Consider the following 72,089-nt stretch of genomic DNA (forward strand, 5'->3'; position numbering starts at 1 on the left):
ATTAGCAGTAGTGTGTCATGGCCAGTTGTATCAACAGAGAGAGGCAAGAGCATATAATAAGAAGGTGCGTCCATGGAAGTTTGAAGTGGGTCAGTTAGTATTGAAACGCATTCTTCCTCATCAGGCTGAAGCCAAAGGCAAGTTCGCCCCAAACTGGCAGGGGCCGTTCATCATAACGAGAGTGTTGTCCAATGGTGCTTTGTATTTAACAGATATAGAAGGAAAATGTGTAGAAATGGCCATCAATGCCGATGTAGTCAAAAGATATTATGTATGATTTCTTCGTTTAAATTGTATTTGTTCGTACTTGGCATGTTTTGAAGATTGGAATGACGCAAGGCATTTTATTCTGCTATCTAAACACTTTATCCTTTGTTGCCCCCTTGAGCCTTAATTATTTCCTTCATACCCCCCTTTTGGAATCAGTAGCAAAGTTTAGAAATGCAAGCGCAAAATATAAGTAAAGGAAGAAGAAAAAAAAAAGAGAAAAAGAGAAAGAAAGGAATGAAAAGAGAAAGAAAAGAATGAAAAGAGAAAAAGAGAGAGAAGAAAAGCAACAAAAGGAGAAAAAAAAAAGAAAAAGAGAAAGAAAAGAAAGAGAAAAGAGAAAATCACAACAACAAAGTAATTTCTATGACACGAACTTCGTTTGACCTGATTCCTTTTAAGGATACGTAGGCAGCCTTACAGTTCGGTCCCATCAAAACAAAATCCAAAAGTCCCCCAAGCAAAGCAATTGGGGCAGAAGTTGTAGTTGTTGTAGGAAATCTGATTCCAAAAGGTGTAATTTTGAACCTATTTGTATTGTTTTGAGCCTTTAATACCATTTCTTTCTAACCCTATCCAAAAGCCCACATTACGGTCCAAAGAAAGACCTTCAGATCAGTTTTTGAGGGATGCCAAGTCGAGCAAGTAGAAGTGATTCATATCAGGGGCAACACTCTGGTCCAAGCAGGAAAATCAAAATGAGAGAGTCTTATTGGTGAAAACCCTCGTGGACATCGTAAGGCGATAGGAGTTGAGAGAAATAAAAAATGAGAGAGTCTTATTGGTGAAAACCCTCACCGGCACCTTGAGGCAAAAGTGAGTTGAGAGATAAACAAATGAGAGAGGCTTGTTGGTGAAAACCCTTCAGGGTACCACAGGCCGAACAAGGTCAAGGTTTTGGTGAAGAAATCAAGTTATGGAAATTCCGGGGCAACAAGTATGGCAACTGAAAGTTGATTGGTTGGACAAATTGGGCCAATTAATCCGAAATGCATGTCATGATCATTGGTACCAACTGTTCCACATAGATAAGTCTTTTTCCTCTTTCCTTTTTTTAGCAAGTCATCCAGTTTTGGATTTTCTTTACCCTTAACTCTCAAGGTCATTGCATTTTATTTCTTTTGGGTTTCATTTCTCTAAGATGTTCCAATGTCAGTTTTGATAAGAAGGGATTTCAAAGATTACTACCAACTTCCAAAGTTGCATAAGGCGCAGGGCAAACAAGGCATTGCTAGAGGTAGTACGATGTGAAATGGGGTATTAAAGGTCAAGTGAAAGTTCCATCGGTGAAACGGTTTAGTAATTTTGTGGGAAATGCAGAGGGTCAAACAGATGACTCAGAGATGGAGCACAATAGTTTGGGTATAGAACACTCGGGTCATCCAAGGTCATGGGAGTTTGAAAGTCAGCCGGGAAGTGAAACGGTTCTTAGCCAGTTCAGAGGGAGCCAATCAAAACAAAGCACGACAGCGGAGAGACCTTCAGCAAAGAATGTCATCAACTAACCACCACATTTAAACTGATAAAATTTCTCCTTGATTGAAACAGGGGCAGAAAGTTCCGTTTGTTTCAGGGAAACCCTCCGTAAAGAAAGGCGAGCACCAAACAGGTTTGACGGTAAAATCTCAGGTCCCGCTTAGATAATGGGATTTAATTTGAAGTTCTCAGGACCCTCCTGAAAAATGGAACCTAGTTTAAAATTCAAAACAATCATGAGTAGTAAAATCTAGCATAAATGTACTCCAAGGAATGCAAGATGGTTTCAAAGTTTGCATGTTTGAGATAGGATTCAAGTAGGAGTTTTCAGGGCCCTCCTGAATAATGAGACCTAGCTTTAAGATTTCCATTAGATAACAAGATGTACTGTAAGTTCTGTTATAGGGCAGCATAATTCGGCCGAAAAGAATAGTCACTCTTAAGATAAGACTTGGTTATTGATTTTCAAGACCCTCTTGGATAATGGGATGTAGTTTAAGACTTTCTTAGATAACAAGATGTAGCAGGAGTAATACCTTTAGAAGATATAATTTAGATTTTAAAGCCATCATTTAACTAGGAGTTTTCAGGACCCTCCTGGATAATGGGATTTAGCTTTCAAATTCATAGAGATATTTGGTAACATGATTCAATGGCGCCCAGAATCAGACTGGGGCAGAAATTTTCTTTGTTTTGTCTATTTTTGTTAAAATGAGGTGCCCACCAGCCTGGAGAACAAGAGAATACATTTTCAAGTTCTGCAATCAGGCGCCCACCTGGAGAACAAGGGAATACATTTTTAAGTTTTAGCAATCAGGCGCCCACCTGGAGAACAAGGGAATACGTTTTTAAGTTTTAGCAATCGGGCGCCCACCTGGAGAACAAGGGAATAGATTTTTAAGTTTTAGCAATCATGCGCCCACCTGGAGAACAAGGGAACACATTTTCAAGTTCAACAATCATGCGCCCACCTGGAGAACAAGGGAATACATTTTTAAGTTTTAGCAATCAGGCGCCCACCTGGAGAACAAGGGAACACATTTTCAAGTTCAGCAATCAAGCGCCCACCTGGAGAACAAGGGAATACATTTTTAAGTTTTAGCAATTAGGCGCTCACCTGGAGAACAAGGGAATACATTTTCAAGTTCAGTAATCAGGCGCCCACCTGGAGAACAAGGGAATACATTTTTCAAAGTTTGGCAATCAGGCGCCCACCTGAAGAACAAGGGAATATATTTTCAAAATTTCAGCAATCATGCGCCCACCTGAAAAATAAGGGAGTACAATTCAAGTTTTAGCTTTCAAGTTCTTACTGATATTTGGTAACATGATTTAGTTTACAATCACATATGTTCCCAGCCACCAAACTGGGGCAGAAATTTTCTTTGTTTTTGTCTATTTTTGTTGAAATCAGGCGCCCACCTGGAGAACAAGGGAATACATCTCTCAAGTTCAGTAATCAGGCGCCCACCTGGAGAACAAGGGAATACATTTTTCAAAGTTTGGCAATCAGGTGCCCACCTGGAGAACAAGGGAATACATTTCAAGTTCAGCAATCAGGCGTCCACTTGAAGAAAGGCAAAGCATCTCAGACTACAAATTCAAGGAGGCAACAAAGGGATTCCACCGGGAGAATACAAGTCAACAAGGCAAAAAGAACCACAAAAGCAAGTTTGAAGATATAGATAGGATTTTTGTAATGCATAGATCATAGTCTAGTCTAGCTTCTTATTTTATTTTGACATGGTGTAATAAGGGGGTTCAACAAGTGGTAGTAGCAGCGACGACAACAGTGAAATCACAGCTTCATGGTAGTCCCAGCTACCAAACATTCTTGAACTACACTGACCTGATTCCTTTTTAGCCAAGGATATGTAGGTAACCTCGGAAGCAGGGTGCTTTCAAAAATGCTTCCCACGGAGTATTCAAACGGGCAAAAATCGCTCGTATCCGCTAACTTTATCTTTGCCCGAAAACTCTGCGTGTTTTCGAGCAAAGAGGGGCAGCTGTGAGCACGTGATTTTTGCCCTATATAAATTACTCTCATAGTTTCAAAACAAAATAATTTCTTTTCATTATTTGCAACTTTATGGATTTTCGGGGCATTTTCTGTTAATTGTTTGCATTTGTCTGTGCATTTTATTTTTGTTTAATGAATGAAAAATACAAAAAAAAAGTGTTGCATGTGCATTTAGGAGTTAATTTTGCATTTTTATAATTTTTTAGTAATTAAGTTGTTTTAAATAAAAGAAAATCACCAAAAATAGGTTAATTTGCTTTTTTCATTCTAAATTTCAGTTTGGAGTAATTTTTCTCTTAATTGTTTGGTTAATTAATTTTGATAATTATCATTTAGGCTTAATTAGTGTATTTAGGTCAATTAGGTTCTAGGAATTAATTTATATTTTTATTATTATTTTGAAAAAAACAACAACAAAAAGAATTAATTTTGGAAAAAGGAAAAGATTTTGAAAAGAAAAGAGAGATTAGATTTTATATTTGGGCCAAAGTTAATTAAAATTGTCAAGCTCAAATCAAACTCAGCCAAACCCACTCAAAACCCGTCCAATAAATCCCCACAACCCGGCCTAGACTACTCCTGAACTAGTCCAGATCCCTCCCATCTAAAACGACCCCGTTTAATTGAGAAATGATCCCAGCCGTCGAGGTTCTCTCATCCAACGGCTGGGAAGCTGGGGGTCAATAATATAAATATGTCCAAACGCCCCCTACCCCCTTAGCCTCATCTCTCACCTCCAAACTCTAGAGACCCAAAACCCTAGCCGCCCTATTTTTTCCCACCGTCTCCGCCGTCCGCCGAAAATTGCCCCACGGCGGCAGCAAGTCTCTGATAACCTTCAAATTTACACCACAACTTCGTCTCCCCTCCCTCTCCCCTAATCCACAAATGGTTCTCTCAGAATCCTCCCCGAACACCTCAAATCTTGAATTGAAGATGAACCCTAATTCAACAAAAACTCAAATCGTGCGAGTTATTGAAGATTGAGGCCAAAATTGATCTTATTCATGTGTTTTCACCTGAAAATACATGATTAAGACCCATTTCGTTCAAAATCTGAGGCTCAAGGAATAACTTCAAGACTTGCCTATCCGATTTTAGGTATTTCCAGTTTCTTTTCCTTTTCCTGCATTTCTTCTTCTTTTTAGTTCAAATTCACTTTCATCTCTTCTCCGTCCCCTCTCTTTGTTGTTTCGTTATGTGTTAATTTCCCTTGTTTATTCTGTTTTTTTTGCATGATTAGCTTAACCACGAATTTAGCCTAATTAGTTTTGATAATCGGTTCATTTCTCTTTCTGTTGTGGAATTTGACTCAGTAGAGTTAGTCTTTTGTTTTTCTTTTATTTGATCTATTTGTTAATTTTCAGGGTTAGATTAATTTAATCGGGTTCTTGATTTTTGATTCTTTTTTTTTACTTAGTGGTAGTTTTATTTAATTTGTGTAATCAGGCTCACTACTTTAGGATTCGACTGGTTAAACTTTTGTGTGTTTTTCTTATTAATGTGTGATTTGAGTTTGTTTCACTGTAGTAGGTTAAGACTTCTTTCTTGGGGTTTGGGGTAAGGCAGACCTGGGCATTAGAGGCCCATACGTTCAGGCCTAGGTTTGGAATCCAGCTAGGCCATTGAGCCAGCCTGACCCAAGTAAGAGGAAGGTAATTTCAAGGAACTTGGGGGTAATTTAGGAAGTTTAGGATAGGGGAATCTTGGGTAACTGATTTAGAAGCCTCTAGTAGGGGTCTTCTAGGAAATTTTAGACTTTAACTTGGTTAGCAAGTCAAAAACAGTGGCTAAGTAGCAAAAGAAAAGTTAGGAGAGGTCTAAAATGCAAAACCTAGCATATATTGGCTGCCCTAGTAACTTGCCTATAAAGGCATAGTTACTTGAGGCTGGAAAAAAAAATCCAAGAGCTAAGAGACCTAAGGGAGAAATATACAGAAAAAGAAAAGTTGCTACTGTTCCATTGAGACTTGGCTCTACACTTCGAAATTTTCACTTTCTGAATCATTTTTTTTCCTTTGTCTGGACTTTGAAATGGTTTGAGGTTTAGTCAGTGAGGTCAGATCTTGGTGTTTATCGAGTTGGCTATGTGTTTGAAGCTGGTGTTAGCTTGCTTAATTGCATTTTACTAGGTTTTGAACTGTGAAGTTATTGTTCCATTGGATTTGGAACTAATGCGGTGGTTTCATCACTGAATCTGGGTTGTTTTGTTGTTGCTGTCAATCTCTGCTGAAATACAAAATGTTGATCCTTTTTTATTTACTTGTTCCTTCAGTTTCAGGTACTCATCTCACCTTCGAATGTATGAAAATGTATGAATATGAAGATTGGTTCACTTGAATAGAGATTTATACTAATGTAGTTGTTATTCAATGTTTTTGCACCTTCTAAATTGTTTAGCTTAGCTTAATTTTCTTATACTTCTTTCTGTCTGTTCTGAAAATGAACTGATGTAGTAATATTAGTTTGGTAGTTCACTGTGGGGGTATCAAATGTGCATGAAAGGTCTTGTTATGTAGGCCAGCTTTTGTATTCGTGTTATTGAAAGGAGTATGTTTAAAGTTAAGCTATCATTGTGACTATGTAGTTAAGTGTTTCAGTGGTTTTTTTATAGTTTTAATATGGGAGTAAGCATCATGAGAATGTGTTAGATTGATATTAGGATAAAGTTGAACTGTTTGTTTTGGAAATGAAGGTTCAGAAGACGAGTGTGTTTCATTTAGTCTCCACGACATCTCATTAATTAGTTTATCAGTGTGTGTTTAGCATGAATATGAATGCGAGTCTGGATCTCTTATTTGGGCCTGAGTATTCAGCAAAGTTGTTAAATTTAATTAGAATTTGGTTTTGTATATTGCATGCTTGAGGTAACTTATGGACAAAATGTCTGAATTTCGGGTCGATCACTTCAGTAACATGCTAGCTGGGCATTGCCTAATTTCCACATGAGTTCTTGAATGTTGGGAAGACTATGAATCAAAATTATTTTTTTAATCAAAAATGGAAAGTTCAATAGTCTGTTTGTGTATGAATGGGGATTCAAACTTGAACTGGTTCAGCCTTTAGTCCTTAACGTTTTTGGACCATCCTATGGGCTCTGGACCACGAGTCCATGTGAACAGAAAGTTGATCAGCCTTACTAGCCACGACAGGCTGTTGGGCTTCATGCCTAGCCCATTTTCTTTTTTGTTTACCTTCAACTTTTGGCCTTTTCTTAAAATTAACCGTCTCTTTATTTGTTCATATGATCAATTTCCCTTCAATAATTTGAGATGAGCCATAATTAGATAACTTATAGTTTATGGCCCTCCAAGCTTTAGTTTGAATATCCTTTTAAAATGGAATTGAGGTGCGCCGCGCCGCATAAAATCTCTATTGCGTGACCTTCGTTTTAATTAGCTTTAACTCAACCTTAGAATTCAAGGCGTGCCATTTAGCAAATTTCATGGTCCTCGCAAAGTGCAAACGCGTAGTTGCTTTAGGCACGTATTTTAATAATCTACTTTCCTAAACTCGGGTGCACATTTATGTGACCCAAATCCAAATCTCAACGATGTTAAATTATTTCAAAAACCACGGGTGCATTTATATGACATGGTTCGAGGCGTGTTTTAATAACGTTGCAATTTTCTTTAAAAAATGAATAAAAGCGGTTAAAACTAAAATTTGCACATAGGTTCATAATTGTTTAAAATCAGATAATTAAGCTGAATATAATAGTTGAGCGATCGTGTAGAACCACGGAACTCGGGAATGCCTAACACCTTCTCCCGGGTTAACAGAATTCCTTACCCGGATTTTTGTGTTCGCGGACTGTAAAATAGAGTCAACCTTTTCCTCGACTCGGGATTTTAAACCGGTGACTTGTGACACCATAAATTATCCCAAGTGGCAACTCTGAATCTTTTAATAATAAATCCCGTTTCGATTGTCCTTTAATTGGAAAAACTCCTTTATACTCTCTCGGGGTGTAGGTAAAAAAGAGGTGTGACAATCTTCATTTGCTTGTCCTTAAGGACAGAGTTCAGCACGACGATGCCAGAGATGTGACTATTGGTGATGATGGAGTATTGAGGATGCAGGGTCGGATATGTGTGCCCAATGTAGATGGGCTTCGGGAGTTGATTCTGGAGGAGGCCCATAGCTTGCAGTATTCCATCCATCCGGGTGCCGCGAAGATGTATCAGGATTTGAGACAGCATTATTGGTGGAAAAGAATGATGAAGGATATTGTGGGATTTGTAGCTCGGTATCTCAATTTTCAGCAGGTGAAATATAAGCATCAGAGACCGGGTGGCTTGCTTCAGCAGATAGATATTCCAGAGTAGAAGTGGGAGCGGATCACCATGGACTTTGTAGTTGGACTCCCATGGACTTTGAAGAAGTTCGATGCTATTTGGGTGATTGTGGATCGGCTGACCAAGTTCGCCCACTTTATTCTTGTGTGTACTACCTATTCTTCAGAGCGATTAATAGAGATTTATATCCGAGAGATTGTTCGCTTGCATGGTGTCCTATTTTCCATCATATCAGATAGAGGTACTCAGTTTACTTTGCAGTTTTGGAGGGTCGTACAGCGAGAGTTGAATACTCAGGTTGAGTTGAGCACAACTTTTCACCCTCAGACGGACGGGCAGTCCGATCACACTATTCAGATATTGGAGAACATGTTGAGCGCTTGTTTCATTGACTTTGGAGGGTCATGGGATCAGTTTCTACCGCTCGCAGAGTTTTCTTATAACAACAGTTATCAGTCGAGTATTTAGATGGCTCCATATAAAGCTTTATATGGGAGACGGTGTAGATCTCCCGTCGGTTGGTTTGAGCCAGGAGAGGCTAGGCTTTTGGGTACAGACTTGGTGCAGGATGCTTTAGACAAGGTGAAGGTGATTCAGGAGCAGCTTCGTACGGCGCAGTCGAGACAAAAGAGTTATGCTGACAGGAAGGTCCGTGACGTGTCTTACATGGTTGGGGAGAAGGTTCTACTGAAGGTTTCACCCATGAAGGGTGTTATGAGATTTGAGAATAAGGGTAAATTGAGTCCTCGGTTCATTGGGCCTTTTGAGGTGCTTCGGAGGATTAGGGAGGTGGCTTATGAGCTTGCCTTGCCACTCAGTTTGTCGAGTGTGCATCCGATATTTCATGTTTCTATGCTCCGAAAGTATATTGGTGATCCGTCTCATGTTTTGGATTTCAGCACGGTTCAATTGGACGGTGATTTGACTTATGATGTGGATCTAGTGGTTATTTTGGAGCGTCAGGTTCGAAAGTTGAGATCAAAGGATATAACTTCAGCGAAAGTGCAGTGGAGAGGTCGGCCCGTGGAGGAGGCTACCTGGTAGACCGAGTGGGAGATGCGGAGGGAATATCCTTACCTATTTGAGGCTTCAAGTATGTTTCTTGACCCGTTCGAGGACGAAAGTTTGTTTAAGAAGGGGAGGATGTAACGATCCGGCCGGTCATTTCATGAGTTACCGCTCCATTTCCCCCATTTCTGCTTCTTTATGTCTTGTTCGGCTGTATTATGTGGTATCGGGTTGGTTGGTTTGGGTTCAGAGTGGTTTTGTAGAGGAATGAAACACTTAGACTCTTTTGAGTAAGCTTAAATTGGAAAAGTCAACCGGATGTTGACTTATAGGTAGAAGGTCTCGGATGTGAATTCTGATGGTTCGGATAGCCTCGTTAGGTGATTAGGGACTTAGGAGCGTGATCGGAATGTATTTTGGAGGTTCGTGGAAGATTTAGGCTTGAATTGGCGAAATTGGAAATTTGGCATTTTCCGATCGGCAGTGGAAATTTTGATACCGGGGTTGGAATGGAATTCCGAAAATTGAAGTAGGTCCGTTGTATCATTTGGTACGTGTGTGCAAAATTTCAAGTCATTCAGATGAGGTTTGATAGACTTTTTGATCGATTGCGGGATTCGAAAGTTTTGGAATCCTTAGACTTGAATCCGAGGGTGATTTGATGTTTTGACATTGTTTTCAGTGTTCCGAAGTTTGGAACAAGTTTGAATGATGTTATGGGATGTGTTGGCATGTTTGGTTGAGGTCCCGAGGGCCTCGGGTGAGTTTCGAGTGGTTAACGGACCAATTCTTGGTTTTGGAGAGCTGCAGATTTTGCTGGTTTTTGTTGCAGAAGAATTTGTTCTTCGCGTTCGCGAAGATTGTCCCGCGTTCGCGAAGAAGAGCAGGGTCTAGGGGAGAAAATGCTCTTTGCATTCACGAGTCAGGGGACGCGTTCATGTAGGTTTGGATTCCAGTGAATCGTGAACGCGTGAGAGGAGTCGCGTTCACGTAGGGTAAATTGGAGCAGTTGGGACCCCAGGAGTTTGTGCATCGCGTTCACGTAGGTAGGAGGCACGTTCGCGAAGGCTTGGGCAGCTGAAGCTTCGCGTTCGCGCGAAGGAAGTCGCGTTCGCGAAAGAGGAATAATTGGAAGTGATTTTGTGCTTCGCGAACGCGAGGCTTTGACCGCATTCGCGAAGAAGGAAGCGTCTAGGCAGAATCTTTAAGTTAAAAAACGAGAGTTTAGTTCATATTTTCAAAACTCATTAGAGAGCTCGAGAGAAAGTGAATTTAGAGAGGATTTTCTGAGGAGTGATTGGGGTAAGTGTTTTTCACTTGTTTTGGGCTAAATTCCATAATTATGCCTTGAATCTTATCATTTAATTTGAGAATTTGGGGTAAAAATTGCGGAAAATGAAAAAAAAAATTGGAGAATGAAATTTTGGGATTTGGATGACCTTTTGACGTCGGATTTTGATGAATTTGATATGAGTAGACTCGTGAGCTAAGCTAATGGGTTTTCCAGTTTTGTGATTTTTATTGGATTCCGAGACGTGGGCCCGGGCACTGTCCTCAGGTGCTGCTCATGATCTTCCCGACTCCGGGAGTATACAAGAATATCATCAATAAAGACAATGACCAACGAATCAAGATATGGTCGGAACACACTGTGCATCAAATGCATAAAGGCTGCTGGGGCATTGGTCAACCCAAATGACATAACAAGGAACTCGTAATGACCATACCGAGTCCTAAAGGCAGTCTTCGGGATATCTGGCTCCCGAATCTTCAACGAATGGTAACCTGAGCACAAGTCAATCTTAGAAAACACATGTGCACCCTAAAGTTGGTCAAACAGATCATCAATACGAGGCAAAGGATATCGGTTCTTCACTGTAACTTTGTTCAACTGGCAATAATCAATACACATACGCATAGAACCATCCTTTTTCTTCACAAACAAGAGAGGAGCACCCCAAGGTGATACACTGGGACGAATGAAACTCTTATCAAGCAATTCTTGTAACTGATCCTTCAATTCCTTCAACTCATGAGGAGTCATACAATACGGAGGAATAGAAATAGGCTGAGTACCCGACAACATATCAATGCCAAAATCAATATCTCTATCAGGCGGCATGCCTGGAAGATTAGCTGGAAACACGTCAGGAAAATCTCGTACTACAGGGACTGAATTAACAGAAGGGGTATCAATAATGACATCTCTCACACAAGCTAGATACGTGTCACACCCCTTCTCAACCATACGTTGAGCCTTAAGGAAGGAAATAACTCTACTGGGAGTGTGATCTAAAGCACCCCTCCACTCAACATGCGGTACACCTGGCATAGCCAGTGTCACGATTTTGCGTGACAATCAAGAATAGCATAATGGGGCGACAACCAGTCCATGCTCAAGATAATAGCAAAATCTACCATGCTGAGTAACAATAAATCGGCTCTAGTATCAAAACCACTAAGAGCAACCAAACACGACCGATAAACGCGGTCCACAATAAGAGAATCTCCCACAGGGGTAGAAACATAAATGGGGGGACTCAAAGAATCCTGAGATACACCCAAATGCGGAGCAAAATAAGAAGACACATAAGAATAAGTGGAGCTTTTTTTTTTTTGCTAAAGAAAGGAATACTTTATATTAAAAACTAAGAAGTCTAGTTATTACATAACATAGGGTTAGGTTGCATAGAGATTATCCCCAATCTGTCTTTATTGAAAGCATTTAAAGCAAACTCAAGAGGAGTTTCCCATTATATTGTGTTGTTTTCCTTCGTGGTTGTTGATTGCATGGAACGTCTGCACTTTCCTATATGATCAACCATAGAATTGCCTTCCCTATAAATATGGGTTATAGTCTCTGATCCAACAACATCAAGAAGAAAACTACAATCACTAAGAATATATGAGAATCGATGTTGTTCAATCTGAAATAAATTATATAATACATGCGATTTTTTCCCCACTAATATTGGAAAGAGATTTTTTATGAACGAGAGTTATTGGATATCATATATACAATATAATATGTTATTATATATTTTGATTATATATATTACGTATGTGTGTATATATATATATACATTATTTGGTATATATATATATTATTTGGAATAGATTATAATGTGTATATATTTGTTAATGATGTTTCTTTATTTTTAGTTCAATATCTATAATATATATCCTATATTTTATACATATGTATATATATATATTGTATATTTATAATATAATATATTCTTATATATTTTCTTTGGAGTTTTTTGTGGATAAGGATTACTTCAAAGTATGCTAAAATATTTGGGTCCTCTTAATTCAATTGACTAATTTTCGCACAGAGAGAGATGAGATCTTGTTTGATATATTTCTTATATCAAATGTTAAAATTTTCTGTTATAAGTTATTACTAGTATTAGTACCCGCGCGATGCGCGGGCAAATCATTTCAAGTTGCGATGTATGTTGTTTGAATCATGTACAAATAACCTTAAAATATATATCTCTTAGATAAAAATTATATAACATGAGAATTTAATTATGAAGCAGGATATGAAATTATTGATCAAATCTCGTAGTAGACAACCAATCTTTTTAACATATATTTGTAACAACTTAACCCCTTGATTTTAGTACTTGCTTTTCGTTCCATTGTTGATATTAAAGAATACTAAACATGTCATATTGTGATCTGTCTTGTTCGAGCACATTAGATTAGATTATTTTAACAAAATTCTTACAATCACTTTATTTTTATCAGGAAGTCAAATATGTCTTATTCGTCACATCATTTTTACGTAAATTCTTTTTTTTTTGTTCTTTTCTTATAGTTATTGTATTATTTAATATTTCATATTATTATACCATCATGTAGTTTTTTGTTAGCTTATAATTAAATTAATGTCTTCTTATTATTCTTTTAATAGTATGTGATAAAAATAAATATTTTATTCTCGAAAGTTGATATATTTTTATGCTTTTATCCTCTTATTCATAATATTTTAATTATTTTAATTTGTCAGTAATATTTTTAAATATAATTAATTATTTTATTTTATCTATATTAAAATTAATTTAAAGTATAAGTATCCTCACACTACCTCTATTTTCTTTTTAATATACACTAGTATAGTACCCGCGCGATGCGTGAAAAATACGAAGAAAAAAATATAATAAATTATTAACTTAGTTGCTTAACCATCTCATATTTTTATAACTTGATCAATCGTAAAATTTAAACCATTTGATCGATTCCTCATTAATTTTTAAATCCTCATTAATATAGATTCCTCATTAAGTTTTTATTGGAAAAGAGGCAAAACATTTGTAAAGTATTACTATACATCATAATTACATATAATCAAGCAAAGAGCGTAAAGTAATGTGTGTATTCATGTTTTTCCTCTTTTAAGACATTGGATATGTCATTAAAGTTGCATTATTTGAAGGAATAAGTTTGCGTTATTCCATTATGTAATTTATCTTATCTAATGCTCTTAAGAAAAAAAATAATAATTAAATGACAGGTAATGTTGCAAATCAATAAAAAACTTTCATTAATTAAATAAATTACATGTAGTCGTAGAGACGGTTCTCCCACTCTGCTTCAAATTTAAGGACATAAACCCAAAAAGGTCCACTTGGCCACACCTCGTGATAAATGTCAGTTAAAATACTACCTAAAGGTTGTCCAAGTGAATCTACTAAAATTGATAATACTTCTCAATCATATAGTATAATTTTGTCTATAGCATCTATTAGTGCATCTCTCATAAGCTGATAATTTGCAATATGTAGATCTATTGCAGGCCTAAGCTCTCTAAATTTCTTTTTTTTTTCCCTTCGTTCAGCCCTTCGATCTCTTAACTTATTTTGTATAGCCCTTGGGACATTCCTGATAATTCCAGGCTTTGAGTCTGAAGCATTATAGGAATAAATGTTGCGACGGCGTATCTTTCGACGTTATCCCCTTCGTTGAATTTGAGCACTCGTAGTTGGAGTAATTTGAACGTGTCCTTGTTCATCCATATCTGAAATAGAACTAAAGAAAGAATAAGAATAGCTACAACATGCCAATGAGATAACATAGTACATGCATATTATTTTGAAACTTGCTCCTTAGTAGATATAGCTCAGGTAGTAGCGTCTCAAAGCACTCACAAATTTGAGAGACAATGATGTTATTTCTTGAGAATACTGCTAAAAGGATAGTGAATGCTAATAGAAACATTTAATTGTTGAATTGGATAGAATAATGAATAGAGGATACTACTATTTAAATTAATTCCAATATGAGTATTTAGAAACGCATCCTAATTTCAGTTAGTATACAAATAAGTTGACAACACCAATAGACTTGTACATACTAAATTCCAATAGATCACATAAAATTTAGTATAGTCTTGTCGGTGATACTATACTATATTGCAAAAAAAAATACAGTAATGAAAGCGAAAAAACAGTGTTGATTTTGATCGCTTAATTTATAAACTATTCCATTGGAATTACGTGAGCCTTTGAGAACCAATTGCCCTGAATAGCTAGAAAGCTAAAGAAAGCAGGAAAAACCAAACGAAGTCTGCCTTTGAGAACCAATTTTCCAGATTGATGAAGTATTATTAATTTTGAGAGTAATCAAAATTATTCAAATCAATATCTTATTATTTCTTCAGATTATAAATTTATTCAAATTAAATTTTACTGTAAAAGTTAACCAAAATCAAGCGAAAATATCTTGTGACAAACAATATTGGAAACGAAGAATCCGAAAAGCACTCACTTTTCCGGTAGAATTGAGGCTATGTTGAATTTGCAGAATATTTTTGTTTGCGTAATATTGTCGGACTCTCCTCTGTTCTTCGTTGTTCTCTGAATTTTCTTGTATTAACACCTCCCTTATTATGTCCTTTTATAATATATGTGATTAGTATAGTGGGGAAGTGGTTATAGTGGGTAAGTGGGGGGGATTTGTGAAGGGATATGTGAAGTAGAGGGTTGAAAACATGGGGAAGTTGAAGGTGGACGACTGGACGTGTATGAAATGGTTGGATGTGAGGAGTTTTGTATGGGAGTGGGAAATCATGGGGGTAGTGGCAGAGTATTGTAAACTTGTTGCTGAAAATGGGTGCAAACTAAAAGTTGTTTACTGTATTCGCCAAAGGTATTATTTCCTGAGATTGGTTTACGACACTTGATATGGGCAGTCTTGAAACTACTCTCACCCAATTTGAATAGGTAGATATTTTCTTATATATTTTTATTTTTATTTTTTAATTATAGATAATCATAAGAGATCGATATTTATTAATTCAAATAAAGTAACATATATATATATATATATGATAGTTTTTTCCCGTTATTTATAGATATTTAAATTCAAAAATAATAATCAATAACTAATTATTAACTAAACAACTAATTAGATTATGCCATGTGTCATTCTATTGTTCTGCAAGATAGTGAATGCTAATAGAAACATTTAATTGTTGAATTGGATAGAATAATGAATAGAGGATACTACTATTTAAATTAATTCCAATATGAGTATTTAGAAGCGCATCCTAATTTCAGTTAGTATACAAATAAGTTGACAACACCAATAGACTTGTACATACTAAATTCCAATAGATCACATAAAATTTAGTATATTCTTGTCGGTGATACTATACTATATTGCAAAAAAAAAAATACAGTAATGAAAGCGAAAAAACAGTGTTGATTTTGATTGCTTAATTTATAAACTATTCCATTGGAATTACGTGAGCCTTTGAGAACCAATTGCCCTGAATAGCTAGAAAGCTAAAGAAAGCAGGAAAAACCAAACGAAGTCTGCCTTTGAGAACCAATTTTCTAGATTGATGAAGTATTATTAATTTTGAGAGTAATCAAAATTATTCAAATCAATATCTTATTATTTCTTCAGATTATAAATTTATTCAAATTAAATTTTACTGTAAAAGTTAACCAAAATCAAGCGAAAATAACTTGTGACAAACAATATTGGAAACGAAGAATCCAAAAAGCACTCACTTTTCCGGCAAAATTGAGGCTATGTTGAATTTGCAAAATATTTTTGTTTGCGTAAATATTGTCGGACTCTCCTCTGTTCTTCGTTGTTCTCCGAATTTTCTTGTATTAACACCTCCCTTATTATGTCCTTTTATAATATCATGTGATTAGTATAGTGGGGAAGTGGTTATAGTGGGTAAGTGGGGAGGATTTGTGAAGGGATATGTGAAGTAGAGGGTTGAAAACATGGGGAAGTTGAAGGTGGACGACTGGACGTGTATGAAATGGTTGGATGTGAGGAGTTTTGTGTGGGAGTGGGAAATCATGGGGGTAGTGGCAGAGTGTTGTAAACTTGTTGCTGAAAATGGGTGCAAACTAAAAGTTGTTTACTGTATTCGCCAAAGGTATTATTTCCTGAGATTGGTTTACGACACTTGATATGGGCAGTCTTGAAACTACTCTCACCCAATTTGAATAGGTAGATATTTTCTTATATATTTTTATTTTTATTTTTTAATTATAGATAATCATAAGATATCGATATTTATTAATTCAAATAAAGTAACATATATATATATGGTAGTTTTTTCCCCTTATTTATATATATTTAAATTCAAAAATAATAATCAATAACTAATTATTAACTAAACAACTAATTAGTAACTAATTATGCCATGTGTCATTCTATTGTTCTGCCATTTGGCATCATGAGGTGCTTTTGGCTTATGCTTTTAATTATAGATAGATTCTCTTATAATTAACACATAAGTTATTTGATTATCATGTTCCAAATGTATTGATTTCTCTTATAATTAATTTTGTATAAGATGCAGTTAAATTTTCTTTCTTTTTTAGCTATAAGATAAAATTTAATTTGAATTTTCATTATTAAGATTACCAATATTAGAAATTTATTTTGTATTTTTAAAAAATTATTTAATCAAAGAAAAAAAATTCTTAATTTTATGAACACATTATTTCTAAATATTGTAATAATATTTTTACTATCATTTTAATTCTTTACGTAATATTTTTTTAAAAACAAATTCATCTCAAACTCAAATAATTCATATCATTTTATTTTCTAAACTGGACCACATTTTCAAAAAATTATGCTATGCATTCAAACTCAAACTAATTACACTCGATTCAGGTATTAATCATAAGTCTGAAATATTAATACATAAGTTATTTGATTATCATGTTCCAAATATATTGAGTTCTCTTATAATTAATTTTGTATTAGATGCAGTTAAATTTTTGTTCTTTTTTAGCTCTAAGATAAAATTTAATTTTTAATTTTCATTATTAAGATTACCAATATTAGAAATTTATTTTGTATTTTTTAAAATTTATTTAATCATAGAAAAAAATTCTTAATTTTTTGATCACATTATTTCTAAATATTGTAATAATATTTTACTATCATTTTAATTCTTTATGTAATATTTTCAAAAAAAAAATCTCATCTCAAACTCAAATAATTCTTATTATTTTATTTCAAATAATTATGCTATGCATTCAAACTCAAACTAACTGCACTCGAGTCAGATATTAATCAAAACAAAAAAATTCTTAATTATTTGAACATATTATATCTAAATATTGTAGTAATATTTTCACTATCATTTTACTTCTTTACATAATTTTTTTTCTTTTTAGTTTTAAGATACAAATTTAATTTTTGTAAAATTACCTATATTAGAAATTTATTTTATAATTTAAAATATTATTTTTATTATTATTTTATTTTTCATAAATAAGACTTCAATTTCATGGTATTATTCATAATTTGAGCATTCATATCGTAGTTTTAAGAACTTTCTAATCTTAAATTCAAATAGTCTTTTCTTTTCATTTCTAATAGTAAATTTCTAATAAGTTAACATAATTTTCCTATTTTTTTAATCTAATATATAGTCTTATTACGTTTTATGTGGATTTTCATTAACTCGTAACTTTATTTAATATCATTCTCAACTACATTTCTTTAATAATATAAGATAAATATATAATTTTTTAATTATAAAATAAATATTTATTTTGTTCAAAAATATTGCTCGAAAAAGTTAAATTATTTAAAATTTAATAATATTTGTAAGTATTGTATATTTACTTTATTTTATTTTCTAAACATATGATTTATAAATGTCCTTACATTATCTCTAATTTATTTTTATTGTTCAATATTTTAGTTTTTTTATTTTACTATTAGACTTGAATTAATGTGGACTTATATTATGATTTTTCTTATCATAATATAAAAAACTTTCTCATCTCAAATTTAAATAAGTTTTACACTTTTTCCTATGATAAAAAATCTTAGTTTTGTTTATATTTATTCTTTATTATTGATTTTATATTATTCAATACCTAATATTATTACATTGTCATGTGAATTTTTATTAGCCTTTTTGAATTTAATAGCTATTTTTACCATACTCATTCTTATATAATACAGACAAAAATTAAAATACTTTCTAATCTCAAATTCAAATAATTTTTATCATTCTATTTTCTTAACTGGACCATATTTTCAAAAAATTATGGTACGCTTTCAAACTTAAACTAACTAAACTTAATTCAAATATTAATCATAGAAAAATATTTTCTTAATTGTTTGAACACATTATATCTAAATGTTGTAGTAATATTTACGTATAAAATATTCGTTTGCACGATTTATCAATATTAATATGAATTTAGTTTTCTTGTTATTAAAATGTCTTTTGCTGATTATTTAATTTTTCTCTTACCTTATAATTAATTTGTATACTTTATGTAAGATCTTATTTTGCTGCTTGAATTTATTTAGTTTTTAAACTCAATAAATCTTTAATATCTTAAGTAATTTTTAGTTTTATTTTATATTTTAACTTACTCCAAAGTATAAATAGTCATAGGTTATCTCAATTTACGTCTTTATATATATATTATTTTTTTTCTATTATAGTTTTTAATTAATTTTTCACCTCCATATTTCTAGCAAACATAGAAGAAAATCTATGAGTGAATCAATATATAGATATAAATATAGATATAGATATAGATATTGATACAAATATACACATAAGTTTAAATATAGATATATAAATTAGATTTTTGTCTAGATCTATTTAGATTATGTATAAGATTCATTAAACTACCTCCATTAATTATGTTTCTATATATAATTTCTAATTATTAATGTTGTCCTAAAATTGCCATGTGGCTTCATTTTAGGTTGTCATTTGGCTTAACCACAATGCATACTACTCTCCTTTTAATATAATATAGAAGATAGTGGTAATCAATAGTTAATAAAATGGAGAACTTTTAGGGAATAATCACGGGATACAAAATGGGAATCTATCGTAGTTTTAGAGTATACTTTTATATATTTAGTTGTAAATATGTTATTCTATTATAAAAAAATCCCTATAATATATTCTTATATATTTTCTTTGAATTTTTCGTTGGATAAGGATTTCTTCAAAGCATGCTAATATTTTTGGGTCCTCGTAATTCGATTGACCAATTTACGCAAAGATAGAGAGAGATGAGATCTTGTTTTGATATATTTTTTGTATCAATTGTAATGTGAAAGATTATAATTTTCTGTTATAAGTTATTATAGTAGTAATCAATAATTAATAAAATGGTGAATTTTTAGGGATTAATTATGGGATACAAAATGGATTCCCTTTAATAGGGGACCGATCATATTTCTAAAGTATACTTTTATATACTAGTTTTAGGATATGCGCGATGCGCGTGTACCCTATAACAATGTATATAATTTTTTTTAAAAACAAGATCTTGAAAATAAAATTTAAACAAAATATAAACACTTGAAAATACGAATATTTATCATATTCAGTTGATAAGATAGCGGATAGCCTAGCTAAACATGAAACAATAAAAATAATTTTAAAGGCTCAGTGATCTATTATATATCCCCTTATTTTGATTTAATTTCGTATTAAAATGATCGTCTAGGTACCATTCTTCTAAATATATCAACTACAAAAAGGATAAAGAATTAGCAACGGACAAATTATGTGGTTCATAAAAATTTGTGCTAATCCTATGTAGTGATGAATTAGAGATAGATTATTAAAAAAATCCTATTAGCTACAATTTGAATTTCATAGCTAATTCTTATTTTTTTAATCAAATTATGTAATAACTATCTTAGTAATAATATTAGTTTCTTTTTAGCCGAAACTTTTTCCATCTATTTAACGTTATTATGCATTACAGTAACTTAATTAATGTTGTAAATTCAATTATGGTATTAAACTTTTATTACAAATACATTATTATATTATTATTATTTTCCAATAATAATTACTATTTCAAAATCTAATGGTAGAAATAGTTCAAAAAATTACACAAACCGTGGGCTTCCCTTGTTGGAAAAAGAAACTTTTCTCCTACTTTTTGTATTCTTTTTTATTGTCTTAATATTTTTTTTTTATTAGGAAAAGGTATCAAATACGGAATTATATTTGGACAAAACTTATTTGATTTTGAACTCCTAAATAGTAGGAAAGTTTGTTGAGTTTACAATTTTATCCAATGTAAAATATATTTTTAAGGGGTAAAAAAGACGAACGATATTTCGCTAAGAGCGTTCGTGCTTTTAATATAGTATATAATATATAGATAGATTTTGTTGTAGAATATGTTATTCTATTATTAGTTGTAGATTGTGAAATGTTTTATGAATCCATAATACTTATGAAAAAAATCCCTAGTTTAAGAGTCTCATGTGTAATGTGCACGGCTTAAAGCCCGTTTGGATTAATTGAATAAAAGTAGATTTTAAGCATCAAGTGATTTTTAATGCTTAAAATCGTAGTTTTGTGTTTTGGTAAAAGTACTGAAGTTAAAAATAAATAGTGACATATTTGATAAAAAATGGTAATAAATATTTTTTTTAATTAAAATTACTGAAATGTTCATAAATTTGTTAACATTAAATATACTGTTTTAGGAGAATTCCCTAAAATAAGAGAAAAAGTTATTTGTATTTTGAGTAATATTTAGTGCTAAAAGTACTACTCATTTAGTTTCGAATTTTCATTTTTTTTTTTGCTAATTCAAAATATTTGTTACTAAGCAAGAAAGTTAAAAAGAAGGGGAAAAAAGATACTTTGTGGTAACATTATTGAAAAAGGAAAAGTTTTATTTTGTGTCTCCTACAACTAACACTAATTGTATGAGGCTCTTTTTGTCTCACAAATTTTGTGGACCCTATCTTATATTTTTGGGTACATTGAAATCTGATTTTTTTTTTTGACCCAAAACAAAGAGAGAAGAATTTTTTATTTTATTTTTTTGTTTTTTTTTCCCTTCTGTTGATTTGACCAGATGTAAAACGCAAGCTTCGCTTCCGTAAGAATCTAATTGGTTAATTAGTTATCGTCATACGCATTCTGCAATGATGGTGTTTTTCTGTTAAGGAATCGGGTCAATAATTAAACCCGTTAACCCATAATCATATCCCCAGCTATCTCACGCTTTCTTTCAGCCATTTTCCTCTCTAATCACTTCGCTCGTATTAACCTTAAATTATCCGCCATGAGTGAACCTCGAAAACACCAGGTTTGCATATAATTAATCATTTTCTTTGCATGATTTTGGATGCTAATTTGAGAATTTGGTTGATTTTTTTTTTCCTTCCGTTTTGATCAGGTATCATTGCGAGGCGCAAGTGCGAAGGAGATTTCGAGGGATGTGCTTTTGGAAAAAGTTTCGCAAGAGAGAGCGTTGAGGAATTTTACTCGCCGAGCCACTGCTGCCGCTCGCTTAATTCAGGTCAGTAATTCGGGCTTTATTAGTTTAATTTTATAGTTCATTTTGAAAATAAGAAGATTTTCTTTTATCTGCGTACACGAGTTAGGATCGATATAAAGTGCTTGATTGTGTAGTCAGTTTGATTTTTGTTTACTATATGTTAGTTTGATAGTTAAATAGTAGTAAATAACCCTAATCCATATGTATTAGGAGTATGACATCTATTATATATAAATGGGCCTCATTGTATCATTGTCATAATTAATCAATAATATTTTCTCCCGTGCATTCTCACATGGTATTAGAGCTTCAGTGAAAAAATTATCACTCTGCATCATTCCAGCGGCCTCCGGGAAGAAAGATCTCGTTGTCGTGCAATTTTCCGGCGACTTAAGAGGTTGTCCGTAGCAAAAAGCCACTTTTCGTCAGTGTTCTGCAAAAACCAATACCACCACGAAGTAGATCGGCCTCCGGCGACCAACCCATAAAAAATTCTCCGTTAGAAGACCTCTCACGCGCTGCCGGAAGAAATTTTTCGGCGAAGCTCCGACGCCCATGCGCCGGCACGTGACAGTGTTTCCGGCCATTTTTCGCGAAATTCCTTCAGGACTGCTTGCTCTCCTCACTATTCTGAGCCTACCCATCTAGTTCAAATCAAATTCCGACCACTTTGAGTTTTTTCCGGCGAGCTACAGTGATTTTTCCGGCGTGAACAGTGATCCCCAGAAAATTTCTGCTTTTTCTGGCACGATATTATAATGGAATTCGTATCGGAAGCCTTTAATTCACAATCTGTTGGATCCAATGCATTGAATCTCATCCAGATGGTTTCTTTACCGGATTATATTGAGTTCCTTCAGTACAAAGCACGTAAACAGACATCTTCAGGATTAGTCTCCATTGTTCCAACAAATAGTAGCATGACTTGTGTCTCCCAATCTTCACCTTCTGAGTCTTGGGTCATTGATTCAGGTGCATGTGATCATATTTCTGGTAACAAATCTCTTTTCACTAGTATTTCATATTCTCAATCTCTTCCAACAGTCACAATGGCCAATGGGTCTCAAGTCATGGCAACTACAATAGGTCAAGCAAGTCACTTCCTTCCTTACTTTTCTTTATGTTCCTGGTAGTCCTTTTAATCTCATAGCCGTTAGTCGATTAGCCAAATCCCTTAAATCTGTTGTTTTATTTCTTGATGACCTTGTTTTTATACAGGAACGCAGTACAGGGCGGATCATTGGTACCGGACGTGAATCAGATGGACTTTATTACCTTATCCTTGCAAAATCACATGGACTCGCATCTTGTCTTCCTCCAATAACTTCTCCCGTTATTGATTCACCAGATTTATTGCATAAACGGTTAGGATATCCCAGTTTGTCAAAACTTCAGAAAATGGTACCTAGCTTATCTCACTTGTCCACTCTAGAGTGTGAGTCATGTCAGCTCGGTAAGCATACCCGCTTCTATTTCCCGCGGCGTCTTGATAATCGAGTAGAGTCACCTTTTACTTTAGTCCATTCAAATGTTTGGGGTCCTAGTCGGGTCAGTTCTACCTTGGGATTCCGCTACTTTTTCAGTTTCATTGATGATTATTCCAGGTGCACTTGGATATTTTTGATGAAAAATCGATCCGAGTTATTTTCTATTTTTCAGACCTTCCACGCTGAAATTCAGAATGAATTTGGGGTTTTTATCTGCCATTTCGTAGTGATAATGCCCTAGAATATTTGTCTTCCCCATTTCAGCAGCTTATGAACTCCCATGGGATTATTCATCAAACATCTTGTCCGTACACATCCCAACAAAATGGGGTAGCTGAAAGAAAAAATAGATATCTTATTGAAACTGCTCGTACTTTACTCATACAATCTCATGTTCCGCTGCGTTTTTAGGGGGATGCAGTTCTTACATCTTGTTATCTTATTAATCGTATGCCATCTTCAGCTATCCAAAATCAAGTTCCATTCTCTGTCCTGTTTCCCCACTTACCTTTGTTCTCTCTTCCACCCCGTATTTTTGGGAGTACGTGCTTTGTTCATGACCTTACTCCATGAAAAGATAAGTTAACTCCTCGTATAAGTTAACTCCTCGTGCTCTTATGTTCATATTTCTGGGTTACTCAAGAACGCAAAAAGGATATCGATGTTATTCTCCTGACCTTCAACGATTTCTTATGTCTGCTCATGTTACCTTCTTTGAAACTCAATCATACTTCACAGGTCCAGTTAATCACTTAGATATTTCTGAGATGCTACCCGTTCCTTCTTTTGGAGATTCAGTCCCTATCTCCCATTCATCTTCCTCCATAGCTCCATCGTCTACAGTTCCAGTTGCAGCTCCACCACCTATAGCTCCAGTGTCACCACCGAGTCCAGTGCCACCACCTAGTCCAGTTCCACCAACTATAGCTCCAGTGCCACCACCTAGTCCAGTTCAACCTTCTACAACTATAGCTCCATCGCCCAGCTGATTCACGTCTTGCACCTGACCCTGCTAATACTGCGAACTTGTCTCCTCTTAATCAATCGATTACACTACGAAAAGGTATACGGCCCACACTTAATCCTAATCCTCATTATGTCGGTTTAAGTTACCATCGTCTCTCATCATCCCATGGTGCATTTGTGTCATCCCTGTCCTCTGTTTCCATCCCTAAGTCTACGGGTGAAGCACTGTCTCATCCCGGATGACAACAGGCTATGATTGACGAGATGTCTGCTTTACATACGAGTGGTACTTGGGAGCTTATTCCTCTTCCTTTAGGTAAATTGACTGTTGGTTGTCGTTGGGTGTATGTAGTCAAAGTTGGTCCAGATGGTCAGGTTGATCGACTTAAGGCTCGTCTTGTTGCCAAAGGATATACTCAGATATTTGGACTCGATTACAGTGATACTTTCTCTCCCGTGGCTAAAATTGCATTAGTCCGCCTTTTTCAATCCATGGCTGCTGTTCGCCATTGGCCTCTCTATCAGTTGGACATTAAGAATGTTTTTCTTCACGGTGACCTTGAGGATGAGGTTTATATGGAGCAACCACCTGGGTTTGTTGCTCAGGGGGAGTCTAGTGGCCTTGTATGTCGGTTGCGCTGGTCCCTCTATGGTCTAAAGCAGTCTCCTCGAGCCTGGTTTGGTAAGTTCAACACACAGGAATTTGGCATGACTCGTAGTGAAGCTGATCGCTCTGTTTTTATCGACATTCTGCTTCAAATCTCTGTATTTATCTGGTCGTTTATGTTGACGATATTGTTATTACCGGCAATGATCAGGATGGTATTAGTAAGTTGAAGCAACATCTTTTTCAGCATTTTCAGACTAAGGATCTGGGCAGATTAAAGTATTTTCTGGGTATTGAGGTTGCTCAGTCTAGCTCAGGTATTGTGATCTCACAACGGAAGTATGCCTTAGATATTCTTGAGGAGACAGGAATGACAGGTTGTAGACCTGTTGACACTCCGATGGATCCTAATTCTAAACTTCTGTCAGGACAGAGGGAGCCTCTTAGTGATCCTGCAAGATATAGGCGGTTGGTTGGTAAATTAAATTACCTCACAGTGACTAGACCTGACATTTTCTTTCCTGTGAGTGTTGTGAGTCAGTTTATGGATTCTCCCTGTGATAGTCATTGGGATGCAGTTGTCCGCATTCTTCGGTATATAAAATCAGCTCCAGACAAAGGCTTATTGTTTGAGGATCAAGGTCATGAGCAGATCGTTGGATACTCAGATGCTGATTGGGCAGGATCACCTTTTGATAGACGGTCTACGTCTGGATATTGTGTCTTAGTAGGAGGAAATTTGGTGTCTTGGAAGAGCAAGAAACAGAATGTGGTTGCTCGGTCTAGTGCAGAAGCAGAATATCGAGCAATGGCTATGGCGATATGTGAGCTAATTTGGATCAAACAGTTGCTCAAGGAGTTGAAATTTGGTGAGAGCAGTCAGATGGGACTTGTGTGTGATAATCAAGCTGCTCTTCATATTGCGTCAAATCCAGTGTTCCATGAGAGAACTAAACACATCGAGATTGACTGTCACTTTGTTGGAGAAAAGATACTCTCGGGAGATATTGCTACAAAATTTGTGAAGTCGATGATCAGCTTGCCTATATTTTCACCAAGTCCCTCACGGATCCTCGTATTAGTTATATATGTAACAAGCTCGGTACATATGATTTATATGCATCAGCTTGAGGGGGAGTGTTAGTTTGATAGTTAAATAGTAGTAAATAACCCTAATTCCATATGTATTAGGAGTAGGACATGTATTATATATAAATAGGGCTCATTGTATCATTGTCATAATTAATCAATAATATTTTCTCCCGTGCATTCTCACACTATAGTGTATATTGAATGTGTCATTTTGCTAGAAATGTTCGTGCTAACGTCTACATTTAAAAACTAGGAGATAATCATACAATTGCGTGCTAGTGGTTTTTCATTGTCACAATGGTTAAATTACTTTATTTGTTTTTAATTCAGTGTGCGTTGGAGCTTTACTCTCTTTGAATTGATTGTATTAGGATGATCCAGCCAGTAGTCATATGCTTGTCTCTTACTTTAAGCAGTGCATGTGTAACAACAACAAACAACAATAACGATCCAGTAAAATCTCACTAGTGGGGTCTGGGGAGGATAGTGTGCACGCAGACCTTACCCCTACCCGGGGAGTAGAGAGGTTGTTTCCGAAAGACCCTCGGCTCAAGAAGACGAGGTCGATATGTTTCACAACATGGTTAGAATGTACCTCAGTACTAGTAACAGTCAAATACAGATAGTTGGGGGCTGAAAAATTCGGTGAACCAAGTCAATAATTGGGAGAAAGATCAGGAGAGGCTATTCAATTGTATTTGTTGGCTATCTTTTTGGCTTACACGTATTTAGCTATTTGGATGAACTTGAAAAGTAAAATTAAAGCTTGAATAATATGCTGTCAAGGTGGACTAGAAAGAACAACTAGAATAGTCCGAATTCGTAATCTCTTCTAATTGCAAACATGATAGTAATTTTTTTTTGTTGATCTGTGGTTTGAAGGTTTATCATTTTTATTTGTTGGGTTCACTTTTGTGTAATACGGCAGAACCAATGTGCTTTCTTTCATTATATTCCTTTTTTGAAGTTTCCGTTAAAAACCAGTAACATGTTGAAAGCCTTATAAGAAAACAATGTTATATATTGAAAGAAGACATTTTATGATCTCATCTTCAAGTATGATTGACAACTATGAATGCAACTGCTTAAATATGTGCAGAGAGCTTGGCAGCGTTATAAAGTTAAAAAATCTGTAGCCCTAGAGCTTCAGCAGCAGTGGGAATCAATGATAAATAGTCATCTTGCTCCTATAAAGAAATCGCATATATCCAGCCAAGTCCTGAGGCCTTTTATTTTCTTTACTACATTCTTGTTGGCACGGTATAGAAGAATTCAAGCCAGAGAAAAAGATTGCATCAGGAGTTGCTTTAGAGTTATCTTGGAGAGCATAAACTCAACTGGTATGCTATTCTTATATTTTTTCTAGCTTTTAAGTTTCTATGCAATTTTGTAGTCCTGATTGTCTTACTATAAGTCTATAACTATTGTGTTTTGCAAGTCTTGGCATGAAAAGTATTCCTTGTCTCGTTCTACTATTATGATTTCATACAAAACATAGTTATAGAATAATTCTTCACTGTCAGAAAGCTGTCTGAATTTCTATGCTGCACAAGGCAAGTCCATTAATCTAGTCCTTTTTAATTTTGGGGAAAGTTATGCCAGGTAAAGAGAATTGCTTATAATATTTTAACTTTGGCTTCATTTAAGCTGTGATTCTTTTGCTGCATTAAATATTTTTTCATCATGCATTTTACAGTATTTCATGTGAAGATGGACTATACTTCTAGACTGAGTGCTCGAGTAGTCATTAGGGCCTTGTAAATTACTCTTCTGAGATGCTTGTGGCGGGATATTCAAATAACCCATGTGCTGGCACAGTTGTGGGTCAGATAGGATAATTGTTTTGTTCTGTCATAATTTCTTCTATCCTTCGCTTCATTATCACCCATGGAAGCAATGAAAAAAGAGAAGAATGCCTTAGCATTCGGAAGGAAGTAAAGCTTTTTTAACCTGATTCTACTTCTCGCCCGAGTTATTTCTGATTTGCTAACTCCATGATGCACAACTTACTTGCTTTCGGTATTATTTCCTAAATTTTGAACCATAAGCACAAATATCAGCTATAAATCCTTGCTCCTTGCCCAATCAAAATAAATAAATAATAAAAAATCCTGCCCCTTGCATGATCTACGTTTATCTTGTGCTATTTGTTAGTTAAGTTGATTATGTCACAGCATATGTTGACTTTTTCTGTCTATTTCTTTCTTTTTTAGATCCTCATGGAAACTTTTGCTCAATGGCTATTGGAACCGTGGAAGAGAGAAAAGTTTGGAATTATCAAGCAAAGAAGTTGATTACCATGTGCTTGTTTATTTTAACAGAATATGATATGTCCTGTCACAAGAATGACGATGTATTACTTACATCGTTAGCAATGCGTTTGGCAGTAATTCTCACCGATGTGAAAGGTTGGAGGTGCATCAGCGATAACAATATACAGGGTGCATTAGTGGCAGTTAGGGGTTTAGTTCAGTTCATGGGAAGTATTAGAAGTGGACTATACAATTCTGTAAGGAGGTACATTTGTAAACTTGAAGCTCCTTGTTCCTTTAAGGCGGCAGATGAACGGTTGTTGATAACTGCAAGTGCAATTACTTTAGCACTACGGCCATTTCATGTTGCGAACTTAGTTGTGGATAAAAATGTCTTACTAGAAATGCAGAGTGCTGCTGAGCAATACTGTGTTTATCTACTTACAATACCTTGGATTGCTCAACGGTTACCAATGGTGTTGATTCCGCCTTTGAAACACAAGTCTGTGTTAACACCTTGCTTGAGGATTCTATTGGTAAGTTTGGCATAGTAAAGGAAATAATTTACTGTTTACTGTTGCAACAAATTATAAGTGTATATGCTTGTAGTTACATAATTTTAAGGCAACATGCGACTATAGGAAGATATTATTGTCAGTTGTGGGCTAGAAAAATCTACCAGACAATAGTCAATTAGTTCCACTTCATTTTAAACATATAGAAATACTTTTCTCCTGAATAAACTATGCTAAGGCTGAGGTTTAATTTGTCTTTCTTTGGCCGTAGAATTCTTTTGGAATTCAAATGATACTTTTTTGAAATTTTTGGGGTAATACTTGGTTGCATTTGCAACTTATCCACCTAAACTATGGGGTGTTTCTATTACTTCCTTGAACTTCTTTTTTTTCTGTATCTGTGTAGCACCCTGGAACAAGATCTAGTGGAAGTGGTAATCACACACTAACCACGTCATGTGGATTTCTTAAACACATGACATCACAAGATCTAGTGGAAGTGGTAATCACACACTAACCACGTCATGTGGATTTCTTAAACACATGACATCTTTTTAATATTAAATAATATTTTCTTTTAAAACTTGCATTTTTAGGACCATTTTTTCCGGCAAGATCTATATATAGTTAGGCCGAAATCTTATTTTTCTTTTAGCGTAGCTACAATTCTACATTTTAAATGCGTGGCATTTCTTCCAAATTAAATAATTCTATTTTCTGTTCAAACTCGTGCATTTTTTCTGTGATTCATTTTGTCTGGGCAGATCTGTAACAAGCTTGGTCAGAATTTCATTTTTTGGGTGTTGCTACAGTTGTAAACATTTTACTTTAAATTAGATAAACATTTTTCTTAACTCAAGCATTTTTTGGAATCCATTTTTCCCCATCAGATCTGTGAAAAGCTTGGCTGCAATTCTATGTCATTTGGGTCAGATCCAACACTCGAAACAAAAGAACAAATAAATGAGAGAAATAAAGAAGAAAAAGCAAGAAAAGTTTACACAGTTGTATATAACCATGTGACAATTAGTTGTAGGAAGAAAAAGTCAGTGTAGCTTCTTTATATTATTTCTTTCCTCTCGCGCGCCACACAAGAGTTGGACCTACTCTGTGCCACTTGGCACTTCAGGGTGGTAATAGATAGGTAAAATGGAAGTTCAGTGGGTAAAGTAAACACTGCATAGTTTAGGTGTGTAAGTTGCAGTGGAGCCAAATTTAGAGAAGTTTTATGTATTATTCACATTATTAGCTTTATTATTTTCTTTGTTGCTTGTGGTGAGTGATTCATTGGTACTTTCTTTTCACCATGTTCTACAAGAAGAGTTGATCAGTTGGACCGTTGGATGGTTTCTAAAAGCTTGGCACTTCATGTACTATATATAACCCCCCCCCCCCCCCCCGCGCCACCAAAAAAAGAAAAAACCATTACTATATGCTTGTCAAATTGATATTTAAATCTCAACTGATTTGGTTCTATTGACAAGGGGAATCTATGGAAGCATGCGATTGAGGATAGATATGGAATGAATGTACAATGGTGCAGTAAGTAGTCATAGCTTGCTATGGAATTTCAATCTTCAAGCAAATCAGGAAAATGTGGTAGGAATTTGATGAGATGATGAGATTATAGGTGGAAAATAGCAGAAGAATAAGGCTGTGTCAGGATGGATGGCTAGAAAACGAGAGTCCAGTTCGTAAACCTATACATCGTGTCTGTGACAAAGATTTACTATTACAGAGGATTGAAAAAGGAACTGGAATTGAATATTTCATTAGAAAAATCTTCAAGAAGAAAAAAAAGGATAGTATTAGGTTTCTGCTAGTTAAATTAGACGGAGTGGTGCCAGTGAACCACTAGCCTGACTCCCTTCAATGGTTTATCAAGAGTGGTGAGGATTTTTCAGTAAAGTCATGTTATGACTAGCTGCTAAAGAAGGATTTTGGAGAGCTAATCTCAGTGGACATGGAAGATGATTTGGAGGCTCAGAGCACTTAGGATTCTTTAGGATGTGTAGCACATGAGGCACACTTAACACGTAGTAACCTACTAAAAAGGGGTTCCAGTTATGCTACAGATGCTATTTATGCTATCATCTGCTGCGTACATGGAACCCCTCTTCAGTAGGTTATCACGTGCTAAGCGTGCTTTGTTCAGTTGTATCCACCCAATAAGGATTCCACTTATTCAATAGATGTTACTACTGCATAAAATGTACTGAATTTGTAAACACATTCTTGCATGGTACATATGATGACATCATGCATGTTTGTAAACTTATTTTGGGGGATTATGGGCGAAATTTGACAATCTATAAGCTGCAGTAAACCATTGCTAGAGACAAAGGATAAATAATAGCCAAAAGCAATATATGGAGAGTTATCCCTTACTGTAAATTTGGACAATTTGGATGGAAAGGAACCATAGATATTTTGATAAGCCTTATCTTTGTCTTTTGTCCCTTGTGGTCCGGCCCTTCCGGGACCCCCGCGTAGCGGGAGCTTAGTGCACCGGTATGCCCTTATCTTTGTCTTTTGTAGTACTTAGATGCTTGCGGATCATGTTTTTTGTGGTCTAGTAGAAATGTTGTAAATGATTTTGGTAATATGCTGAAAGTTATTGGCCCCTTAGACTTATCTTAACCTTTTTATTTAAAAAAAAGTAATAGACCCCTTGAAGGAGTGAATCGCAGATGATTTTTTAACACTCTTAGTAATCCTTGATGCTGTAGTTTGTTTACAAAATATTGTCTGATATAAAAAGCTGGACATTTGACTATAAATTCCCTTAAATTGCTGAGGCAGCTTGCATTAACACTTACCGGTTTCATCTTGGTGATCATCTCTATATCAACAATTAGTTTGTGCAGATTACTGTATTGATACCTTTCCAGAGTTGGATTGCCATCTATATTTTGCTTTATTTCTAATGCGATCAAGATATTAGAATGTGAAGGGACTGATCATACTGTGACAGGTGATGGCAGATGTCAAAAGAGCAAATTCTAAAGGATATGTCAGATGTTGATCAGATGACGAGTTCTTCTCATAACAGGGTGATGCCACCAGTTGGTTGGGCTCTTGCAAATTTTATATACCTTTCTACAGCCAGCGAAAGCAGTATCTCAGATTCTGGAAAGTTAGTGTCTGGTTTAGACCGTCAATCCTATGTCCATGTTGTGATTACTCTGGCGGAGAAATTATTGGCTCAGATTGAAAGAGCTGGTTGGGTGAGAAAGGAGGACCAAGAAGTTCAAGGTGACGGAAATTCTGTTGAAGCCGAGACAACTTTTGAATCCTTGAAGACATCATACATGGACCTTTTTAAGCCTGTTTGTCTGCAGAGGCATCTGATGGAACTTTTAGTGGTAGAAAAAGACTGTCTCGTTCAGAGAGCTGAAAGTCTACCATCATGTGGAGCAGAATCTTCTGGGAGCTGTGAATTGCTTGATGTTTCTTACTACTATTCGTGCATGCTCAGAATATTTTCTGTTTTGAATCCAGTGCTAGGGGCAATGCCAGTTCTCAACATGCTATCTTTTACTCCTGGTTTTCTTTCTAACCTTTGGGGAACTCTCGAAGAGTCATTTTTTCCAGGAAAGAATCTTGTCGGTAAGGGCAAATATTTGGATCAAAGTACAATTTCTGAAAACAAGATTCTTGAAGTTTCCCAGAGAAAGCAAAAACATTCTTCTAAAGATGTAGGCAGCAAATGGGCTAGTGTATTTCAAAAGATAACCGGGAAATCACAAACTGAGTTCAAAAGTGTGGATCCACTTGATGGAAAATCTGATACAGTGCACATTGACGATCTCTCTGATATATGGGACATTGAACTGCTAAGGCAAGGTCCTGATGGCATATCACCAGATATGTCTTGTCTGCTACATCTGTTTTGCGCTAGCTATTCACACATGTTGTTAGTCCTTGATGACCTAGAGTTTTATGAGAAACAGGTCAGATTTCTGTATTACTTTAATATTTCATGCCATATCTGATATTCCTATGTCTTCGGCATGATATTAATAGCTCCTGAAAGTGAGAGTTGCATGAATGTAGGTTCCTTTTACATTGGAGCAGCAGCGGAAAATTGTGTCGGTGCTGAACACATTGGTTTACAATACAATGTCCCACGGTATTGGTCCAAAAAGCAGACTTCTGACAGATTCTGCTATCAAATGCCTTCATTTATTATATGAAAGGGATTGCAGGCACCAATTTTGCCCTCCTACTTTGTGGCTTTCTCCGGGTAGAAATAATCGGCCACCCATTGCTGTAGCTGCTAGGACTCATGAAGTTTTATCAGCTACTTCAAATGTTGATGATGCCTCAACCTCTTTGAGCATGGGCTCCATCATTACTGTTATCCCACACATCTTTCCATTTGAAGAAAGGTAGTTTTGACCTGAAAAGCTCATCATTAGCTGTAACAACTTGTCATTGATTTACCTTTAAGTTTATTATGGCACTTTTAACTCCTAGAGTGTACCCAAATGCTTCTTTCCCATGCTTGACATTGGCAGATGGTAGAGGCTTTTCTCTGCAACTCAGCTGTACCTTTCAGCTTTGTTAGTTCTGGAGAATTAGTTAAAATTCATATCTATTTGTTCATATTTTTGTTGTACTCTTCCACTTCCACCTTAAGATATATAGTAACTGGACCAAAATACTTGCTACAGAGTCCATGGAAGATCATTCCTTAGCTTGCTGTACTTGTGGATTTATCACATATCATCAACTACGCCTCAATTTTAACTTAGATGGGGTCAAATATATGAATCCTCTTTATTCACTGTGTGTTATTCAGGTTTATTTCATTACAACAAATACCAACTACAACTGACTCTCAAACCAGTTGTTGTCGGCTCTATGGATCCTCTACATCCATTCCCATCCTTTATGGCCATTTTATTCCTTTACTAGATAATTCATCCTTTAGGAGAACTTAGGGATTATCTAAAAGTAGGATTCTGTAAATCTCGCACATATCTTTACACTGTCATGCAAAACCCCTTTCAAATACAGATAATGTGAATGTGCCAATAACGACTAAGCATAATTCCAACTAGAGTATTACCTATAAGGATACTTTGCTTTCATTGTATTTCGTTCTGGATAAGTTCACATGGATTTCATGAAGTATTGCAGGTCTTTTGAGATGACATCCTTCTATGTGATTTTTTAGGTCTGACTTCTTCTTCTTTTTGTAGCACCTTGAATATGTTTTTCACAACTATGACCTGGTGCATTGAGGTCTACATATAACATGATAATATCTCAAGCGACCTTTCCCACTCTTTCCGCTATATGTGCTACTTGCACGTTCTGTTCTATGTCATAATTTCTAATCTTTTATATTATTGTTTGACTATACATCTATCTTAATATCCTTAAGTGCTACTTGCACCTTCTGTTCTATGTCATCATTTCTAATCTTGTTTAATATTGTATGTCTGTACATCCATCTTAAATTGTTGCCTTCGCTTCGGTTTTCTAATTGCACTACCTAGTGTTAGTTTTGTGTTTTCGCTTGGTTTTCTAATTGGTTTGCTTGTCATTTCCCCTTCCCTTTATCTTTCCCGAGCCGAGGGTCTACCGGAAACAACCTCTAGGTAGGGGTAAGATATGCGTTCACACTACTCTTCCCAGACCCCACTTGTGGGAGTACACTGGGTTTGTTGTTGTTGTTGTTGTTGTACCTCCATCTTAATATTCTGTTAGATCTCACAGTTATCCTGTACACACATACTTATCTCTAACTAGAGAAGAAAAACTTCTGACAAAATAATGACCTCATATAGGTGTAACAACAAAAGCAACTAAGCTTTAATCACAATTTTTTGGTATCACCTATATGGGTCTCTCTTCCTATTGTGTTCCCTTATGTGGAAGGGAACTCTATAAGGCCTTTGGGGGATATAAATATATCTCTTTGGACCATGATGGAATTTTTATAGCGATCATCATTTGCCGTAGGTATTTTCTCGATGCCGGGGTGAAGAAGCTAATAACACTAAGACCACCAAATTTGATTTGTGACATTAGTTTCTTCCACTGCTGACTGCTATAGCCTTTTGCACATTGGAGTATAAAATTCCTATAATTAATCAAGGTAGTTCTCGTCAGTCTTTCTGGTTGGATTTTTGTGGTCTCACCCTTCGTCTAAGATATAAATATATTAATCTCCTTTTTGTGTTGCCAATAAGGAACTTTTATGGACTGAAAACTTCAGATGCTCCATCTTTTCAACATCTCAATGGCATAAATATATATGTAACATGGTTGTGTGGAAATTTTGAGTATTTCTATAGTAACAAGGAGTTGTACTTATTTTTGGTCCTCTGTGTATGACGATGTTGCAAATTGGCTCAAACCACTAAGGTTAGTCCCATGGGTCCAATGTAATTGTGAAGGATTGATTTTTCTTTGATTTGTAGATAAAGAGATGTTAATTGTCCTACATTGGTGGAAGAAACGGGTTGTCTCCTTATATGGTCTTGAACAATCCTCACCTCATAAGCTAGCTTTTGGGGTTGAGTAAGATCCAAGGTCCAATTCTTATCATGGTATAGAGTCAGACCAATTCCTATCATTGGGTTACTTAGTCTTGGGCCCCCATATTATGTTGTCCATGCTTCATATGTCCAGTCCTGGACGTGCGGGAAGTGTTTAGTGTCTTGCATTGGTGGAGAAAATGAGTTGTTGTCTCCTTATTTGGTCTTGGGAAATCCTCATCTCATGAACTAGCTTTTGGTATTGAGTTAATTTCTTATCAGCTATATCGACTTAATGAATTCAAATGTGTAGTTCTTGCATCAAAGGTAGCTTCTTGGAATTGCACAAGCAACTGTTTCTTCTGGTCTAGGAGTGCTCAAAATCATTTCTTGGTTCTTGACAGGGTTGAGATGTTCAGAGAATTCATCAACATGGATAAAGTATCAAGAAAAATGGCTGGTGAAGTTGTTGGACCTGGAGCTCGTTCTGCAGAGATTGTAATTCGTCGTGGTCATATTGTTGAAGATGGATTTCAGCAGCTAAACAATTTAGGATCAAGGTTAAAGTCCAGCATTCACGTCTCTTTCGTGAATGAGTCTGGTCTTCCAGAGGCCGGCCTGGACTATGGTGGGTTGTCCAAGGAATTTTTGACAGAAATAGCCAAAGCAGCTTTCTCACCTGAGTGAGTTGCCTGTGCTTATGTAGTTATCCAGTTAGCCATCTCATTCTTTTCTCTCTGAAATGACTGGAGGTCTTTGTAATTGGCTCTATTTTGTAAGGTACGGGCTGTTCACACAGACCTCAACCTCAGATAGACATCTAATTCCTAATACAGCTGCAAGATTTTTGGACAATGGAATTCAGATGATCGAGTTTCTAGGGAGAATCGTTGGCAAAGCACTTTATGAAGGAATATTGCTAGATTATTCCTTTTCTCATGTGTTTGTGCAAAAGCTGTTGGGCCGCTATAGCTTTATTGATGAATTATCTACACTTGATCCTGAGCTATACAGGAATCTGATGTATGTTAAGGTAAATTCTTCTATTCACTTCTAGAAAGTTCTGGTAAGAGTTACAGATGATATCTTGTAAAAGACAAGCAAAAAATAGTAACTTATTACTCCTTGTGATACTCACTTTGATGTGTTCTAGAAGAGCTGTGGAAGGGGCAGGAAACTCCATCACCAAAACAAACACTGATAGAAAAACAGATGTTTCTATTTGCATTTAACAGAATGCTCAAAAAACTCTTTAATCCCTTTAATATCTACTATATTTAAGTGGATATAGTCCAAAAGGTGTTTATTCTAATCTATGTTTCTATTGAGACCACTTCTATCCTAAACACCCTCTTATTTTATTTTTTCCGAAATATTGCTTGTGAAAGTAAAAAAAAAATGTAAAACATCTATGGAATTCATAGGTATTCAGTTCCTGTATATGCTGAAATGTGAAAAGTGATTGGTCATTGAGGAGATTTAGCTTAGGGCTGAGAAGTAAGTAGACTCCAATATTCATTTCCAATTTCTTTTGCGTTTAAGTGCCTTTCAGCATTTAAAAGGCTCATTCTTCATTCCTGTTAAATACTCAAATGTATCAAAGCACCTAGAGATTTTCGATTCCAATTTCACCATCACTTGTAGAATATATTACATGTGTTTGGCGAAAGAAAAAGAAGTAAGCCCGCATGTGATGAATGTATTGCAGACCTAAAATAAATTAAATAGAAGTACCCATTTGTAACTGTTTAAACCTTCTTTACTTTGATACTGTATTGATGAAGAAATAGGATTGAAAAAAAGTTGTTATAAAAAAAATGAATTGTTACAAGAGATGTGACAGGAAGCTCCCAAGTTAATGACCTAAGATTGAAGAGCGGAGGACTCGAAAACACAAGAAACAGGATTACTGATTTAAGTAGCATGTAATACTTGTGGAGACGATTATTAGTGTTTGAAACTGAAGGAACTTAGTGTAAACTGCCATGTAAGCTCTGTAGTTTGAATTAGTGGATTGGATTCCATGACTTTAAGGATTACATAAAGATGTCGCTAGAAATGTTGCAAATATAATCTGGTTATCAGAAAATTGTAACAGTTGCTTAAAATAGTATCGGAAATAATTGGAAAGAGGCGACTGCGGGAATTGTAACTGGAAAGAGGCGTGGTGCTTCCAGAACACTCCTCGAATGAGGCATTGGAATTTAACAAAAAGATGGAAGATCGCTGAAAATATGTGCTTGGAACTTTTATGGTAAATAAGAGGGCTGAGATTGTAAAATATGTGAAAACAAGAAAATAAATGTATTAGTGATTTGATTAATATGGAATATAGACACACCTACTTATAAGTAGACTAATGATAGTCTTGTAATGAGGGACAGTATATAACATAACCAACTAATCACCAACACCAAACCTCCATATCCGTATCCATATCCATATCCATATCCAATTTTGATGGAATATGGAACTATGCATAAGACTTATACTTTGTTTCTGTCTATGCAGCACTATGATGGTGATATCAAGGACCTCGCATTGGATTTTACAGTTACTGAAGAATCATTAGGGAAACACCTTGTCATTGAGCTTAAACCTGGTGGCAAGGATATTTCTGTAACAAAAGAGAACATGTTGCAATATGTTCATGCAATGGCAGATTTTAAACTTAATCGGCAGGTCTGGATATTTGTGCTCCAGCATTGAGATGCCCATTTTCTGGTATTAGTGACTTATTGTTTCCAGCACGCAATTGCAGATACTTCCTTTCTCAAATGCATTTTATAGAGGATTGACGGACCTTATATCGCCTTCTTGGTTAAAGTTGTTTAATGCAAGTGAATTTAATCAGGTATAATTACCTCTGTGCATATCTTAGCAGAACTTCATTTTCAGTTTTAGTAGCTTTTTGTACAATTTTCATACCCTTTTGTTCACCCCTTCCACATATACGATAGTAGGTTATGGCTTGACTCTTCATGTTAGCTAGACCTAGGAGGTGGTAAGTAGATCAAAATCTGTGTTACATGGACTCTTCATTTGGCTTATTGTAATTGTATCAAACAGGTGAGGTATGGGTATGAGTTCGGATCCTTCAAAACACAATAAAACCTCCTAAATGAAATCTACCTGTATGGATAGTACCGAAGTTGTATTGGATTCATAACCATGTTTGTCACCATGTGAAATAGATATTGATTTCATACCCTATGATTTTATTATTCTAGCAAAATGGAGGTGGATATCTCTCTGGATCCACTTGTGATTTATTGCAGATGCATATATACTTGCATGTGTATGTAGTTGAAGTGTGTTTGTGTGTGCAAGAGATTGGGGGTGGGGGGGATGGGCTTGCTAATTGGTTTATTAGCTACATATGCACTCACTATGTCATCCTACCATCAATCCGATGAATTTCGTTGCCCCCACGACTTTGATCTAGTGGTAAGAGCACAACTCATGATGTGTGGGTTAGGCACACCTCACAGGTTTGAACCCTACCACAGACAAAAGCCTACAATTTAAGTGGAGAAGGATAGAGGGATGAGCCCATTATCCACCGAGTTTTGAACCTTACGCTACTTTTCTCAACAACCCAGTAAAAATCCACATGTGGGGTCTGGGGAGGGTAGAATGTACGCAGACCTTACCCCTACCTCGGAGGGGTAGAGAGGCTGTTTCCGAAAGACTTACGCCACTTTTCTCGATTATCAAAAAAGATATTCAAAGAATTTTATTGTATTCCTCATGCTGTATGTGATTCTACTATCAACTGACCTCTCCTTGATCTTTCAATACTAGTTTTGGGCTCATCCATTTAACGAGGATTGGTTTGTCATGCTTGTAAATGCCAAATGCATCAGCCACACCTCTGCTATTTTTTGTTTTTTCTTTTTCTTTATCTTATCTGGTTCTCTACATTTCTCTAATGATTGAGGAAGTTATGTGACATGACATACAGACAATAGAATGAAAGGCATAAACAAACTACGTTGAATGCATATGCTTTGTTGAAAGCCGCATGTGCCACAAAGGCTTTCCTTTGCTGGACTGCATGCTTCTGTATCAGCTAATCCAAAGTGTATATCCAGTTGCTTTCAGGAGGAAACCATGATATTGACATTGATGATTTAAGGAAAAACACACGCTATACTGGAGGTTACTCAGAAGGGAGTCGGACAGTTAAACTCTTTTGGGAGGTAGACATGAATTTTCCCTCTCTTTTTTCTTGTTATTTTATGAAACTACAAACGTCATTTCGATCAGTTGAATTTTCTCTCTCCTCCTCTTCTTTCTTGTTATCGTATGAAACTACAAATGTGATTTCCATCAGTCTACTTGAACCATCTCAAATGAACATCTCTCAACATTAAGGAACTTGATCTTAGCAGAGATCTTTTATTATTTTGTATTATCTAACCATATGTATGCGTTTGTGTTTAGGTATTTTCGAATTTTGAACCAAGAGAACGGTGTTTGCTGCTTAAGTTTGTGACAAGTTGTTCGCGAGCTCCGTTGCTTGGATTCAAACATCTGCAGCCAACCTTCACTATTCACAAGGTATGAGCCCCCCCCCCCCCCCCCCCCCCCACACACACACACACAAAAGAAAAGAAAAAAAATCACCAGCACCCATGAAGATGAAAAACAGATAATGAGTTTAAAACTGAGAATTGTATTATAGGCAATGCTAATTCAAAATGGTCAACTGATGATGGTGAAAGTATAACAAGGGGCAAAAAGTGTTGAGAGTTGAACTAGCGAAAGAACTCGGAAATAGGAGGGCAAGGAAAGTATCTATTGGCAGGTGAACTGGTGTGAAATTATTGGTTAACTGGCTCCCTGCTTCATTTGGATGGAAAATGCAGGAAAGATGATTTTTGTTTTATATCTTGTAACAAATTCCTGCAAAATCCTGGTAAAGAAACAGGTATCTGGGGCCAACTAGCAGATGTTTTCTTCTTCATACAGAGAGACTGAAAATTTGTGTGGAAGTGAACAGGACCTAAGTCTCCTAATAGAGTTTAAGCTAACGTGTTAGTGATGGGATATGAACTTCCTCCTGTGAGCCACTGGCCGATAAGGATCACAGCTTCAGAGTGCATCGTCAGATGTGTGATGGATTTGACATACATTCAGTAACTTGTGCTTTATGGAAGCTGAAAGGAGGCACTCTTGATTTTGGTTGAATTGTAGACAGTAGACCATGAGAACAGAGAAATGCCAGTAAATGACTGTACTTTTTCTGATGGATACTATCTATCGTTCCTATGCTTCTCAGTTTGCTTCAATGATATGAGGAATGTGATGCAGAGAAAACTCTTGTACATTTTCCCCTCTAATAAAAACAAACTAAAACTAATCAGAGAAGCCCCTTCCTAAAAAGAAACCTAATTTTATGACGTAAGCAAATTAAAAACGGAAACAAATGCTTCACTTGATCTGGGCCACATTATGTGTCATGCAGACATGCTTCTGGTTAAATCAACATTCGGCAAAACCTTTTTTTTCTCTTTAATTTTCTACGCAAAACAACTTAATTAATTAGCATATTTTATTAACTATAATGAGAGGAACATTTTCATTAACTTTCTGGCATTTATCTTTATCATGTACTTGTTCTTGTGTGTGAGTTTGCAATTATGGCTCCTCATACATACTCTTCGTTGATAAATTACATGCTGTTCATGCTTCACCTCTTCCCAGTAATCACTCAACACCAGCATATTTAAAAATCTAACACTTCTGGCTAGCTAACGTTTGTTGCACTTCCTTCTTCCCTCTCCTGCTTTCACCTTCCCTTCTCTATGTTCTAAAGGCCTGTTTTGATCCTGCTCTTTTTCATTCTAGGAAGAGGGGGGAGATGAACATTGAAACAAAAAAATACAAAGAAGTATCAAAAGAAAAGGAAGGGGGAAATTAGAGAAAACGCACATACCGAAAATTTTAATGGAATACCTTGATTACCAGTGCTTAATAGTAATGAAATTTCGTAAATATAGGTTTCATGTGATTTGCCACTATTGGCGACATTCGGGGGACAGGATGTTGATCGGCTTCCTTCAGCTTCTACTTGCTACAACACTCTCAAGGTACAATATTCTATATTAACTTTGAGGTATCGAATGCACCAAATCCAACTCATATAGTCAAATGGAAAATCAAATTAGCTTTCAACAATAGGACCTCTTTCTGTCAAACATACTGCAATCTGTCCTTTTTCTTATGCCTTTGACAGCTTCCGACATACAAACGCCAGAATACGTTGAGAGCAAAGCTTCTATATGCTATCAATTCCAATGCTGGTTTCGAACTTTCATAGCTGTTGATCAGGTAAAGTGGTTTTCTCTTTGTTTGTAAACACATAAGCTAGTAGAAGATTAACCCCATCAGAAAAAAAAAAAAAAAAAAAAAAAAAGCTACATACCAGAATTTGAAATTTTTTTGGGTCTCCTTTTTTTGTGACTAAAATGGAATACTTAGTGAACTTACTTTATATGAGTATTCCTTTATTCCTTTTTTTAATTCGGGGTAGGCAATCAAGTAGAATATTTAGAGTTGAATAGAGTTCGTCTCATGGGATAACTCAAAGACTTAGGGCGTGTTTGGTATGAAGGAAAATGTTTTCCAATTTTCCCATGTTTGGTTGGCTTAAATATTTTGGAAAACATTTTTCTTATGAACTCATGTTCCTCCAATTGGAGGAAAATGTTTTCCTTATGAAGAGAAGGAAAAAAAAGCAAAAACTCCTTCTCAACCTTCCCCACCCCACCCCCTCTCTCCAAAAAGGGCATTTTTTTTTTCAAATTTCAGTTTTTCCATTACCACCCACCCTACTACCCCTCCACCCTCCCGCCAAAAAATTATATTTTTCACCTTATTTTCTTTTTTTTTTGCAATTTTAAATTTCTATTTTTTCGTTTTTCTGCACCCCCACGCCACCCCCAATTTTTTTTTTTTTACTTTTTTTTTGTAATTTAAATTTCTGTTTTTTTCGTTTTACCCCCCCCCCCCACACACACACACAAAGAAAAATATTTTTTAAATATATTTTTCAGTTTTAGTTTTTTTATTTATCGGTTTAAAGGCTCAAAATTTTACAAGTTCCGAAGTTATGAGTTCGGAGGTTTATGTGATTGGAAGTTTACGGGTTTAGAATTATAAACTTTATGAGTTCGAAATTCCGCGGTTTCGAAAGTTTATGAAATTTGTGGGTTCGGAAGGTTGTTGGTTTGAAAGTTTATGGCTTTATGTTTATTATATTTAAATTATTTATTAATACTCTTTGAGAAGTCATTTTCCTTAATTTGCATACCAAACACCGGAAAATGAATAAGATTACTACTTGTTTTCCAAGAAAACATTTTCTTGGAAAACATTTTCCGTTATACCAAACACACCCTTAAATAGAACTGTTGTTTCTGCTTACTTTTATGTGACAATGATGGTACATCAAATACTGGAAAACATATTCCCAAGTTGGGAAGGTTGTCAGATGTGTGGTACTTAGCTGTAACTGCTTTCATACGAGATATACTATAGCTTGAATGATCAAAGACCAACATAAAGCCTCTTTCAAGTTGGAAAGTAACTATAAAACAATATCATGAAAGGGTGAACTACAAAGTAGACCGTTTCTGCAGCTTTGAGGCTTTAAGAGATGAGCTCAAAGCCCTGTTCCAACAGACTTTGAGCCAATTTCTCATTTGCTGTTTCTGAGGGATGAAATCCATCCCAGAAGACATAATTTGTAGCATTGGAGCATGTTCCAATGGACCTGGCATTACAAAGGAACGATGTTTCTATCATACCAGTCCCACAACAAGCCTTCCTTGATTCAAAAAATCCTGGAAAAGAGGAAGATTATTAGAGGAGATGTGATCAAGTGTCCTCTTTGATTTCAAAAGATAGTTAATCACAACCCCCCCCCCTCTATGTGGCTGCCTTCTTGTGTGGAAAAGAAGGGGGACTTTACTAATTTTCCTGTGATTTTAGAATGCAGGAAGTAGGAAACCAATTTAAGAAACTTCCATTGCTTCCTTTTGTCAAGTTTAAAGCTCCTTTATTATGTAAACGAGACACGACTTTTTTTTTGTTGAACGGTGAAATTCTGTGTTACATGTTTGTGCTTTGCAAAACTTTTGAAGGGTTGTCTAGTTTGAGAAAAAGGAAGGAAAAGGAGAAGGGAGAAAAAGTTTCAGCACATTACCATTTTCTACAGGTTTTGTGATCAGATCAAAGAGAGGCTGATAGATGTCGAAGACAACGAGCTTGATGCCAGGAAGCTTGCTCTTTAGATTTTGAGATGTCCGGTTGAGCTTATTATTGAAAGAGATTGCATCTTTGTTCAGTCTTGCAACACAGTGGTTGGTTCCTGCACCGAACAAAGTAATGGCTGCTGGCAAACAACCAGTTGGTGGCAGAGTTGTGACCCCAATCCTCCTTGCTCCCAAACCATAGAGGTTCTGTCCATAGATCGCTGCTGTATTAAATGCGGATTGGCTTGTGTATAATATAACAGTTTATATATGATATTTCTTAGTTTATGATTCTTAATTACATCTTGATCTGATTTTCTTGATGTGGCTCAGTATCAGGAGTAAAGGTTGTGATAGTGTATTGATGTTCAGCTTTTTCTTTTTTTCCACGGTAAGTCCACGTGGTGCTCAAGTGTTCCAAAACAATCCCAAGTTTCTGTAATTTGCAAGTGCTTGTTATAATTCAAGCGCGGGCAAGCTTGCTCCCGTTTGTCAAATGTGAGGTGCAACTTAAATTTATATTCCAGGGCTCTTACCATCGTACCGAAATACTACTTGTAAATTTTATTCTAATGATCTGGCCAAATGATCTCGAGTTAGGACATTATAATGGGTTTGTTCTAAATGCATTTTCATTTGATATTGCTCTTATGGGCAAGGGTTATGCCTAGAAATGCGATGCAGGTTGCCCTGATTTTTGTGTCAGTTGTTTATTGGAACAGTCAAACGCTAACAATTTGTACAAAGAGGTAGGCGGACCTGAATGAATGTAGAGTATGACTGCATGAGGATATCGGAGAACTGATCAGGTGAGTAGACTCTGTTGAGTAGTGGATTTATGTAGTAGTTTTGAATAAAGTCACTGCTCCCTGCACTTATAAGATGTATACTTCCTGAGAATATGTTGTTAGCCTTGGTCCTCCCGACCAGATTCACTACTTTCCTTTGCCACACCCTGTAATATTTTAGTTGATGTGGCAACGTTAGAGCACGCTGCAAAAACCATGACATTTCCAAGTTAGTCATACTCAACAGTCCACAGATTTCTATTCTCATGCATACAGTTTAATACTTACATATAGTTTAGCAGTCCTCTCATAATAACCGGAAGAGGCAGAGGCAAAGTTGACGCCAGTCAGAATTCTTTTCCCTCTAGCTTCTCGGCTCAGGTAAGCTGGTGGGTAAGAAGTGAACCCAAGATACTCAGCTGTAGATTAAGACATGCATGTGTGAGAAACAATGGAGAACTTTTACTTATTATTTTTTTTTTTGGTGTGTGTGTGGGGGGGGGGGGGGTGTTGAGGAGACTTGGACATTACCTGTGAAGTCTGTGGCCAGCTTTCCGTTGCAGAACCTTCCGGTGGGTTTGTGTGTAACAAAATCTCTTCCATAAGGTGGGAAGTTTGCCTTGATGAGAGTGCTTAAGTTGTTATTATTTCCAACATCAACTACAGAATCACCAAAGATGCACAATGCTGGAACCAAAGGGTCCCCATCAGATACAAAAAATGCCATAGCAAGAAGAAGACCACCTAATAGACCCCTCAAGAAACTCATTGTTCTCTTCTCCTATAGCGAATCTCTTCTTTTTCTTATCGTTAGGAGGGCGGGCAAGAAAATTGGAGAGGTTTGATTGATGAGTGAGAGGAAGGTGGGGGAGCAGGTGATGAGAATGTAAGGACATTTAAATTCAAGTAAAGGGAAAAAATGAAATAACTGTTGGATAGAAAGTTGCTCATTTCCAGGTGAAGAGGCATGTTTGGCACCTCCTAAAGCTAGTAATCTAGTGATGTATTGAGAAAAAGTATGAGTTCAAGTAAAGCTTGTTTAATTTTGTCCATATCTGTGAGTTTATTTAGGAGTATGTGTGTTTTAATAAAAGCTAAACATACTTTGCAGAAAATTGAAGCACAACTGGCGTGAACCACATAATATTCCTTTATGTATGACCTGCTTCTTCATGCTACTCCATATATGTTTAATTCAACCACAGAAAGCTATATAGATAACATAAGTAGAAGTTGAGTGGCAAAGAAAGATACAATTTCCTCTATTTTTTTTCCTTTTTGGGTTGGGGGAGGTACTGGAGAGGGAGGCCAGAGAACCTAAACATCAACACTGGCAACAAGTGCTAGTAATATTTATTAAAGCGGAAGATCAGCAAAACAAAATAGAAGGGGACTAATGACCAAAAGTTTCACAACCAACAACAACATACCCAAACAAAATACTTGATAAACGTAACTTTGATACTTGATACATATGAAAGATGCTCAAATGATATCTAAGTAATATCTAAATGTAACTTTCTGGGTTCTTCCATTTCAGCTGGGTGTTGCAATAGCAAAGGTCTGCAACGTTCAATTCTGTTCTAGTTCTTTTAAAATCAAGTCCAATTTTTTGGGAAAAATGACACTGTATAGCGAAAAAATATATAAAATTTGTATATTTTTTGTATATATATACATTATGTATTATATACAAAATTTATACACTTTTGCGGCTACCACATATAAATAGTTTATGGCGCGGGCTAAAAGTGATAATACCCCAACTTTTTTCCTCCCTTACACTGTCAAACAACGTCATTGAACAATTTTAATTTTTCATCCCTTTATATTTTATTTGTATTTTCTCTTAGACTCCCACTTCAAATAAAAATATACTCATATATAAATCCATATCTATACTATATTAAAAGTACGAAGGCCTTAGCAAAATGTCGTTCGCCTTTTTTACCTTTTAAGAATAGAGTTTACACTGGGCAAAATAGTCCTTCTAATTAGTTTCCAAATATTTAGGAATAGTCATAGGGGTGTTCATAAAAATCTGAAAACCCGAACCAAACCGACCAAAAAATCGATACTTTTTTGTTTGGTTTGGTTTGGTTTTGGTTTTGAAATTTAAAAACCGATCAAATTTGGTTTGGTTTTGGTTTTAATTAAAACAAAACCGAACCAAACCAAATGTAGGAGTAGCTATTTTAAGTTTATTATTACACCTATATATATGTATACTTTTATACGAAGTTTTAAAAATTTTATAGTAAATATTAATCGTTTGCACTTTTAGTACAGTTCTTTACCTTTACATTCTTGTTTAATTAGTAGTTTTCTTTTGTTAAATGTAAGAATCTATTTCATGTTAAAAATAATATATTTTTAATTGAGTCCATAAATTATTCATCACTATTTGATTCAATTATCATCAATATATGTTGGTAAATAATAGATTTCTCAAAGGGCAATTGATTTGATAGTGTTACGTTGAAAATGTGGTCGCTGAAATATGTGTTTGGTAGTATATGTCTTATATTTAAGAAAAAACCGACAAAAATAACCAAAAAAAATCGATTTAATTAGTTTGGTTTGGTTCTAATATTTGAAAAACCGACTTACTTGGTTTAGTTTCTTTTTAGGAAAAAACCGATCCAAACCGAACCATGAACACCCCTAAATAGTCATTTAATTAATTCCCTAATATCTAGGAATAATCATTTAATTATTTCCTTAATATTTTGGAATAGTCATTTAATTTTACTAGAAATCTTTCCTTATTTAAAACATATAAGGATTCTTAATATTTAAGACTTTAAAAGTAATAAAAGTTTTACCTTATTTAAATTATTTCCTCATTTAAATTAACATACTTTTCATATTGAGATAATATGCATTATATTATTTGATGGGCGTGGAACTCACTCGAGGGACGGAGAGTAGGTATATTATATAAAATTTTAAATCAAAAGATACAAATGCCATGAGTTATGTATTTTATTTTGAACTTAGTTTTGAAAGAATTAGTTTTGAAATTTTGGAAAAGAATTCCTTGGTTTTGAATTCTTGTTGTCTTTTATACTTCGTGTGTATTCTGACTCATGATTACCTTTAATTATTAATATAACTATGAAACTCGCGACAAATATCCGTAATAATAGTTAAAATTCTCCTGATAAAACCATCCAAATAATAAAAGAGATCATACTTCAGCGAAATTATTCATGAATTAAGAGAGATAATATCCAATCAGTTGAATTTAAGTATCATCACTGAATATTATCAACGAAAGCTGAATTCAAGTACCATGGCTAAATATTATTAATGAATAAATTTTAATTAGTTAACTATAATTAACTTTTATAATTCGCAAAATTAAAATTGCATATGCGGATAAAAATGAATATTGCAAACACTATTATAATGATTTATCTTAATGCACATTACATGAAATGTTACTAGATTTTTATACCTTTGAGAATTATATTACATAACGATACCTTCATGTTGGGTAAGATAATAATAATAAAAATAATAAATAATGTATCACTATCTTGCATTGGCGAAGCCATGAATTTCATTTAGGGCGTTCAAACTTGAAAGAAGTAAAAAAACCCTCTGATAAAGGGTTTTCAATATATATTATATACCACTAAAATCTAATAGTTTATCTATATATACCGTGTAATTTTTCGATGAAGGATGGTCAACCTGGAGCTACGTAGCTTCGCCCTTGTTATCTTGTCAACGATGTCCATTATTTCACTCATATAAATGACTTTGAATTATTTTTATGTAATTCTTATTTCGTTATTCAAGCATGTTCTTCAATTAGATTAGATACATATAATCTTAAAGGACACAACAAAATAACCAAAAAACCGAACTGAAAAGAAAAAATATGTTTTTCAAAAAAATCGAATGAACACCCTTGAGTTTTTGACCAATATTGTTCCTTATCTTTAAGAGTATGTCTATTTTGGTTCCTCAAATATAACCCTCAGCATATTTAGTCTCTTAAGTATGTTAAAATGGAGCACCTTTAGTCTCACTGACATAATGTGTTCAAAAACTAACGGTGTTACCCAACTCTAATTCATGAAGTAAATCTTCTATTATGAAGCAAAACGTTTCCTCTCATTTTATTGGATAACGCAAAGTATCACTTTAATTTCTCATTTTTGGATAATGTCTTCTAAAATTTTGACCTTAAAAATATCCCCTTTTGTGCCAATTTTCAATAAGAAAATGACACTGTATAGCCGCTGTAAAAATAATAGCAAAAATAATGTATAAAATTTGTATTTTTTTTGTATATATATTTACATTTTAAAATTTCGGTTGATTTTTCCAAAAATAAAAGTTAAAATTTGAAGGAAAAAAATAGAGATGCCAGGATCACTTCTAGGCATATTATTGATGCAAATGAATAACCAGGTTGTATTATCACTTTTAGCCCGTAGCAGAAACTATTTACATTTGGTAGCCGAAAAAGTATATAAAATTTGTATAATTTTTATATATTAATGCGAGCACCTAATTTTTGCCCCGCATGGAAATAACTCCTAAAAATAGACCAAAAATAATTTTTGAGGGATTTTAGAAGTTTTTATTTATTTAGTTGCATTTCATGCATTTTTAATATTATTAAATCGTAGAAAAATCATTAAAAATTATCACATTTTAATTTCATGCCATCTTAGGTTCAATTTGCATGTAGGAATTAATTTTATTAAGTAAAAATCACAAAATGGGCATTTTTACATATTTAGATTTTAGTCTTTAAAATCAACATTTTTCTTTAATTTTAAATTATTAGTTGTTTTAACGTTAAAAAAGGAATTTTAATTTCTACAAAATAGATTAATTTAGTATTTTAATTAATTGAATAAAAAGAAAAAAAAAAGGGAAAAACAAATAAAAGAAAATAGGAAAAAATGTTTGGTCTTGTTTATTCAAAATTGGGTCAATCCTTAAATTGGTCCCAATTAATTAAAAGGCTTTTTCGTATATATACCATATATGAAACTATATTATCAAATATATTCATAGTTTGCTTATTACCCTTCATGCTAATAGTATTTCTACCTAATATATACAGTGCATTAAATAAGGAATCACTGTACCTTTATGATTTCCTTATTTTGCGCGCTAAAAAAAGGGAATTAAATATTTTCCATATCTTCCCCAACGCAAATCACGTCGATTCCATAATTATCGTCGGCTTCACTCTGATCTTCCACAACGCAGAACAAGATTTTTCATACTCTATTTTTGCGATACACTCTGTTTCCATAAATTCTCTCTACATCTCTCTCTATTTCTCAATCGCAAATTTCAGTAATACAAAACAAATGAAAAGAGAGCAGCAATTCCACCATTGACAGACATTAAAAAGCTTGAAAACTTTGAATTCAAATTTGGGTTTTCAAAAATCATTATTTGTTTGGATTGAGTGTTGTTGAAAATAATCGGGAATATGATTTCGAGTTTATATCTCAATTTTGACGGGTTTTGGTGAAGATTAGACTTGGTTTTGACTGAATTTTAGATTGAAACTCGAAGAATAAGAATAAGAAGAAGAAGAAGAAGAAGAAGAAGAAGAAGAAGAAGAAGAAGAAAAAGAAGAAGAAGAAGAAGAAGAAGAAGAAGAAGAAGAAAAAGAAGAAGACATATTGCAGAAATTGCAGAAAAATTGTAGATAAATTGTAGACTGTTGTTTATTTATTATCTTTTATTCATTTACCTATTGTATGAAAGTTGAACAACATTGTATAAAAATCGGATTAAAGTGGATGATTTAATACTGTTTTGGACAAAAATATGTATAAACAATGTGAAACATACATTTCAGGGGAAGCATGTCGATTCCAAATATGTACCCAATTTGTAGATATTTTGTAGATAAATTATATATTATTTGTATTCTGATTGTAGATGCTTTATTTTCTGTTTTCACAAATAAAAACAGCTAAAACTTCTACAAATCTTCTGAAAAAACGCAATTATGTCGAAAATCCCAATTAAACTACAATTGAATAGGAATTGGGATATTAAAATTCAATATACCCAGTTTGTAGATATTTTGTAGATGAATTGTAGATTATTTGTATTCTGATTGTAGATGCATTGTTTTCTGTTTTCACAAATCCAAAACGACTAAAACTTCTACAAAATCTTCTGCAAAAAACGCAATTATGTCGAAAATACCAATTAAGCTACAATTGAATGAGAATTGAGATATTAAAATTCAATGTACCGAGTTTGTAGATATTTTATAGATAAATTTTAGATTATTTGTATTCTGATTGTAGATGTTTTGTTTTCTGTTTTCACAAATCAAAAACTACTAAAACTTCTAAAATTCAATGTACCCAGTTTGTAGAGAAATTGTAGATTATTTGTATTTTAATTGTAGATGCATTGTTTTCTGTTTTCACAAATCCAAAATGACTAAAACTTCTACAAATTTTTTTGCAAAAAATGCAATTATGTCGAAAAACGCAATTATGTTCTGTGGTAATAGATTAAATTAAACAAAATGGAAGTAAGGAGCTCTTCAGATCTTGACTAGCCAACTAAGTCAATTGGTTTGCATGAAACAGAAGTATATATACTAAAAGTTACTCTATAGTAAAAGACATTGCCATTTATGAGATTGGACGAATCTTTATGATTTAAGAAGAATAAATATTGAAATAACACATGGAGCTAAGTTAAAGCTTGTGACAACTTGTACATATAATGTGCAAAAATATCCAACGCAAAAGAAGAGTGTCCAGCTAGTGGAAGCCTGGGAACAACAGATTTTGCAAATCTGAATAAATTTAACTAAAACATCCTTCAACTCCAACCCAAAAGAATTGCGTTATGGATATTCTACACAACTGAAACATAAAGCAATGCTCATTCTGGAAGCCCAGGAATCAATTTCTGAACTGATAAGCTATATAGATTTCAAAGAACCAAACGCATAGTGAACGGTTCTAATTTTAGTATTAATAGACCATGTTACAAGTTAAATATGTAGAAGTACTGGTGTCAAAGATTCTCCTGGTATCTGAACCAAAAACATATGAAGTCAAAAAGAGGGCATGAAGAAAAGAAAGCCCTCACTAAAACGTGGGTGAGGGTGAGGGTTTGGGAGAGAGAAACATGGGAGGGGTGGGATATACGGTACCTTGAATTAAGGAGGGATATACGCTGCATTAATTGTACCCTTAAAATACACTATAGTATAGAATTGGTAATTTGGTATACAAAATGTAATTATATCAAACCTTAAACATTAAGGGTAATAAGGTTTCCTATGTGGTATAGGAATGTAAAAAGGGATTTTTACCTATCTATACTATATATCAAACCTTATTACCCTCAATATTTAAGGTTTGTGTTTATTACATTTAAGCATACCAAATTACCATTTCTATACCATAATTCAAATTAGGGATATAATTAAGGGTTCATTTATATTAGGCATAATTATAGGACTGTATCTTCCCACTTTCTCTTTCCTTTCATCTCAACTGTTCACAACACACACACAACTCACGATGCTCCTATGCTTCCTCTCGTCGATCATCCCCAACTGCCCACCACCGTCGAAGAATATCATATTTTCAGATTCACAAGAAAATTTTAAATTCTTTGATCCAACCGCTTGAATTCCCACTGGAAATAATAATGGCAGAGAGTTCGAAATTCTTTGACCTATTTTTTTTGGACAGTGGTTGAAGGTTACTGGTTAACACAGTCGATTGAATTTCCAGAATTTGTAGATATTTTGTAGTCAAATTGTAGTCAAATTAGAAAAATTGTAGATAAATTGTAGACTGTTTTTTGCAGAAGATTTTGTAGAAGCTTTAGTCGTTTTGGATTTGTGAAAACAGAAAATAATGCATCTACAATCAGAATACAAATAATCTACAATTTATCTACAAGATATCTACAAAATAGATACATTGAATTTTAATATCCAAATTCTCATTTCAATTGTAGCATAATTGGCATTTTCGACATAATTGTAGAAGATTTGTAGAAGTTTTAGTCTTCCCAATCTACAATTCATCTACAATTTATCTACAATATATCTACAATTCTACAATTTAACTACAATTTATCTACAATTTCTGGAAATACGTCTTCTTCTTCTTCTTCTTCTTCTTCGAGTTTCAATCTAAAATTCAGTCAAAACCAAGTCTAATCTTCACCAAAACCCCTCAAAATTGAGATATAAACTCCTAAACATATTCCGAATTATTTACAACAACACCCAATCCAAACAAATAATGATTTTTGAAAACCCAAATTTGAATTCAAAGCTTTCAAGCTTTTTAATGGCTATCAATGGTGGAAAATATATGGAAGAACAGATGAAGATGAAGATGAAGAACAGAAATCTCCTTTCCGTTTGATTACTGGAGCTTCAGTAGCTTGCGTTTTTTGAGAATTGTAGTTGAGTGAGAGAAGAGAGATCTCTTTCCGTTGAGGAAGGAGAGAATTACGCAGCAATTCGAATTTGATGTTGACAGAATCACACGCAGATCTGGTGCCTCATTTTAGGGCTTTTTTTATGGCAAAATCTACCTATTTTTGGATTGGTATATAATTTGTAGTAAAAGTGTGGACTACACGGGTAAATAACAAATTATGAACATTTTTGGTAATAAAATTTGATATATGATATAGATAGGTAAAAATCCCATATAAAAATATCATTAATTAACCCAAATACAATCCTTTAGCCCAAGCCCAAATTCCGCCTGACCCAATCCCTTCTCCACCTCATTAAACCTAATCCCTTCCCCATTAAAAAACGAAACGATCAGATACGCTCCCCATTCCGAAAAACAGAGAACAGCGGCGCCATCCCTCCCCTTGGTCCTCGATTCCTTCTTCTTCAAAACACAGAGAAGAGGACCCCTTTCCCTGGATAAAAGCGGCGCATTTTCCCCTTCTCCTCCATCCCCTCATCATCTACAAAACCAGATTTCACCCCAATTCAAGGAACCTAACTTCAGGGCCCTGCTTCGATACACAGCAGCGGTTTTCCCTCAACAGGAAGCTGCTGCTCAACGACCCCTCTTTCTGATTTGAAAAACAAAAGAACCACCATTAAAAGCTGTTGAATAATCTCCAAACCAACTGAAAAATACAGAAAAAGAGCCTCTTCTTCGCTCAAAAAACAGCCGCTCCAAAGTTGCGCTCAAGAGCTCGTTGAGTTTCCCGGCTAGGTCTCTAGTTCGGGTTTTGTTGATGAGGTTTGATAATTTCTGGATTTTCGAGTCTTTTTGGCTTGGGATTAGTGCTGTTTTCTGCCGATTCCATGGCTGACTTCACTGAGCTTTAGGTTTTGAATTTTTTGTGGTTTCATCGTTGATTGAGGGCTTTTATTTGCTGTTACTGGTTTGCTGCTGAGGCCACTAGAATTAAGCCTTGATTTGGTCTTTTGGATTTATGGCCAAGGTATGATGTCTAATTTCAAATGATGTATTGGTTGTTTGGATGGTGATATGGTATGAAATTCGTGATGATTATTCACCTAAACGCTTGAAAATGCCTTGTTATGTTAAATTCGAATTATTCCCGAAATGGCAGAATGGAATGGCTGATTACATGGCTTGGCTTAATTCCATGTTTTCTCTGCATTGGGTCACCCGATCTGATCACTTTGTTTCTCTATTAGTGTTTGATTGTCTGTTGCGAGCTAAATATGCTAAATTGTACCCGTTTGTTAATTAGCTAGTTGCCACATGTTAGTAATTGAAGTATCCTTGCGTTCAAACATGTCATGATACTGTTGATTAATGCATTTAGTTGATTTCTCCTTGTTAAATAGTCTTTCTTTGTTCCTTTGTCAAAATTCCTCGTAAATGATTTGTTTATAGTTTCAGTTCATTCGTAATTAGTCCACTGGTTCATTTTGTATGCTAAGTGTTTTATAGATAATCTGCTGGCTTTGTTCTATTTGTGAGGTAGTCAATTAGGATTAATTGAGTAAACTAAGAACTAAGGAGGAATAGGGTTTGGGAATTTGGGGTTGGATTTTTAGGAAACAATTGGGTTTTGGACCACTTCTTGATGGGTAGAAATGAAAGGAAAAATCAGACCTTTTAAGATTTGGGCCAAGGTAGTATGTTGCCGGCCCATCTCCTCTTTAACAACAAGGATAGCCTATCTTAAATTATTTCATATTTTATACAACAAATTCCACAAATATGTCCTTCATATTAATCTCAAACATAGGAAATGAATAACTCTGAACATCGTAGCATGCTTCAGGCGCAATTACTAAACCATCGTGATTATGGGTATGGTTCCCTTGACATAGTTACGATGCCTAATTCCAAAATTCGGGTGTGCATTTCATGTGACCCGATCATAACAACTTTGAACAATAATAAAATAAACATGTCGCAAATTGGGTGCATTTCATGTAGCGTGGTTTGCAATGTGTTCCAAAACGGCAAGTGTACGACAATCGTAACTTGTTCAAGAAATAATTCCATAAATCCTAAAAAGCGGTTTAAAATAATTAAAAGCTGTTATAAAGTTAAAAATGCACAATAGATTTAAAACATGTAATAAATCAAATAATCTGGCCAATTATTAATAGTTAAGCGACCGTGCTAGAACCACAGAACTCGGAATGCTTAACACCTTCTCCCGGGTTAACAGAATTCCTTATCTAGAATTTCTTGTTTCGTACACTTTTAAATAAAGTCAAAATTTCCTCGATTTGGGATTTTAAAATAAACCGGTAACTTGGGACACCCTAATAAATATTCAAAGTGGTTACTCTGAAATAAATAAAATAATCTTATTTCGAATAATGTCACTTTAATTGGAAAAACTCCCTTGTATACCCTATCGGGTGGAAAAAGGAGGTGTGACAATTAACATACAAAATGTATAAAAATACAAAAAAAAATACAAAATTTTATTTCTGCTATTATTTTTACTGTGGCTATACAGTGTCATTTCTCATTGAAAACTGACACAGAAGGGGATATCTTCAAGGTCAAAATTTTAGAAGACATTATCTAAAAATGAGAAATTAAAGTGATAATTTGCGTTATCCAATAAAAGGAGAGGAAACATTTTGCTTCAGAGCAGAAGATTTGCTTCATGAATCAGAGTTGGGTAACACTGTTAGTTTTTGAATACATTGTGTCAGTGAGACTAAATGTGCTCCACTTTAGCATACTTAAGAGACTAAATATGCTCAGGATTATATTTGAGAGACCAAAATAGACATGCCCTTAAAGATGGGGGACAATATTGGCCAAAAACTCGAACACACTTAGTTGAAAGTTGAAACACATTAAACCCTTCTGACCCTACGTGCTTCTCAATCGTGTTGATGTTAGTATCCACGTCGATAAAATATGCCATGTCATTTCTTATGTTTACAGAAATTATTTTTTAATTTTTCCTATACTAATATGAATTCCTCGTTCCTCACTTACCATTTCCACACTATTCCCTTCTTCATTCATTGAGTTCTCCTAGTAGCTGTAAATTGGATTTTGCTCCTCTCTAATTTTTGTGGTTTTCCGTTCGCTGATTTTGGTGAGTTTTCTTTTTCTTCTAGCATGGAAATACAAGACAAAGACAATGGTTCGTCGGATAAAGCTAAAGAGAGGATCTTCCAAACTTTCTCAGAATTTATGATTAGGTTTATTCCCAACTCTTAACTACCTTGAAAAACTTATGCTTTCTTTTAATTATTCTCATAGTTGTCCTTACATTTCCCTATTCGTTTAAATTTAATTTACAAGCAAACAAGAATTAATGTATTTCATCATACAACCTTTAAAAAATAAATAGAGTTTGTTAATTAATAGATGGCCAAATAGAAATTTCTGTGATTTTTTTTTTGATATTTAGAGAATTTTCTTGAAGTTAAGCCATTGCCGCCCCCCCCTCCCCCCCCAAAAAAAATCCCCTCTTTTTACTGAGGTTGTGATTTTGCTTTATTGAGCCAAGGGTCTTCCGGTCTTGTAAAGGTAGGGGTAAGGATTGCGTACATACTACCTCTCCAGACCCCACTTGTAGAAATATAATGGGTTCTTTGTTGTTGTTGTTAGAAAGTGCTTAAAAAGTTTGAGAACTGTATATTTTTAGTTGCTCCAAAAAATAATAGCCCAAAATGTATTTTTTTTGTATATATGTATGTTGTACATATTTTATATACTTTTAGGCTAGCGGATGTAATTAGTTTTGGCCAATCGACCATTTTTGTATTTTGCCAAAAAAGTTCACATTTTTAAAATAAAATTGCAAACTTTATTTGCAAAATTTAAGTTTTGTAACTTTTAAGGACAAACAATAGTAGTATTATATTCATCAAAATTTAGGCAGACAGTAAGAATTCACCGAGCTATTTCTTCTTTCGTTGTGCGACTTAGGTTCGTTCTTCTATTTCAGGATTACAAAATTTGATGAATTAGCAGAAGTGGGAAGTAGATTGCTAGTTGGTTTTCAGCAAAGCCTCGGTTAGTGTGTTGTAGCATCCATTTGAGTGAATCTATTGTAAGAATACATAAATGCTCTTTAGTGAACCTTGCTTGTTTGCCTGTTTTTGTCAGAGTATATGCGACGTCCACCAATTGAAAAGAATTCCGGACTGGTTGAGCGCATTATTAGAGAGAATGATACTAAGAGGCTTTCGTCTTATGTTGAAGCTGGATGTCTGAATGCTCATGACACTCTACAAAATATGTCCAAGTGTAAGTGTTTTACATATCTGGAATCTATACCTGCAGCCGAAAAAAGAAATAGTTAATGTGAAGGAATTATATGAGGTCGTTCTATTCCTGTAGAATTTTCTCTCTTGTTTTTACAATGATCCGAGTTTTTTGCACTGATACATATTGTGTATACCGTCAAACCTCTCTATAACAACCATCCTCTATAACATCATTTCACTATAACGGCCAAGTTTTCTTTGGAACCAATTTTTCATGTTATGTTATAAAATATGTTATCTGTAGTAACACTTCACTATGACCGCCAAAAATGTCATTTCTTTGTTGCTGTTATAGAGAGGTTCGACTGGACGTGCTACTTATGTATGATGATATTGTCATTTCTTTGTCGCTGATAGAGTTTAGTTGTATAATACTGTTCCACTTATAGCCTTTCCATAGAGTAGGCTATTGAAATATCTTGTTACAAATTTTTGACATATCTATAAGTTAACAAGAGGAGTGACAAATTAATCTTTTCGTGATTTTGGTTTTTGTTGTTGTTGCTGTCTTCCCTTAATTTTCTTGTGTACATCTTGGCCAATCGAATTTCTCCTTTTTGTTTCCATTTTTTTCCCACTAGATTCTTTTGGTGTTATTTACCTTCATAACTTGGATTGTGCTTCTGCACAGAAGTACATACATGCCACCTTGGACTTCAGGATCACGTAAACAAAGGTATTTCAGGTGCCCTGTATTAATAATTTTTTCCATATCATCTTTAAGTACGTTAACTGACCCCTTCTTCAGCACCACACACAAGACACGTTGGTTCAAGCTAAGATTAACAACACGGTAGGGTAAAAAGGTTAATTCAACTTAGAAGATTAAATTAAGTCTCTTGATCTGGAACACATATGGTGTAATATACAAATGTATATCCAGAACTTTGTATAAGAGTGTGAACAGAGTAACATTACTGAATGACCAAGATGTGCTACATTTAGCAAGAGTGTTAATTGGGGTTTTACTTGAGCTTATTCGACAGTACTATTGGTTTATTCATTTAGCTTTACCCTGCATAGTAGAATGTCCTACTTTTCTTTACAGTTTTTATGTTAAGTGTAAGAGTTGCATGTTTTTCCAAATGGAGTTGGAGTTTAGATTACAAAATGGGGATATTATTGCAGCAAAGTGTGTTGTTGATGAACTTGCATGCCTTTTAAAGGATGCGGAAGCTGTAGTACAAACGATGAATTGTAGTTTGGCGCAAATGGGGGAAAGAAATGTTGACAGTGGTACAGATTCGTCGGGCACCTCTCATGATGAAGTAAGATCCTTTTTTCTTTAGCCACTTGCTTGCTTGAGCTTTTAATATGTAATATTAAACTATTATTAGCAACCTCTTCATTTAGAACTGAACCACTAATCATTCTGTTGGGAAATACCTAGAAGTACACATCAATAGATTTATCTATTCGGGAATGAACTTAAGAAATATAAAGCAAGAATTTGGTTTGGAAATCCAGATAAATGCTTCCATTCTTTTGTTTGAAGAAGAAAGAAAGAAAAAGAAACTAAAATCGAGTTTACACTTGGTCATATTACCAAGTTATGAAGTTTATTAGGTCCGATATTCTAAGAATTACCATAAGCAAATATCATTTTGCATTGGATTGCTAAAAAATACAGTAAATGGCATTTGTGTTGCTAAATTGTAGAAATAATTTAGAATCCTAAATTTTAAGTTTCAACTTGGGTGTATGGAAAACTGTTTGAATAGTTAAGTTTAGTGGAAAGGCTTATTTTATGTGATTATTATTTGGATGTTGAGTCTGAAGTACAGTCAACTTGTAGTGTGCACTCAAATTTTTAATTTGAAGTAATACAGACATATTCTGATATGTTTATTACTTAAAAAAAAACTTAATCTACCATGTTCTTTAGGCTGACAATGAACCTACTTATGTTCCCCTTATGACATTTATATTTAAACAATTTTTAATAATGTCCCAATGTAGGAGGAAGAGCTATCTGTTGATCTTTTGAAACACGAAGTCATTGATATTGCAACAATGATGGCAGTATTATACGGCATGGTAAAAAATGACTACACAATGCAGGTAATAATCTCTTCCTTTCCAAGATGTTTCTTCATAGTCGGGTAATGGAGTTAGCAGTCTATGCTAGAGGGTTCATTCGTACATGATCAGTTGACCACTGACTATAGCCAAGCGTAACGGTTAGTCATTATTTCCTGTAACAGGAAAAGATTGTTTCTTCCCTTAACCTTACTTCATCTTCTGGAGAACTGGAGAGCTACTCCAGCATGTGGTCATTGCGCCCTTACATGGATGATGAAATCATGCATAAAGCTTGGAAACTTGTACGCCGCTAACTCTTTTTGTCCTCCTGTTTGTTATTTTGGTGAAAGATCATCAAATAGCGTTATTTATATCAAAGAAGCTTCACTATAGCTTTCTTTCTTGAAATTTGTTTGAAGCAATAGCAAATGCAGTTTTGCAGTACGAAAAAAAAAGTACAGAAGAAAGGAAAAAAGAAAAATAGCGGGTGAGGATGAAGAACATGTGACGGTTGTAATAATTTTTATTGTTAATTATTGGTTAAACTAAGCATGACTGCTATGGCACTTAATCAAGTTGCTATAAACATTGACTGGTTTTGGTATTTATACAGTGACTATCTGCTTTCACTTTCAAATACCTTCCTCTTTTGTTAGCTAAGGTGCTCGGACACGGGTGCGGATCTAGAGGTCGGATCCTTAAAGATGTTAATTCTAAGATTCGGGGATACGGATCCTAATACGGATATAGGTATAGGGATCCTGCTAAAAATAATTCAAAAAATTAAAAATATCTCTAAATTATGAGAAATTTATGGATTACTTACGTATATCTGGTAAAGTATGGATTCTTTTTATTCTCAAGTTGTAGATAAGTAAAGGATTGATTTCCTAGATAAGGTATGTTATTTTCTCCAAATTTACCCCAGTTTTTGTTCAGATATGAAATCTTATAGTTGTATGCTCCACATTATGAATTTATGATGTGTAATTGCTTTATGGTGAATAAGCTAAGTTCTAGTAGTGGAAATAAATTTGAAAAAAAATCTTAAAGGGACAATCCTCTGATTAAGATCGAAGTTATTTTGGACTATGCTTTATACAGTCAAACCTCTCTATAATAATATTTCATTATAATGACCAAGTTTTCTTTGGACCCAATTTGTCTATGTTATGTTATATAAACTCTTCACTATAACAATCAAAAACTATCGAAACAAATGAGCCTATTATAGATAGGTTTGCTATTACAGAGAGATTTGACTGTATGATTCTCGGTTATTCAATTCAAGGACATTTCAAGAATAGTAATTCAGCACGGTGGCAATCCAACTTAATAATATTTAGAGAAGTACTAGTTGATATACAAAATTATTTCTTAATGGAACTAAAGGCCATTAGATAAGACACAAAGGGTCATTATTCCTACCAAATCTACTAGCTTCCACTTACAGAGGAAATTAACTTACACCAAGAAGTTAATCCATAAATTATTCGAATTGCAATAACTGCAACTTTATTGCTCTATGCCAAATACTCTACTATTTAATACACTAAAATTATTCACTCCATTATAAGTTGGGAAGCCTCGTTGAGACTCTCGATTTCATATGAATAACCAAGATTGTTAGCTTGAGCTCGAAACTCATCCATCTCACCTTTTGGAACTTGGAATCCAACTAACACACTTGCAACAAGTTCTCCCTATCATGGATATAGAAAAAACAAATTATTTACTCCAAAAGTGGCATATAATGAAACTAGAAAGAGTTTAGCTTGTATACACTGATGGCGCAGAAGAATATTTACACTATCGAGTCATTTATAAGCCGAGTTCTAAGTTCTATGTACCTACGATGGTAAAAGTATTTACACAATCAGGTTATTTATAAAGTAATTACAAGTAAATCCTCGATGATAAGCATTTAAGCTAATGTAAGAGACGGCTCCGATGGGTTCTCTGTTTCTTTCATTCCTGGTTATCTGTTCTCTAGCCATTCTACCATATTATTATTTTCAGAATTCATTCCAGGCGGAAACTCATCTAGCTAGGGAACTCTTATAAGACGATTTCTCGTATGATTATTTTCGTGATTCGGCCTAGAAGAAGTTCACCTTGTCTGGCCAATGGGGAATTCGGGGATTTGGTATAGCAGTTCAGGTTCGTTTGCATATTAGTAATATGTTAAAAATGGTGGCTAGCATACTATCACAAATTAAGCTATACTGACAGTGTAAACAATCTTTACGTTATCAGTGTGTATAACGTAAATAAGTAGAATTAGTTGTATGAAAAATAAGACATGCAACATGCTACAAGTAGTTAAATAGCACTGATAGTGTAAAAATATTATTTATATTATCAGTGTATATAAGTTACATCAAACTAAAAATGAAGGTTGTGACTAGAAATTACCTGTTCACGATAATGGAACAAACTTATATTCCATCGAGGGCTGAAAGCATCTAAGAACTTCCTTAAAGCTCCAGGCTTCTCAGGAAATATGAATTGACAGAAAATCTAAAAATTGAATGTAATAAGTAATTTCTTTTTTCCTAACAACTAATAAAGCAAATCTAAAATGAGAAGCCAACATCCCCTCTAAAAATGAATAGAACTTTAATTACCTGTACAGAACTAGAGCTTGTTTTCTTCCAGAGTTATATCTGTACTTGAATTCGGTAATAATCATAGGTCCCACCAGTAATTCAAGTCAATATTTCAGTTTCTTAGACAGAAAGTATCATATAGTAACTAAAAAAGTTTTAAGTTATGTACACGTCAGTGTAACAAATTTTTACTCCATCAAGACGGTATAAAAGTTTCTTACACTGACGACGATGTATATAACTTAAACTCTGGCTAAAATGCTTGTTAAGTGCTCTAAGTAACGCACAAGTTCGCAGAATTTTTTGAAGCTTCCTGGTTCTTCTGGCATAAAAGTAGCCAGCAGAGCTTCCCTCTGTCCACCAATATCTGCTAAATCGACGACTAATTTTAGTTTGCTGATGTCCATATTGGCTCCACTAGCAATTGCTACAACGTTTTCGCCCTTTATGTCATAGTATTTGCAGTATGCTTCAGCTCCAGCTATGGCGAGTGCACCTGATGTCTCTAATATGTTCCTTCCTTTGTCGTACACATCCTATTGAAAAAAAGAACAAAACACACACAAACACAAACTAGTACATGTCAAAACCAGAGGGAAATTTAAGAAAGTTACTTTAATCCACATCTAAAGTATGAATGTCAAACGTGGACGGGTTAGCCTGAATTTGAATGGACCAAAATTGGTTGAGTTAATAAATGGGCGAGTCATATACCCACATAAATGTTATTTGGGCTGTGATTGATTGGGTTGATAGTTCAACCCGTCCTATTCTAACCAATTTTGGCTGGTTGGACGGATCATATCTGAAACCATTAGGAGATGGTGCGTGCTAACCTTTACTGCTGCACTAATAGCATCGTTACTGACTAAGACCATTCCGTCTATTAAATCTTTGCAAAGACGGAAAGTTTCTTCACCAACTAACTAGTGCAACAGCTACGCCATCTGCAAAATTATCAACTTGTTCTAACTTTACTCTCATTCCGTGGTACAAAGACTGTGTCATTGAACTTGCACCAAATGGCTCAACTCCTATAATCTTTGTATGAGGAGCAACCCTTTTGAAATATGCAGCAACACCAGCTATTAAACCTCCTCCTCCTACAGGCAGAAATACTGCATGTATATCTTTAAGATGTGATCGAAAGGCGGGATGAATGTGAGACCTTCATCTTCAGCCAACTTTAAAGCATGTGCTTGAGCTTCATCAAATGTGTCACCCTGTAGAACTACATTACCATCCAAGTTCTTAACTGCTTCAATCTGTTCATTTGTAAAGAAAATGGTCCTTTAGAAAAACAAATAATTTCACAATACTTTCTACTAAAAAAATAGGAATTAGCGACAGACTACTTCTGTTGCTAAATAGAAAAATTTCATGCTACAAGCTAAACAAATTATCTAGAAATTCTATTAGCTACGAGCGATTTAGCGAGACTTGCGACGAAGTTTGTAGCTAGTTCCAATTTTTTTTTAGTGAATTATTTTGTTCTCTCTGTTTTAGTTGTGTGACCCTATTCAGATGAGAGACTTTTATAACCACACAAACGTTATGACGCATTTAAGAGCCCGTTTGGACATAAGAAAATTTTCACATTTTTTCGAATTTTTTTCCCGAAATCAGCGTTTGGTCATATAATTTCCAATTTTCACTTGAAGATGCATTTTGGAATTTTTCGAAAATTTGAAAAACTCCAAAAAGTTGTTTTTTCAAAATTTGTGTCAGATCACTCACAAAACTTCAAAAACAACCTAAAATTATATTCATGTCCAAACACAACTCTAATTTTCAAATACCATTTTCACTTGAATTTTTTTTCACTTTTCTTGGAACTTTACAATTCTTATGTCCAAACACCCACTAAGACTATAAGTTTCAAAAGTCTTATAACTACACAAATGTTACAGCATGTTAAAGCTCCCAAGTTCCGAAAGTCTTCATTTTTTAGTAAAACTCAGTGCCCGATCAACTAGATTCACATGAATCGAACATGAAGGATAAATTAACAGGAGAGAACTAATTACCTTGATCTCTGGTGTGGTAACAGGCATGACAATCGTAGCAGTACATTTAAGTCTCTGAGCACCTAATGCAACACCTTGTGCATGATTTCCAGCTGAAGCAGTTATAACCCCTCTTTCTAATTGCTCCTTTGAGAGTTTGGTCATCATGTTATAAGCTCCTCTAAGCTTGAATGAGAGCACCTAAAAAATACCACCAGTTGATGAGCTAGCAATATTAGTTACCTATATTGCTCGAATTCTCCGAAAAGGTCATCGGGTGCGTGTCGAATCCTCAAAATATATATTTTTTGAGGATCCGACGCGGGCGCAACAACATTTTGAAGCGTCCACACAGTATAAATAGTTACACAATAATACAAGGCAGAAACGTTTGAAAAAGAGAACAATTATTAACTTATCTAAGATAGTTAAAAGTAGAATAATATCCCCATTGTTCAGAGGCGGAGACATAATTTTGAGTTTATGAGCTCTAGATTTTAGAAAGAAAAAAATGCAACTTAATTACTAGGCTTTTTATACATATTAAGTGAGCTTTTTAGTACAAGTACAGAGTTTGGGCCAAAATTATTGGGTTCTGCTGAACCAGTAAGTCGAAGGCTAGCTCCGTCGCTGTTGTTGTTCTATCTTAAATGATAGTCTTTCTTTTTTCGGTGTATTCCGAAAGAAAAAAAAGCTTTCCTACGTTTGGAAACTCTTTCACTTTAAATGTTTCTATTTTACCCGTAATAACATGCTTTGATAGCAACAAAAAAAACGTTTACAACAACAACGACAATAACATACTAAATATTATCCCACACCGTAGAGTCTGGGGAGGGTAGTGTGTACGCACACCTTACCCCTACCTTGTGAGGATATGAAAGTTGTTTCCAATAAACTCTCGGCTTAGAAAAGCATAAGCACCACATTAATGAAAATATAGACAAGAAGGGACAGTACCAAAAAGCCATATAAAAGCAGAATAAAAACAACAAAAGTAAGTTGATCAACAATGAAAGAAAATAACGGTTAGTCATAAAAACCTACTACCAACGGAAAGCGAGACTGCTTGTCAATATTACTGTTATGAACACTCTAGACTACCTACTTTACTACCCTAATCCTCAACCTCCATACCTTTCTAATGGTATGTTTAAAACCACAAATTCTAAGTTAAAGCAAATGCTACATCAAAAAAAGAAGAGAGGAGAAACATACGGACTGCATATCCTCTCTTTTGATCCAAAAGTTAACTCCAAGCTTCTTGGAAAGCTTAGTTGCATTTTGCAAGGGGGAATCAATTGCTACATCATACACTCTAGAAGCCAATATTTCAACAAGATACTGAAACAATTCTTCTGTATCACCCCTGATGGATTATTCTCAATCAACTTCCCCGCCTCGACATCCTGTAAAGACGCTGGAACGGGTACTGAATCAGCTGATGGAGATAATTCTGAGACCTTCAATGGCAATGCTGATGGTTTTGGAATCGTAGTACGTATCGCGCCCTTCATTTTCTTGTTGTTGCCAGTACTGGAAATTACTTTAGATGTGTCATTGCTAGAAATTGCTTTGGTTCTAATTGCTAATAATTTGGGGTTACAGGCAAAATGTGAGTTTCCAGCTGGGGCTAGACAAAGAACTTCCATATCGTACTATATTTGATAGAGGAAAATAGAAGAAATCATAGAAGAGAAATGTTGTAAAATACTACATACAATGGGGATATTATATAGGTATAAGAAGGCCGGTGGTGTTTGGGGTTTGGGGGGGGGGGGGTTAGATTTTGAATTAATCGTGATGTACTATGCAGAGGCGGATCCAGGATTTTGACAGGATGTGTGTACTATTAAGAAGGGGTGGATCCATGATATAAATTCTACATGTTCAACCTTTAGTTCTTACTATTGTGTATCCTTTACACATTCGAATTATAAGTTCAAAATTAAAATTTAAATAAAATATATTTTCTTGCATCTATATCCATTATCTACGTTAAAAATGTCGGGATCAATAAAACCCATTGATTATATGCTACATTATACAATTTTACTAGTTTTAATATACATATTTTGTTTAATCATATAAGATTTTACGGTGACAAAAGAAGAATAAGAATTTTAATGTGCGGAAATTTTGAAAGAATAATTCAACAAAAAAAGAAATAAAAGAAAAAATACTTAATTAATACGCAAAAAGTTACACCAGACATATTCATCTTCCGTGGGCGTCTAGTTCTAGAGAAAAAAAGAAAAAACAGCAAGATTGATATAAGATTTGACCTTACAACCTCACTTAGAGAGATAGATCCAGTAACTATCACATCATATAATACTTTGAGCATGAGTGCATACACATATATTTAAGTATTTTTGAAAAAAAAAATTATAATATTACTATACATGATTTAGGGAGGGTAGCATGGGTTCACGTGCCCCATGGAATCCCCCCTAAATACGCCCCTGGTACTATTGGGTAGAAGCTCAGTCACGGTTCGATCGAACCTAGTAACTTTTACTAGAGCATTTATGTTAAAAAATTTATTAAATATGTAAATATGTTAAATTTAAAATTCAAATTCAGAACCCATAAAGTTAGAATCATGGCTTTTGTCTTTGCATGCCGATTCAAGTTATTTTGTTGTTTATTAACCTGATATATAGTTAAGTAGTCTCAGTTTTCTTTAATCTCTTTAGTACTTATACATGCATTTGATTTGCTTTTAGATTTAGGGTGTGTTGGTACGAACGAAAATACTTTTCTGAAAAATGAGTGGGTTTTTCACTTATTTTCCCTTGTATGGTTGGTGAGTAAAAAAAAATCGGAAAATATTTTTTAGTATTTGGTTAGAGAGTAAAAAATATTTTTTAGGAAAATAATATTTTATGCTACTCTCTTCACCGTCTCTTTCCCCAAATCCCCATGTTTCCTTTGCTCTCTCCTCTTCCCCCTTCAAATACTCAAGAATTTAATTATTTTTTTAAAAATTCACACAAACTCAAAGGAACTAATGTTGTTGTTTTACTTTTTCACGCAAAAATAATTATAAAAATTTATACTCCATCAGCTATTTTTAGTTATACGATTGGATATGCGATTATATAGGTTAATTTTTCTTTAATTAATTTATGCTATTTCATCAATTATCTCTGATTCATTTTCTGTTTCTTAGTTACTTTCATATCTTCAAGTGCAAAGGTATGTTGTCAAATAGTTACAGAAGTTTCGTGTGTAATTCGAAATACAGAAGAAGCCCTTTGCTGTGGACAAATATAAAAAGGACATTTTCTGTTTCAATGCTGTGATTATTATGAAAAACGTGATAATGTTAAAATACTACGACACAAAGATGATGTATGTGTTGTACTTTTTAGTTAGAAAGGAGTACAAGGTCACGGGAGTCTGGGACGGAGCTAGAGTGCCGCGAGCGAGTTCGGTCGAACCCAGTAGTTTTGGTTCGAATGCTGTATTTCTCTAAGAAAATCCATTGAATATGTATGCTTATTAATATAGAACCCAATAACTTAAAACGATTATAATCCCGAACACAAATCAACCATCTCACCTATCTTTTAGTGGCATTGTATAAATTACTCACGTGATAGGCAAGCTATATTAATAAAGGGTTTTTTTGTACCTTATGCGAATAAATTTTTGTGTCTTGACTGAAAAAGGTAAGTGCACTGACGCACCGTTTGATTCGATATACAAAAGCAGTGTCGTCTCACTAAATCCGGATTACACTGAAAAGTTCCACTTTAAGGGTACAATGCCCTCACAAAGGAGACTTCATATCCTGGACTCGAACACGAGACTTCTGCTCGACAAGTAAAGAATGTAACATATAACGACAACTTCAAATAAAGCATGTGATATTAGACACGACGAATAAAAGACATGACATGTGCTAACAATTCCAGATAAGTTCATGAAAGAAGCCTAAGAGTCTAAATCGGTCAATTTCCATATATAAGCCCGAGTACGTACTTGTCACCTCGCGTAAACTGCTTTCACATGACACAAATAGCACAAACGATTCAAATCCTAAAGTAGTTCCCCCCCACAAAGTTAGGCAAGATACTTACCTCAAAGAAGCTAAACCAATACTCTAAAATGACCTTCTCATGTGAAAAAATCTTCGTACGGCTCAAATCTAGCCAAAATAACTTAATATTATAAATAAAAATCACAGGAAACAATTACGGATAATAAAGCTTCAATCTTTAATGAAAACTAAAAAGTCAACCCGGAGCTCGCACCTCGGAACTCGATAAACTCACAAAATTCGAACATCCAATCCGATACGAGTCCAACCATACCAAAATTATCCAATTCCAGAATCAAATCGTCCTTCAAATCATCATTTTATATTTTTGAAAGTTTTCACAAAAATTTTCATTTTCTCCAACTCAAATCACTAATTTAATGATAAAAACAAATATGGAATCATCGGATAAAAATGGTCAAACCCTCAGGGGTTTCGCATTTGAGGACCAAAAATGCGCACCTGCAATCTCGCTTTTGCGAGCCATCATCCGCACCTGCCATGTCCACTTACCAGACTAGACCTCATGCCTGCACAAAAGGGGTCGCACATGCAACACCTCAAAAGTGCCCAAACAAACCGCTGAAGCGAAATCCTGCGCATCTGCAATAACTAATCTGCAGAAGCAACCATCGCACCTGTGCGCCTAAATCCGCAGAAACGAAGCTCCCGCCCAGGCCTCAATGTCGCAAAAGCTACACAAAATGCGTAGAAGCGGCCCCTGATAAGTGGGGATTTTGACTAAATTATTAGCACCTTTTAGCTTTTGTTTTAGTCTAAAAATATTGAATTATATTCCCAAAACTAATATGCAAAATTGCAGGAATGTTGGAAGTTGGACTCCCAAGATGAAATCCGACTAAAAAGGAGTAGTCTAAACATAAGTCAATAAAAGCACAGAAGCTTGCAATGTGCGGTTCGCAGAATTTCAACTGCAGCCGCAATCAAAGAAGAAAAACTCAGCAGACTTTTGAGCAAATTACGGAAATGTGCGGCCGCAAAAGCTAGGCTAGGATCTAAGATCAGAGAGATGGCAAAAAGCCAAGTCTAGATCTTCCTCGAATTGTGGTCCGCACAAGATTTGTGTTGTCGTAAAAGATTATCTTGCGGTCGCAATCATACTATTGCGGACCGCAAAAGAATGCTTTGCGGTCGTAATGCTAAATCTGCGGACCGCAGAAATATTGCCTCGCAGCCGCAGTTCAGAATTGTGTGGCCGCGAACCTCCAGTTCCTGACAAGACAAAGAAACCTACGAACTACACATGGAATTGTGTGGTCGCAGAACCTGCCGAGGGGTATTTTTGTCCGAAATTTTCAACCTTGCATAAATAGAAGAGTTTTGCGAAATTAGGTCAAGTTTTGAATCTCTGAAGTACTGTAGCCGTTTCTCTTTGTTGTTTTAGGAAACTTTAGCTTCTTTTGGTGATTTAACATTAGATTTCTCTATTTTAATCTTCCAGTATGAGTTTTGGTATCTTTTCATCTTTGTTTTCTTCTACACCTACTATGAGTAGCTAGATTTTTACTAGGGTTGTGAACCAACCCTATTGTGTAAACCTTATAGGTGTAAACCCTAGTGTTAACCTTATAGGGTTGTGAACCAACCCTAGTCTAGGTTAACTTAGCTAACAAGGAATTGGGTCAATTGAGAGATTAAATAACCCAGTTAAATGGTTCAACCTAGAGATAGTAATAACCCGACTTGAGCTCTTATCAACTTGTTTGGTTGATACCCATTTGGTCTTGAGAAAGTTAAATTGGGAAAAACTACTCTCTGACCGAAAGGTATTGAGTGGGTAACATAGTGTTGTGAGCTATAATACACCTCAATCAACAAACGAGCATAAATTTTTTTATCCCATTAGGCAAACACTTAGGTCATGGTTACCTTTTATACATTTGTAAAAGCTCCCTAAAAACAATTATCTCTAGTTTTATATTTTTAAATTTGCATTCATTAGCTTAATTTTAGAAGTAGAAACAAAAACCTATTTGTGGAAGTGCAATCTAGACACTTCATTTCCTCATCCCGAATATATATACTACTAACTCCCTTCTTAGCTCCCTGAGTATTCGATCCCGACTCTTTGTTGAGTTTTATTATTGCAAATGACCGTGTCATACCTCTTTAGAAGCGTGCATTTGGACGTGATCAATTTTTGGCGCCTTTTAGCTTTGTTTTAGTCTAAAAGCATTGCATTATGTTCCGGAAACTAAGGAAATGTGCAAAATTGCAGGAATGTTGGAAGTTGGACTCCCGAGATGAAATCCGACTCAAAAAAGACTAGTCTAAACACAAGGCATAAAAGGCACAAAAGCTTACAATGTGCGGTCTGCAATTCTCATTTGTGGCCACAAAAGAGTATTCTGCGGTCCCAATGGTCCAATCTGCAGCCACAATGAAGATGTGTGGATGGCAGATCCCTATCCTGCGAGAATGTTTCAACTGTGTTCCTCATTGTATCTTCTGGTGTGCCCTTACATTCCTTGTGCATCTGAACTTGAATTGCAACTAACACCCGCTTTTGCTTGGTACAGAAAATTGTTCGATCTCGATGCAGAGGTGATACTTCAAAGGGGAGGGGTGAACCTTCCAGGGGTCGAGGCAAGAGTGCTTTACCCCTCGCCCTACAAAAGATAGTCACAAAGAAAGCTACTGCCGGTAGAGGGAGAGGTGCAGTGCCTTTCGAATCTAGTTCTTATGTCCTGTTTAGGGAAGCATCAGATGGCAACTCGGTTCAAGAGCAGTCAGCTGTTCAGTCAAATATGTCATCGAGATATCAACTCAGGGATGAGTCGTCCACATCTTAGAGCACTTCCGAGGGTTCGAAATGTGCTATTCAGGCTTCAGAGCCATCCACTACACCTGTCCCTGAGGCACCAGATATTACAGTTGATGACATCCCCGATGATGGCAGATGGGGAGATGCTATAGTTGTCGGCCTTGAAAGGTCGAAGAAGAAAGAGAAGAATGGGAGGTCCGGTTTGTTAGCTTAGAAGCCTTCTCCAGCATCCGCAAATGGTGGCCAGTGAGGTCGCTCACTCTTGATCAACAGTTTCAGTTGAAGGATCTAGAGAAGTATAACCCAACAGTGCTGAGATAGTTCAAGGAATGCAAAATGTGGTTTACCCAGAGTGTGGTAGTTGCTAAGGAGTACATTGTCCGGGAATTCTACGCCAATGTGGCACATATCAAAAAGGGGACAAAGGTAACAAAAGTGAGAAACCTCAAAGTGCAATTTGACCAGCACACATTGAACACATACTTGGGATTTGATGATGTCGAGCCCACAGAGTACTTAGAGAAGTATGCACTTGGGGAGGCAACTCTTCCTTGGTTAGCAGAGATTCTAGAAGCGCTTAGGACACCACCACCATGGATCACATCAGGGGTTCCTATTCAGAGGAACACTCTGAACTTTAAGGCGAAGGGGTGGCAAACCTTTATTTGCAGCAAACTAGACCCGTGCTAGAATGAGTCCTATCTTCCGATTCCTCGGGCAGTTCTAGTTGCTTCTGTAATGGCCGAGTACCCGATCATTGTGAGTTCCGTGATGTCAGCCAACATCTCTATGATCGCTAGGCAAGCTGACTCATCTTGCCCGTATCTCAACACTATTACAGAGTATCTCACGGATACGGGGGTAGAGCCGTGGGATTTGATACGAAGGTGAGGCCGAAGAAGCCTTTCTCATGGTACTCTCTGATAGATGCTAAGAACCTAAAGAAGAAGGTCCAGCCTCCTACCACTGCGGGCCAGTCTGAAGAGCCAACTATGGTAGTTGCGGAGGCAGTTGATGGTCCATCCACTTCGGTCGAGCCTTCGTTCAGTGCTGCAGCGATGCCTCCACCACCATCTTAAATTCACACTGCATTTCCTGCCACAGGTTTCACCTTAGCTTTGAAGCTGGTGGCCATGCCTACTACTTCACTTTCTACGCTGCGAGTTTCCCAAACACTGGCGAGCCTCAACAATTTGGATGCAAACAGCTACTGCAAAGCTGTCTGACCTTTCCAGTACTGTTGCAGCATAGTCATCCATTCGTGCACCTCAAGTTTCTCCGACAGTGGAAGATACATTGAAGAAGCTCCTGGAGAATCAGACTACTATTATGAACACTTTGGTACATCATGGGTCAGTGATTGAGGAGCTGGGAAAAGAAGTAAAGAAAATGAGAAAGTCCCAGGCTTCCAAGAAGTCAGTTGACAAGCTTCGGAGACAGGTGACCAAGATTGCAGCAGCCGGAGATCTCCTATTGAGATGCTGATTGATCCAGGTCTTACAACACCATCAGCACCATCAGTTCCATTGGCACCAGCTGGCCAGTCTGAGGAGCCGACCTGGTTGCC

The 72,089-nt window shown here is 35.2% G+C and overlaps 3 protein-coding genes and 1 pseudogene across 7 annotated transcripts; 2 read left to right on the forward strand and 2 right to left on the reverse strand.

The window, feature by feature from the left end:
- Positions 1 to 21,465: 21,465 nt before the first annotated feature.
- LOC104229945 (E3 ubiquitin-protein ligase UPL7) lies at positions 21,466 to 43,826 on the forward strand. 3 transcript variants are annotated; one of them, XM_009782677.2, is made up of 15 exons: positions 21,467 to 21,662; positions 21,753 to 21,875; positions 27,106 to 27,346; positions 28,220 to 28,794; positions 31,758 to 32,726; positions 32,830 to 33,164; positions 35,669 to 35,947; positions 36,045 to 36,297; positions 37,776 to 37,946; positions 38,026 to 38,118; positions 39,359 to 39,466; positions 39,711 to 39,827; positions 41,270 to 41,359; positions 41,506 to 41,600; positions 43,415 to 43,826. In XM_009782677.2, exons 1-14 carry the CDS (start codon positions 21,639 to 21,641, stop codon positions 41,587 to 41,589), a joined length of 3,462 nt encoding a protein of 1,153 aa, XP_009780979.1. In that variant the 5' UTR covers positions 21,467 to 21,638; the 3' UTR covers positions 41,590 to 41,600; positions 43,415 to 43,826. The 3 variants fall into 3 exon arrangements, with proteins under 3 accessions (XP_070006635.1, XP_009780979.1, XP_009780980.1); XM_009782678.2 differs by having other exon boundaries at positions 43,489 to 43,826; XM_070150534.1 differs by lacking the exons at positions 41,270 to 41,359; positions 41,506 to 41,600; positions 43,415 to 43,826 and adding an exon at positions 39,952 to 41,252 and having other exon boundaries at positions 21,466 to 21,662.
- On the reverse strand, positions 42,921 to 45,276 carry LOC104229946 (GDSL esterase/lipase At5g03820). Its single transcript, XM_009782679.2, has 5 exons — positions 44,845 to 45,276; positions 44,602 to 44,732; positions 44,285 to 44,518; positions 43,477 to 43,732; positions 42,921 to 43,114 (listed from the first exon to the last, which is right to left on the reverse strand). Exons 1-5 carry the CDS (start codon positions 45,080 to 45,082, stop codon positions 42,921 to 42,923), a joined length of 1,053 nt encoding a protein of 350 aa, XP_009780981.2. The 5' UTR covers positions 45,083 to 45,276.
- A 7,831-nt stretch (positions 45,277 to 53,107) lies between these two features.
- Positions 53,108 to 59,711, forward strand: LOC104229944 (uncharacterized). Of its 3 annotated transcripts, XM_009782675.2 has the most exons (9): positions 53,109 to 53,561; positions 53,651 to 53,766; positions 55,895 to 55,978; positions 56,731 to 56,798; positions 56,892 to 57,032; positions 57,687 to 57,728; positions 58,181 to 58,320; positions 59,012 to 59,113; positions 59,257 to 59,711. In XM_009782675.2, exons 3-9 carry the CDS (start codon positions 55,896 to 55,898, stop codon positions 59,386 to 59,388), a joined length of 708 nt encoding a protein of 235 aa, XP_009780977.1. In that variant the 5' UTR covers positions 53,109 to 53,561; positions 53,651 to 53,766; position 55,895; the 3' UTR covers positions 59,389 to 59,711. The 3 variants fall into 3 exon arrangements, with proteins under 3 accessions (XP_009780978.1, XP_009780977.1, XP_009780975.1); XM_009782673.2 differs by having other exon boundaries at positions 53,109 to 53,766; XM_009782676.2 differs by lacking the exon at positions 57,687 to 57,728 and having other exon boundaries at positions 53,108 to 53,766.
- A 66-nt stretch (positions 59,712 to 59,777) lies between these two features.
- On the reverse strand, positions 59,778 to 65,424 carry LOC104229947 (threonine dehydratase-like; annotated as a pseudogene).
- Between the last annotated feature and the right edge of the window lie 6,665 nt (positions 65,425 to 72,089).

This window comes from Nicotiana sylvestris, chromosome 7 (assembly GCF_000393655.2).
Source record: "Nicotiana sylvestris chromosome 7, ASM39365v2, whole genome shotgun sequence".
Classification (NCBI taxonomy): Eukaryota; Viridiplantae; Streptophyta; class Magnoliopsida; order Solanales; family Solanaceae; genus Nicotiana; species Nicotiana sylvestris.

Coding starts and splice junctions, on each gene's coding strand:
- LOC104229945 (XM_009782677.2), top strand. CDS start 21,639: ATGAGTGAACCTCGAAAACACCAG. Junction 21,663..21,752: donor GTGAACCTCGAAAACACCAG/GTTTGCATATAA, acceptor CGTTTTGATCAG/GTATCATTGCGAGGCGCAAG. Junction 21,876..27,105: donor CTGCCGCTCGCTTAATTCAG/GTCAGTAATTCG, acceptor AAATATGTGCAG/AGAGCTTGGCAGCGTTATAA.
- LOC104229946 (XM_009782679.2), bottom strand. CDS start 45,082: ATGAGTTTCTTGAGGGGTCTATTAGGTGGTCTTCTTCTTGCTATGGCA. Junction 44,519..44,601: donor AGAGGACTGCTAAACTATAT/GTAAGTATTAAA, acceptor TGGTTTTTGCAG/CGTGCTCTAACGTTGCCACA. Junction 43,115..43,476: donor CACAAAACCTGTAGAAAATG/GTAATGTGCTGA, acceptor CCTCTTTTCCAG/GATTTTTTGAATCAAGGAAG.
- LOC104229944 (XM_009782673.2), top strand. CDS start 55,896: ATGGAAATACAAGACAAAGACAATGGTTCGTCGGATAAAGCTAAAGAG. Junction 55,979..56,730: donor TTCTCAGAATTTATGATTAG/GTTTATTCCCAA, acceptor CTTCTATTTCAG/GATTACAAAATTTGATGAAT. Junction 58,321..59,011: donor CGGGCACCTCTCATGATGAA/GTAAGATCCTTT, acceptor GTCCCAATGTAG/GAGGAAGAGCTATCTGTTGA.